General features: G+C 38.5%; 1 long non-coding RNA gene across 1 annotated transcript; it reads left to right on the top strand.

The window, feature by feature from the left end:
* The first annotated feature begins 226 nt into the window (after nucleotides 1-226).
* LOC142052539 (uncharacterized) lies at nucleotides 227-22,054 on the top strand. The gene is made up of 3 exons (XR_012658866.1): nucleotides 227-307; nucleotides 17,603-17,769; nucleotides 20,261-22,054. It is a non-coding gene; the product is annotated as an uncharacterized LOC142052539 (long non-coding RNA).
* The last annotated feature ends 38,894 nt before the right edge of the window (nucleotides 22,055-60,948 follow it).

Below are 60,948 nucleotides of genomic sequence, written 5' to 3'. Positions count from 1 at the left end.
TTGACAACCCTTTGACACCGAGAGAAAGAAATACATAAAGAATTTATAACGAAAATACAACCCCAGGAGGATGTGAACACAATATTTTTAAAATATATGACAGACACTTTATCCATTAGGTTAAAAAAATTGCTTTGGTTAGCACCCAATGGATACTAAAGGTATTTTTTTGGCCAGCAGGTCCACAAAGTGCACTGTAAATGAAATAAGAGTTGGATCTTAGTCCCACAAAGTTGCAAGGAATCTTCCTGGCATGGCACAGTAGTATCTTTTAGGTGGAAATGCTAAGAAAGCAGAGGACTTGCTGGTGAGTTCTAACTGGGTCTAAGAATTAGAGGAGCCTGAAGTAAGTGTCAGAATTTTTAAAACATGAGTTTCTTGAAACCTCATGTGTGTAAGTCTTACTCTGTTTCAAATATAAATGCTTCCTTTCTGTATCTTAAGGGCTTAAGCTATTGTCCTTATGGAGACAAAATTCCTATTTGTGGTCATAGGGACCATTAGATGACACGGGTACAATATGTTCCCCAAGTTTTCATGAAGTAAGCAGCAGCAATAGCAAGGTAAGTCATTGTATGCTTATATATTTGGCCAGAAATTGTTCTGAATTCTGAATTTAACCATCACTCCTCTGTAGGCAAGAACCTGCCCCAATTTCCTAACTAAATTTATTTATAACCACCTTTTATCCATTTATTCTAGCGCACTTCTTGCCTTTTGTCGACATTAATTTTTCTTTCCTCTGGTGATTATCCTTCTGATGTAGAGACCCATCTTATCCACTCTTCACTTTCATTTTGCAAAGCTGAACAGGCAAAATCCTTATAGTGTACTCTAGTAGTACTGGTTTCTCTAGCCTTCTAGTCATCTCAGCATCATTCTGGTTTGAATTAATATTTTTTTAAAAGAAAGTTATCCACCTAGATAAGTTGTCAGTGACACCTTGTAAAATAGCAGTAATTTTCCATATTCCCACAGGAACACTGACTCCTTCTGATATAACCTAGGATCATATCTGGGCTTTCTATGGAGGCATTGCACCAGGCGGCAAATCATCACTCTAAAACTGACCAACAGTTTAAGACACCCTTGTTCTTTTCCTTCTTTGTTAGTATTTCCCTACCAATAAGCTCCCAGGTTACAGCAGAAATACTTGTTATGTCCTGATTGTGGGTCCTTGCACCTTATTCTATAAAAATTCTATTAATTTCCTAGTACATAATTTCTTCCTGTATAAGTTTCCAGTCATCCAACAATATCATGTTTTCAATTATTACACCATCAGAAAAATGTCACCATATTGTGGTCAGTGACGGTGACTGTTTATTGAAGAACAACACTACACTGACAGCTGTTCTTTTCAGAACAGCTCATGATTTTATTTTCAGTCAGTTTCTTACTTACCTTCAGTTCTTGTAGCTAATCCTGTCTTCATTTTAACTGGTGATTTCTCATAGGATGAATGCATGAAAATTTGTTGGAGTCAACTTTGGTCATATGTTCCTAGTCTTAAAAATCAGTTTTTGTATTGAAGAAGGGATCTGGCATGATTTGTCTGTAGTAAATTAATGCAGAATTTTTATGGCACTTTTCATTTAGCTTCAAGTCTTAATTTTTTAAGGTTACCAGGCCATTAATATTACTGAGTTTTTGCATGATCATTTTTCTTGTCTGTAGCTAGAAGTTTTATGTTTGCTGTTATGCAGCTGTATGGAACAACCCCATTTTGATTTATTAAACGTCTTCAATGTTTGCCTTGAATTTCACAACATCCTTTTAAATATACACATTGTGCAATTGTCATGGTCCCACCTTACTGGGAATGCAGGAGTGCCTTTTCTTTCTGTAGTTGAAGTCAAAATGAGCGTTATTTTCCTCCTTTCAGATCTTATCTGCCTACAGATTGTTCAGTCTTCTGCATTCCTGTATTCCTATTCCTTTTTCTTCTTTGAGTCCATCCACTGGTTATCTCCACCATAGTTTCACCATTTCAAGTGGAGAGATTTTTGTGGGTTCTTCCTATTCAATTTTTTATTTTGGAGGAGGAGGATAGTGAATATGGATGCGATCTCTCTGGTTTGGACCTGTAAAACACATCATTGGCTTTTGTTTGGTTGGCATTACTGCTCATCTAGAGGTTTATCTGATCTTCATCCCATGCAGTCCATGGAGATCATACAGCTCGGACCCTGTGTTGGTGCAACTTGCTCTTAGGATTTCATTCAAAATCAAGGTCACACTAGCCTGTCTGAGGCTTCACTACAAAACTAATTTGTTTTTCACATTAAAATTATGACTGATGTTTTATTGTTGTAAGTGTTAGAGTTCTTTTCTCCCAAGGAGTTAAACAGGACCAGACAAGAAAGGATTCTGAGGCTCTCTTTATGAGCTAGCAACTAGTTTTTTGAGTGCTACTATCCAAACATTTAGGCTTTCAGATTTGCTTAATGGATGTAGAAATGCTACAGAAATCATGATAATGACTCTGAAAGCTTTTTAGATTCTGCTTGAACAGACTTTGAATTACATATTGTTATGAAAACTTTTCCTCCTCATTTGTCAGTTAGTAACTTTCAGTCTCTCTCATGCCATCTGCTGTTTTCTGAGATCTCTAGTTCCAAGGCCATTTCAGGCCACTTTTCTCAATATAGTGTCCTTTCAGCATCCTGCCTCACTTCAAGACCAAGTACTGCTCCAGCAGCCCTAGTTCACTGTATTATAGTAACTGGTACATGCTCTCTCACATGCTCTCAAGCTTCTATGCATACTGTTACTCACTGTTTTTGACTCATTGGACTGCTAGACAAACAGAAACTCATCCTCTCTAGAAACATACAGTTTGTTCCATATATTTTATATATATATAAAATATTATATATAATATAATCTGTTCTTGTAGACAGATGTTACAACAGACACTGTGCATTTAAAGCCTGAAAATCAGATAACATGGGTCTTGTGGATATACTTCAGCTATGCATATCTACAACCATCTACTGCATGTTTTTCTGTCTTTGTCCAGTACTGGGAACAGAACTGGAGTAAAACCTTGCTTTTAAGGCCAATGAAGCCTTCCCTTATTCAGATATGTGGAGCCCTGCGGACACAGTAATATTATAAACCCTTAACACAACAGAATTAGGCCCACAGCGTTCAACTCTCCTTTGTGCCATGTTTCTCTCTGAGGAATTAATTTAATAATAGTAGGACACTAACAGACAAGTAGTGTAGTGGAACCACTGACAGCAGTGTGGAAACTCTGATGCAGTGGACTTCTTTCCTCCCGCAGATAAAAACCTACTTTTTGTTTTATTTTTCCTCCTTCAGTAGCCTTTGACATGTTTGTAGATCGAAGGTGTTTTCTCTTCTGACTGGAGACATGATTTGCTCATGTACTGTTTCAAAACTCACTGAGCCCAGTTGTACCACGGTAATCATGTCTGTGCACTAAGGTCCCTGTTGTGCTGGGAAAATAAAGAAATCTGTCTGCCATGGAAAGAAAAAGTATTGTTGAGCAGGATTGTGTGGTGGCCATCTAACACGTGTAGCCTTTAGAAATCAAGAGCAAAAACTTTCAAGATCTCAGCCTTAATGCCCTTAGAAATCTTACCTCAACTTCATAGTATCATCATAATCCTTGTAACTCTTTGGTAGCAAGACTTCTAAAAGCTTCAATTTAAACAGGAATCGAACTTTTAATCTAATTAATGGATAAATGAAAGCTATATCATATAATAAACTTCATGCCTTTAAAAAGACTTTCAATTTTCAAGTTAAGAGATGGGGACTGATAGATGAGATTGAATTTGGACAAAGTTCTAAAACTAAATGAAGAATGTACTTCTAATGAGAATAAGTGATTAGACAGACATCAACAAATAGGGAACGGGGAGAATAGAAGGGGGGAAGTACTAAGGAAAGAGAGTTAACAAAGAGAAAACTCATGAAGAGAAGGTAGCTAATGGTAAGTAGGTTGCCAAAGGGTATCTAAAAAGAGGATGAGAGATTAATTATGTTTGCATAAAACTAGGCTGTTCCTAAGAGTTACATTAAAGAAAATAGAGGTCATAAAGGGATTGTGTCAGTCCAAAATGAAGGATGTAATAAGGTCAGATATGTGTATATTTGAATCTAATTAGTCAGAGAAGGGCGTAAATTGGTTTATTTACATCAGGAATATTTGGCATTATCCAGGAAAATTTTAGCCTACCTTGTACTAAGTAGTCTGCAGGAAGTATGGACTGTAAGTAAGAAGAAAGTTATAGAGAAACTGTAGGCCCAATGAAATTGTTGCAAATCATAGCATAAAATTGTTATAACATTTTATATCCTTCAATTGTCATTCATTAAGTTTATGCTAGAAAACAAGTACTAGGGTTTTAAAAAGAGAAAGGATGATTATATTGGAATCAGATGAGAAAAAATAAATTGAAGTAAAAAGAATATTCACAAACATGATCAGTTATGGCAGAAACAGAAAAAGTTATGAAACCTGGTGAGTGATAATTTACAGCGCACAGTGATCTTATCATGGGTGTATTGTAACAACCCTGCTTTCATAAGAGATCAACCTTTCTCAGTCTATGAGACTTTTAGAAATGAACAGCAGTGAGCACCCTTAGAATTCAGGGCAAGGTGATACCTATATAAGCACATAAATAACATACACACACACACACACACACACTTTTTTCAGATTCTGCATTATTTATATAATCCCTTTTGGTCTTTATGACAAATAGCTTGATCGCTGTACAGGGATACTGTTATCTTTGTGTGTGCTGTTTTGGGTGTGGTGCATGGCAGCACTCATATGTGCTTCAGGGGGAAAGCTAAGCAGAACGTGGGATTTTTGTTCTAGGTTGAGAAAATCACCAGGTTCCGTTCACTCATTAAATAGTTTAAAAGAAATGACATTGGATTGAAGTATGCTCTTTAAAGATCAAAACTAGTGGTTTTTATCTTGTCTTTTAAAATTAAATCCTCTTATAATTCAAGTGGATTGAGATAGATACGTCTTGTGCTAATCTGTTGCTAAAACACATAGGTAAGTGGAGATAATTCTAATGTCAGTTCTGCGAGATGCCTACCTCCCTTCAGTTTCAGTTTCAAGCCTGCTTCCATTACTAATCAATAAAAAAATCCACAGGATTGGACACGTGGGTTCTGTCATCCAACCTGCAAAGTCAGATGCTGCAGTGGAATTCAAGACCTTCGTAAGGTCTTTAAATTGCTTCCATAGGAAATGAGGGCTGTCACATCCCTTAGGTTTATAATACAGCACGTGTGGGAGTTGTTGAAAACAGCTGGTAGAAAACACTAGAGCGCGCTGTATCTGAGGTTTTCTCGCCTGTTAGGTCTCACTGTGAAACTGCTGTTCAGAAACAGAAATTGTTTCCAGTGCTCACACACCTGAGCTGTGAAGGTGGGTACAGAAAACTGGACCACTCATTTCTTTAAAACAGACACTGGATGTGCTTCCATGTTGATCTCTTCTGTAAAATATTCTGGATTTGTTCAGAACGTTTCAAAGTATCTCTATAATACATAACCATATTCATATTGTATCCCAGTTTCCTGCTATTGGGATAACTTATCTTAGGTGAGAAGGACAAAGCAAATAAATCTTCAGAGAGAGATAGGCCATGTACAAGCATTTCCAGCTGTCCACAGTCTAACTGAACAAAATATAATAATAGCCACCAAAGGATCTAGAATCAAAAATATAGTCATAATTGCATATACAACAGGTGTAAACTAAATAAGTAGATAAATTAAGCCTGAAATAAACAACATTTCAGAAAAACGTAGGGAGCACAATTAATACAAGAGATGATAGATGTAGAGAAGATTTGTTCACAGCACAAGCAAAGAAGAAAGCCTTCTGCAGTGAAAATGTATCTTATAGTTCTCTTCTAAGGTGTGCAAAAAGGTTTGGGTGTAGCCTTCTCTCCAGGTTCCAAGGAAGACTTTGAAGTGCTGCTTGTTAAGTTCAAAGGAAATTGAAAAGCTATCTATCAAGGAATGCTGAGCTTCAATTAATAGTGTATATGACAGTAAACTGGCTAGAAAATGAAAGGAGGAAGCAGCACTTTAACAGTTGGTTAAGTGAACTGCTTGTCTGCAAATGATAACTGGTCATTTAAAATGATTAATCAAAGCAATAGCAGTAAAGCAATTGGAAATCAAAGAAAGGTTATGAGAAGAAAGGCAAGCTTTTCAGTGGCACAATCTTATAAAGGCTATTGGAGTAAAGGACCCTGTAGGATCCAGGACACAATGGCAAAGCAGGCAAAAGTGGGTGCACATTGAGGTCCCAAGACTGTATTCAGTACAGATTTGTTTTCATGTAGGTACAGCTCAAAAGAATGATTGGGAGGTAAATTTCTTTCATAGCGACGACTTTTCATAACTGTACTCACAGAGTGCAATAACCGGAGCTTTTGTGACCTCCCTTCAATTTGCTTCCATACTTCCTTCAGAATTTCCATTTATATGTGGCTCCCTTTCTTCTTGATCATGTATTTACAGTTGTTCTTTCCGTCCATTTCCCTATAATACTGCAAATGGTTCTGATAAAAGAGAGGCGTTGAAGTGTAAAAGCTGTATGTCATACCTCTCCCAAGGAACCCTATACGTTCCAACTGGATTTAACATGATCAGAGAATTTTTTTTGCAACATATAGTGTCATCCCACTTCCCTTTTAACCAGTTTACAGCCATTTTGCTTACAGTAAAAATGGCCAAAATTTGAGTAGTTGTGCAGTGTAAAATTTCTTTCACTGAGTACTGCCATTTCAGCAGTTGTTTCTGCATGGCTAAATTGTATTAAAGATTGAAACTACAGCTTTACTGGACATGGCATGATCAGAAGTAAGGTAATACCTTCTGAATTCGGACTTCTTTCTTGTGTATTGAAAGCAGAAACTCATTTAGAAACACACACTAATAATCTTGACAAATCCTGTAAACCATTTGTGAATCCTGCTGGTAGTATTGGAAGGTAATTGTGCGGAGATCTCCATTATACAGACATGGATTTTCCTGAAGGTTCTCAGTCAATGTTTCATTCAAAGTGATAAAATAAGCAAGATCAAGAACAATATTTCACAACTTGAAAATAATTTTGCACAATTCCTGAACAAATCCTGTATTTTGCTTGAAATTCCACTGGGGAAAGGAGGACACAATCCATATTATTAGGACAAGCCTTTAGATGATATTATTAGAACAGCTTTTCATTTTACCTCACTGCTTCGAATAAATTGTTACGTCTTCAAATATATTCTAAATACTGTATTAACTATGTACATTAATTCAGGAAAATGCTCATTCTACTATAAAAAGCTAAGGAATAGGATCAGAAATATCTGTGTTAATATAATATATCGCTTAATTAATACTTTTTACATTTGGGACTAAATTAAGTTCAGTGTTCTGTAGAACAGCTAAGGATATATGCAAAATCAAAATCATGTATTGTCTTAATAGGGCTTCCACACAGAGCACTCATCTGTACTTTAACATTACATTCTGTGAGAAGCTAAAATCTTTTTCAAAACCTTTTAAGGTTACATTTTTATTCATATAGACTATAGACTAAATTACCGAGTGAATAGTCTACCATGAAAGGCCAACTGATCTCAGTACTTCGTCGTTTCCTTTAGACAGAAACAGAAGAGATTTGGTTTTGTCAGTCACTAGGGAACTCTATGAGATCAGGGCAGGTAGACGCTGCTCTCACTCACTCAGTAGTTCATATATGACACATAGGCTGTGGTATCTTACCTTACTAGGAAGGTTGTCTTTAAACCTTTGGAAACAACTGAATAGTGAGAATGGTACGCCTCATTATAACGACCTGAAAAAAGTACCTTGCAAGTGTTTGCCTGTTTTCAGTAGGTTTAGTTGTTTAACCAGAGATCAACAAGATGTTTGTTGTGCTGTGGTCTTCCAGGTGCATTTCAAGCAGAGTTTTTATTGTTATTTATTTTCACATGTAAGCTTAACTCTGCATTTTCAAAGTTCTTACTTTCTTTTTATTAGTAAATTTTGTTGCACGGTATTCAAGAAAGTAGGACTGAAGAACCTTGAAGACCGCAAGAGGGCACACAGCACCATTCCAAAGACACAAGCTACTGGCCACAGGGAAAACTCCTTTAAGTTTCTACCTATGGAGCAAGGTGCTATATAGATCACCTTTTACTGCTTCGTTTTATAGACCTCTAGGAAAAGCCTACCCCATGAACAAAGTTAAGAGTCTGGGAGAAAAGATAAAGAAAGCCTATAGAAAAAGTATTCTGTGACTCGTTCCCTGTTTATGCTGAGATGATTTAAACTGGCAGGAGGACCTGTTCTACAGGGTCCTCTCCTAGGGCTAACCCTTTCTCAAAATCTGTATGTAGCATGTCACCTACATAAAATAATTATTTTAATATATTTAAACAGGTTCTTCCACAGAATATGCATGAACTTCAAAGGGGTAACTGAAAATTCATCTTGAAATCCTTCTTCCCCTTTGCTGAAATCTGGGGTATCATCTCTATATTTATCTGCACTGTAAGATATCCTGGCAAAAGTTTCAATGCTCTAAAATAACATAGATAATCTGTCTGGATTTTTCCTTGTCTAAGATCCTGGTTCTGAGGAAGGATATTGCTCTTGTTCTATTTCTGGAAGTTGAAACAGGATAGCAGCCTCTTATAATTTCTTCAAAGAAGGAGAAAGGGCAATTAAATAATTTTTAGACTATAGTTCTTCTGGGTTTCACAGAACAGGAATATAACTTATTCCACAGATTTTTCTTTTCACTTAGCTGTAAGTAGTATGTACAAAAATCAGTATATCATTATTTCTTCAGAAAACAAATAGGAAAGGCTCAGAACTGATGGATTCACAGTATCTCTGAAGGCATTCTTTCCAAGAGGTGAATCAATTAAGAGTTTGCCCAGCCACTGCTTGTATTGTATCTGTTTTCTAAGGGGTATGATTTTAAAACTCACTAAGGTGATCTTTGTCCATTGAGCTTTTAATCCCTATGGACTGTGTTAGCCTTTTCCTATGCTATATGCTGTTAGATGCAGGGGTGACCCGGGGCTCAAGTTCATTTTCATGAGTACAACCTTAGAACTCTTCAGCAAAACGTACTGGGAGAAAATACATAAAGGTTCAGAAGAACCTTTATGCTGTAAAAGAACCGTAACCAACAAAATAAAATGAAGAGATTGTGTTATTGGCTGTGATCCACATCTCAGAAATGCTTGCCCGATCACAGTAGTTTCAAAAATCTATGATTTATTGATATTCAGATTATTTCTTTTAAAAAGATCTATAGAAGAATGAAAAGTATTCTTTTAAAAGCAAAGTAATTAGCGGTTTTTATTTCTCAGCCAACATTTGGAGCCTTGCAAACACTTGTTCTAGGATTAAAATATCAACATCATTAAAAAAGAACCATGTGGCATTTCTGTTAAATTCATTACATCCCCCTTTTTTCCTTTGTAACTTTCTATTTTTTCACAGCTCATCAGATATGAATTATTTATCTCTAAAATAGTTTTAAAAGTTAGCTTTATTTTTGCAATATTTTACTTCAGGAACAAAATATAGCTTTGGAGATTTGTGAAACTGAGCCAATGAACTGAACTTTCTAAAATAGTTTCTTATGACAAAAGTAACAGGGCACCATCAGCTCTAAAAGAAAATTTAACTGAAGGACCAAACATTTATAAATTCTGCAAAATTTGAGTCTTGCTCTTCTGTTTTACCTCTGAGTGATTAGGTAATAATACACTGTCTTTAAGTGTTTCTAAGTCAAAACCTGTATTGAAATTTTGAAGTATCCATTTTTACCTTGAAGGTGTTAACAGGAAATAGAGTGAAATACTACACTGAATTGACAAATGTTTGCATAGGGATAGAACTGAAAACGCCTACTGGGCGCTGTCTGCCCTGGCAGATATTGTTTTTGCAAAGCCATACATCTTAAACTGTTCATAGTAATAGGAGATACTCTTGGAGTTAAGTTGCCTTTGCATTTTGTAATAGAAAGGCCTAACTCAATTACCACTATTAAAGGGAAGCTGTGACTATCATGGTGTATCAAATCACCAGGAATTTCTAGCAAGGAGTGGATTTACCAGTAAAGCATTTCTTGCCTGCATACATTTTTATTTTACAGGAAAAATGGAAATAAAAGACATTTTAGTGAACTTGCCACGTGATAAACTTAAGATGTTCTCCACAAGTGTTAGGCGCCCAGTTTCCAATGAAATCTGATAGGTTTTTGATGTCTCATTTGTTTAGAAAATCACAGTTTTCTAACACCATGTTTACACTGGAAAAAATTACTATGGTAAATAAAGCATATCCATCCTACTGAATGAAATCCTCTGTCCAAAGTAATCATTGCAAGTTAGTTTCAGAGTTTGTGAAGGAAACCACTGATTACTGTCCCAGTCCATCCCAGACAGACCAAGGCAGTCTGGCTTCATCTCTGTTTGCAAGTGTTGCAACATAGTAGGAATGGATCTGCAGGGCAAAACAGTTGTTGCAGAGGACCTGACATGAGCACTCTGTAGAGGTTAAGGGTTTTGCTGCTGCCTTGCTTCGTTCTGTGCACTGGACCTCATTACCAGCCCAAGTGCCCTAGCTGATGTGGTCCAAAACCACACCTGGATGTGACAGGGAGAGCAGTAATTGGGAATGGTTGGGAGATTCACTTCAAAAGTACTTTCCAGATCTGAAACAGTAATGTTGGTATATCCTACAAATCATTTGCGGGATATCCACTCTGACAGATGGCATCTTTGTAATGCTTTCTGCCTCTGATATGGTCCTCTCCATGCATCACCAGCAGTGGATCTGCTTCAGCTTCACTGTGGAATACAGCACGTAAAAATGTAAGCAAACAACTTGTTATCAGTGCAGTACCTCAGAAACATTCCTGATTTCTGTGAAATGCTGCAATTCCCTCAGTTTGTCTCAGCAACCATAGAATAAGTTACATTGCATGACAGCAATATGCTGAGTGCGGTTCCCACGAGTGAGTTGGTTAAACAAATGGAGGTCCTGTTTGCAGGAATTACTAATGCCTTGAAATTTGTCTCCATGTCTTTGGCGATGTCAGTAGCATTTCATGTATGCTATGTGCTGGTTGGATACTGCCAATGGGCTGAGCAGAAATCTTATTTCCGTGGTGAAGTAGCAAGATGCTTGCAATACTTTAAATTGTTTCAGATGAAAGAGGTGATTTACACGTTGGCCATCATCAAAGATGGTTTCAGCATGTCTTATTTATTGTCACTAGCAGCATAACTATTTCTGTTATTCAAATGAAATTAAGCACTAAATTAAGGAAGTGCTGACATTTTAAATCTCCAAATTGCTTTGCCTGGCTTCCTTTTAACCAACAGAATAAGAGTCAGATCAGGCCAGCAGAATCCATTCACAATGGGTCTGCTGATCTTACATTAGAATGGAAAGTGGTCTTTCTGCTTTTAGCATCAAAAAGATGTTCTCTTTCCTAGAAATGAAAGACTAAGATTTTGATCAAAGATTGCTGGAAATTCTGATATAATGAATATTATGCAAATTCTGAAATGTCATTCCATGGAGAAATTAGGAAATAATTAACTCTCTTCCATAGATATCAATGTAGCAACATATAAGCTTGGAATTCTAAACTACTGAGTTTTCCAGTATAAACAGAAGACTGTCTCAAAAAACTTTTAGACACAGACTTTCTTCTCTGTATTTGCAGAAGCCTGAAATTTAAGCACTGTGAACATGAGGTCTCTACAGTTTAATATGCCTACTGGGTACAGGATCATCTGAGTGACTTCAGCAAAGGATTTATTTTAATTTAGAATATAAATTTTCTTTTTATGAATTTCCTTTGTAAACCACAAGGGTTAAGTCTTATGTCAGTGAAAGACATTAACTACTTTACTATACCAGTTTACCTGAATTTCTTCTTATTAAGAGCAGAATTTATCCTCTTACAATATAAGCACCTAATAAATATACGGGGAAGAAAAACATTTAATTAGATGTAGGTAGAAACAGAAAGACTCACTGAGAGAAGTGTTTTGTGGTAGGAATAGCTTCATCTCTGAAATAAAATGCTGATGGCATTGTTGCAAATACAGTATTGTGTAAATGAAAAAAATAATCTAAAGCCCAAACAAACAAAATACCAGCATATAGTGTGCTGAAGAGCTTCAGATGTCAATATTCCATCTTGGGAATTCTTGCAAAATACAGGAAAATTTATTTGAAAATGTTTGGTTTTTTTGTATTTCTATGAACTGGAAAAAGCTGAAAGAGTAAATGAATCTCTTTTTTATTAGAGCAATAGCAATATTACTTCATGAGGCAGCTTTTAAAGAAAGAATTACAGTACAGGAGAAGGAAGAGCTATAGTTAAGAGAAGTCTAATGTTGTCATAAATGTGCTAAACTATTGACCGGCTGCTTTTATATGTGGTGTTTTTGTTTTCCAGAGACAGTTGTTTTAAATCATTTATTACCTGTTTGAAGAAGTTAATGAACAGTGTGAAAAGGGGACACTTTTGTCTTTCCTTTTTTAGTTTCCATAATGATGTTTACTGTCTGGCACAATGATTACTCAATTTTCAGAGATGTTCGCCACCTTCTGCTGCTGATTAAATTCCTGTTTGGTTTCCCTGCCAAATCTGCTGGATTAAATTAACAAACTCTGTCTGCTTTAGTGGGAATGACCTGCACTGACCTTCAGCTTGTACGAAATAATAATCTTTTCAGTGATTTATTGATTCAGTGCTCTTTATCTTCTCTTAAAGAAATGTGCAATAGAAATGTTTGCCTTTACCTTGCCTGAATTTGCAGACATGCTCTGCTTATTTCATTACACTAGAGACTTTGGCCCTTGATATATAATAGCTTTGCACTTTCTGCTATTATTAACACTTTGTTTTCTTCAGAAGATTCACTGGAGCTTGATTACTCTAAAGACAAAACTTCGCATGATCCTTCCATCTATAATAGGTCCCAGTCTTGAAAATTATCACCATCAAAGGACCACTTTAAGAAGATTAAAACCATTCTCTTCTTTCTAAAGTAAATCAAGTTTTTATTGAATTACTTCCTTAATTCATTTGTTTTGTTGTTGCCAAACAGGTAGTGAGGAAACTGTAGAGAAATAATGTTAGGAGCAAATATGAAAATTATATAAACTGTAGTGAGTGTAAGAAGCTTGAGTATTTAGTTCTACTTCCACTGCTATTCAAGTTGATTTAATAACCATTAAGCGGAGAAACTACTTCTGAAGCCCAGAGAAATATAACTACAAACTCTCCTTTCCTATTTCCAGGATAGATTTAGACTGGGTTGTTTTACAGTCTTTGCTTTGTATGTGTAGGCTCTGAATGGTATCTGGACCAATGAAACCTGATGACCATTGCTAAGGCACAGTACTTGTGATCTGCCATGGAAAAGAGTGCTCTAAGAGCACAGATAATTTCATCTAACATCTGTGGAATAAAGAAGAAGAAAAGCTGTTGAAAACAAAGAATCTGTCCAAGTTGAAGTAGAAACAGTGCTAGGTCTTTAGCTATGGTTTGGACAGCTTTCCCCTTAGAGATTATTGGTTAATACTCAGTGCCTATTGTAGTGTCTTAAATGGCACCATGTTTCTAGAAATGAATGGTCAGTTTGGGCAGGTGTGAAAGACTGCCCATCAGCAAAGGAATCTACATTTCTCTCCTGAGATGTTAAAGGTATTTTTCCAGCTGCTACCATACCATTTTCATAGTTTATATTGAACCCAATGGAGCTAATGTAGTATAACCAACACCTTTTCAGCTGCCCTGATACAGATCATTTTGTCATTCATGAAAACAGTATCCATGTCTTGTGCTGAAATATTTTACAACCTCTGCAGACAGTGTGGTTACAGACAGTTTGACAGTCAAAGATAAGGATTGCTCTGTGTCAGTCTGGGTAGTTGGTGAGCCCTTGAGATCATGACTGAAGAACTAGGTATAGACATGCTTATGGGGTAGACAGTTCACCCCAAACCTGGGTTCACATTTTCCATAATGCAGAAGACATCTGTGAAAAATGATCAAGATGAATGGATTATCATTACTGTGATCATATTAGATTGCAGAGCTAAATGGTGCCTGTGCTCTCTCACATTATTTGCATGTGGGAAGTCTTGTGTAATGACAGTACCATTAAAAGTGCACATTTCCCTTATATAAAGGGCTAAACACCTGATGACTTCTAAAAACTTCTTTGCTAGCCATTATTTTTGTGGTTTTGATATAATAGTTGATCCTTTTGTCTATGCTTGAGTTTAATATGAGCACTCTGATTGTGCTTTTGCAAGATGTGACATTTCATCCTCTGACAATGCCTGGTTTTGTTGTCTTCAAGTAGATCTACTGTGTTATGGCTTGTACTTCATGGTTTCCAGTCCTGGACCAAAATTGTTATGCAGTAGTGATAAGGTTTCTGCAGGCAATCCTGCTTAGATATATGACAATTAGGTGTTTTATTATTTGACTATGCTTTTTTTAGTAACATATTCCCAAACGTATTTTCTAACATTCTTAACAACTATACTTTGAGCTGTGATACAAGTTCAAGCTTACATTTACAGCAAGTAAAACGGTACGCAGGGGAAAAGCTGCCCTTAAAGGGAAAAGCACATTTATCAAGCAATGTGTGAGAAGACATAGTTTTAAAGACAGCCTGCTAAGAAATTATGTACAGTTATTAACTGTAGACTGGGAAGTGTGCATCTGCGATATGGTGCAGCCTTGCACATGTGGAAGGCAGAGGATGTTAGCTTACCTCTTCAAGCCTGAGAGCAACTGCTGGAAGTGCAAGAAAGACTCTGTGTTGGAGTCTTGATGTCCCTGTGAGTTGGGAGCTATCAGCTGAGTAGCAGTGTGGTAGCCTGGATGCTTCAGTGGCCCCTGCTGATGACTTCCAGACTTTGTGATCCATTGCTCTAGTCCTTTGAGGTATAGCTGGTAGATATTCAGAAAGTCACTCTCATGAATACCAGTTCTCCATTACGTATGCAGTGAGTCTTACTCGCAACACTCTGGAATTACAGCTTTGAAGCAAATAATTTATATAGATACCTTTGGCGGGTCATAAACTGGCAGTGGTAAGAATGGAAATTCTGCTTAGGAGTCAAAAGGACTATGGGTCCAGGAAAACTGAGACTCTGTGGAAGCCGTAAGCATCGCTTCATTATTTTTCTATTTATTTTCATCTTTCTCTTCTGTCAGGCTTGCTAAGGTGAAGATATTTTTATTTTATAGCACTGTTGTCACTTCACTTTTAAAAATACAGTTAATAGTGCTGTCTTCATTTGTAGATCTCAAAGCCCTTCAGGTGAATGTTGTTTTCCCCTTTAGACAGGTGGGAAAACTTTTTAAAAAAGGTTCCCTTTATGCATGGCTTTGGAGTGGATGTTTTTCCTTTGTTGTCAGAAGGAAATTTTTTAAAATCTGCTTTGTTGACACCACTGCAGTATTAAACCATTTCTAAGCTACTTCAGTAAATCGGTTCTTTGGTTTATCCCAGTTGCACAGCTCCAGCAAATCCTTTTTATGTGAAACTTAACGGAAAAATGGTTGCAATACATTTCAAGAAAGAGACAAGATGAGCACTTACAGACATCTTCTTAAGTGACCAATTGATTTGTTGGTGACACTGATGAAGGGCAGTGTCCCCTAGTAAAGAGAGATGAGGTAATCACATAGTACTCTGATATCAGTGTTTTTGTGTTATCGTTGTCTGTGCACACCGATAAGAACCAGAATGGCCGTCTAAACCATACTTTAGTGCCTGTATTGATTGCTGGTTCTCAAACCAGCCCTGTTATGAATTGGCCATTTATCACTTCAGAGGGAATGAACATCCCCAGGCTCAGTTCTATGACTAGTCTGTAATGAGGGTCTTTTCAGATAAAAAACAACATGTAGAATGAAAACGAAAATAAGAGCTATGTTTCTCTAGCCTTAATTATGTGAGAGAATCAGAAGAGTACATACGGGTCATGGTGTTTATTGCATACACGTTGTCTGTTGTGACACACTGGCTGCACTCGAACAAGTTCCCTGCAAAGCCATTTGGTTGTCTTACTCTGATACACCCAGGAGGATAATAGCTGTCAGTGCACTCTCTAGGACACATTCCTGTGGATTAGAGCAATAATAAAAGTTACTACTGTGTTCAAATAAAAATTCAGTGAGGCCCAAAGGCTGTAGCTCTGGGTCTGAGCTTCAAGTCTCATTTAAAAATTGTTGTTTGCCTGTGTTCTGTAGCATTCCACACCCTGCTTTGCTTGTTTTCTCTAAATTTTATATAAAATGATTAGGTTTGTTTTGAGAGCACATAAAGTATACGACCATATTTTACTGATGATAGCTTTTACTTTCAAGAGGGGGTAACTATCCCTCAGTGCATTTGCCAGCTAAACCAGGTTAGTTTTATTTGTTTTAGACAAGAAAATAAATGGACAAAGATTTTCTAAATTGATTGTGTGAGACTTGGTGCCTGAAATACGTATGCAGTTTTCTAGTTAAATGCCCTGTATTCAACAGCTTACCCAGCAGTCATCTGGAGTTTGGAGAGAAAGCCTGAATAAGTGGTGCTTTTGGAAACCAGTCCTCCTTGACTTCTAAATTAATTCTTGACACCTTACTAGATATTTTTGGGTGCCTTACTCTTGTAAAAATTTCTGCTAACTTCAGTGGGAACAGCTAGCTGTTTGGCACTATCACTTTAAACTCCACTCTTGATGCAATTTGGCATTTCCCTGTATGTTTTCCACATAAGTATTTCCATATTTTGATCTCAATTATCCAGTTGCTGGTTTACTATCCTTTTACATTCTATATAGTCAAGAGATTTCACATGATTATTTAGGATTGTGTACCGTGTACCAACATATCCAACTGACCGAGCAAAGATGCTATTTCATATGAAAGCTTCTGAAATCTCTGTGGAACTTATTAAAAGTATAAAAATACTTTAAAATTGTAAAATAGATCTAGGTCTATAAAGGTATCTGGTCCTTGTGCCATTAAGCAGTCAAAAAAATAACTTACCATATTTACTAAAATAATGTCATATCTCATTGATCTCCTGTATAGCCTGTGGGGAAAACCAGGTTCCTCCATGGAGAGTATCAGATCTTGGGTGATGGGTTTTGAGCTGTCTTAGAGGTGGGATGGATTAGGACAATACGTCTAGATGCAGGCTGTGTGACTTTTGTGACCTTGGTCTGAAAGGAATCCTGCTGCATTAGATATAAAGAAATAACAGAAAAATGTCATTGATAATTGTTATTATCTTGAGTGCATTCTTCCATATTAATTTTTTATTAGGGGCAGAAATAAATTCTTTCCTTATTTTAAAATATCATTGCTGTCTCTAAAAAAATAAATATCATGACACAATGATGAAATAGGCATCCTTTCACTTGAGAGAAAATCACACTTTCAGTGGATAGGGGCTGTTCCACATTATGTTAGTGTGTGATGAATTACAGTTTCCTGTACAAAAGATTCATTGACTTCAACTTTGTGTCTCCCTATCAGCAGGCAGAAGATAGTCTATCTCTGTCAGAAGTGTGTGATATAAGTGACAAGATGCCAAATACATGGTCGTAGGAAGAATTTTCCTTCTGCTGTGAATCATGGAGGCCTAAACAGCATTTTTTTCTACAAACTGTAAATGACTGTAAGGACATTCACACTGCATAGAGGTAGGCATGCTTAGAGGTAGCTAAACAAGAAGCCGGAACTTCTATCTCCCTGTGTATTCTGTGGAAAGAGAATTGCAGCCAAGGGGGCATTAGGTGGTTTGAGGAATATTTGGCAAAAACCTGCCTCTCTCTAATGATTGCCAAGGGGAACCAGCTGACAAAATACAGCACATCAGCTGAGTGATCACACTTAGGTAAGGGGTATAATGCACCTGATGCTATGTAGCACAAAAGCTGATCAGGAATCGGATAATGTCTCAGTGAGTGACCATGTAGTTCTTGGTTATGATATTTCTTGACAGGATGAAATTAATAAGCTCCTTCAGACCTCTAGCATGAGGCCTTGTCCTCTGTGCACTGACTCCTTTGACTTGGAGATACGGCTAAAGAGGGAGCTGAAGCTCTGCTCTGCTTGCTTCTGGCCTTGGCTGGTACACTCTCTACCCCATCATGTGAAGGAGTAACTCTTGAAGGAGGAGTAACTCTTGAGAATTGACTCCACATAACTGTGCTTTCTTGTTCCTCTGTGGGGACACACAGCAAGGAGGTGCCACCTGGACTGTAGTGCTTATTATATCGAGTGAATAACAAAAAAAAGGGTGTTAGATTTTAAAAATTAAAATTAGTTATGAAGCTGGCTTTAGAGCTGTTCTTGATTTACCTCCTGGTTTTGAGTCTTTGGGGGTCTCAAGCTTTTCTTTGCTGCTGAGTGAGCTGGATAGGAGTGATTTTTAAATGAATTCCAAGATTCTTGAATCACTGTATGACCCTGGGAGAAAGCTGCCTCTTGAGACTCTCTCTGAGTCAATAGGACTTCAGGCTTGCTCTCCCTACCACAGAATGGTGATCAAACCAGAAACCAATCAAAATATGCTTATCTAGTAGCTGGAAAAAAAGTCACTAAGGCTGAAGTTAGCTTTTGCAGCTGCAAATAAGTGGGAAAAGGCTCTTTTCTAATGTGTGTTTCACTGGTAAGGTACAAAAAGTGTTGAACTGCAATGTCTAAAGATGCAATAGCTTCCTTAAAAGCATTAATGAATCGGATTCTTTCATGCGAAGTACTTGTTGCCCTTAGCATTAGTGACAAACAATACTGCTACTTCCACAAGCATACTGTTTCAAACTTAAGTTTCCCTTTCCCTCTCCAGAGACTGCTCACCTGAAACCAGATCATAGGTTTGGAAAGCCTGTTGAATCCTGAAATTCAGCTTTGTTTGAAATGTAGCTTGATTAAACCAACTGCAAAAAAATTTCACTTTTTTAGAACCCTATGATAAATAACAACTGGATGATAATTGCACAGGATGAATAAAACAGCCTGTATTTCATAGAGGGAAGTTGAATGCAACTGTGTACTTTTATGATGACTGTTTTTCCTACCAGTGTTATAGCTCCTGGCTTCTTAATATATTAACTTTGCTTTGCACCAGTCTCAGAGCATTAAACAACAATAAAACCCAGATGAACAGGCTAAGGATACCTATATGTATTTCTCAATGATATGGCAATGTTAATGTCTGATCTTAGATCTTTTAGGACAGGAATATGTAGCTACTGAAAAAGGTGCATGCTCAAAACATCTTGAGTAGCTGTAGGTTATGAATATTGTTTAGAACAGCCCTGGAACTGCTGTAAATAACTCCAAGGAGCTGACTGATGAGATGTGGGGCAGAGCATGTGATTATGGAACTACAAATGAATCTAAAAGCCCTGTTTAGCTTTTCCTAACCCACATCTTGATCTGAAAGCAGCTTGACCATTGTTTATAATGGTGTCATGGTTTTAGCTGGGATAGAGTTAATTTTCTTCACTGTAGCAAACCAAAGGCACAATTCAATGGTGCAGTGACTGGTGCAGATGGCAAGCTAACTGGCACCTTGAATGAACACAGTGAATGCCAGGCAGCTAAGAGAATGTGAAAAAATCATCCTATAAAGCTAGTATGAAACTAAACACAAATGCTCCAATTAAAAAAAACTTCAGATTATGACCAGCAGCTGCCCAAACAAATGCTTCCCTTAAATCAGACAGAAATAATGCTGACCTGCATCTCTAAGGAGCTTACACTTATTAGCAAAATGTCCTCTTTGTTGAAACTTGGCATACATATTTTACACTGTTAACACATTTCTTCTTCTAAGTACCTAAACCCAATTTTGTTTGCTATATGGTATAATTAATGGTTTATCTGGAAGTCAGAGGAAAAATAATATTTTTATTTATATCTTGACAGATATAAGACTTCATTTTGACAATGCAACATCACTAACACGTGCTTTAAAGCAAAGGAAGAAACATTCTTGAACTCACACAATAGTGATCAGAAATAACAGGATTTTTATAGTTCATCTTGCATGGAGGATGCTCTTCTGAGAAATTGAATATACCATTTATCTTTGGAGGTGAAATGAAGGAGGAAAAAAGAGGATCTCAGTTTTTCATTCTGTATTCTTAGTCATCAGGTTTAACTGTTGCCTGTTTATCACTACAGCTCCTATTCCTCCTCTACGTCTGGCGCTTTCATGGAGAAGACAATGTGAGCTATACATGAGGCGTGCTGCATGGCCACCAACTGCTCAGTGATCCTTGAGGTGATGGGAAACCGGACAAAACTGTAGTATTTTCTAAATGCTTTCTACACGTAAGCTTTCAACAGGATGGATTATAGAAATCTGACAAGATTATGTAGGTTAGAACACACATTTCCAGTTGCTTGAGTGACAGTGATAATGTCTCAGCTCTGATAGTCAAGGTAGACTTGAAGATTATTCTGAAGCCCAGCTCCAGCTGCTATCCATCTGATAGTTAAACTATCACTACCTGTCTGTCTTGATTAGACTGATCTTGCTACCTTTTTTATGAGCCTGACACTTTCTGCAATGTTTCAAATTCACTTTGTTTTGATGGTCTTAAGTGTAGCTTTTCTGTCAGTAGCAATCCTGTGGTGCTCTGCTTCTGCTTCACAATCCTTCTATATGTCTCTTTCTGACTTTGTCAGGGACTAGCCTAAAAAGTAGTCCACATGTTAAATTGGATAGAAGCTCTACTTTGGGTATCAAAGATGACAATGTTGATGGCTTTAAGTGGGCTGTGTTGTAGCAGGGTGGCTTATGTGGCTCAGAACAGACAAGGCCTTTCCTTAAGCTTAACTCTAAATATCAGCACGGGCAGATCCTGTGTCTCCTTTTGAGAGGTTTCTTTTTGTGTTCCAGCACAACCAAAGTCCTTGTGCTTTTCCTCTGGAAGATGTGTGCTAGATGCATCTTCTCTCTGACTTGCACAGTCAGTCTTATGGATGTTGAATGCTGTGGGAAGAAGCACTGAAGTCAAAAGATTGGGGCAATGGGAAGAGCAGGGAGTTTAGGTTAAAAGTTCAGTGGAGATGCAAATGTAAAACTACTTTTCTCCTACTAGTGTCTGAGCTTTCTTGGCTTCTATTAAAGGAGAGGATCAATCACCTTGAAGAAATGAAACTTGGGTTTGCACCTTTGTGCTGGCTGCATTAAAGCTCTTTTGTCTAACTTTGGACACATGCTTTTATGTGACTGCTTGAGCTCTCCAATCAGATAATTCTCATCTTTTGTTTTTGAACTACCTTGCCTAGAGTAAATTGCTATCACAGTGAAAAATCTTATCATGAGTGGATAACTATCTAGTATCTACTTGGCATCCCTGCTTTGTAGATGTGTGCTATGTTACAAGATGAAGCTTTCTCTCAAACCTTTCTTAACTTTTAAGAACTTCCTACTTACAGCAAAATGCTAGGGGCCAAATCCTCAGGTAGAGTAAATCAATGTCTTTCTATTAAGCCAATGGAAACTGTGTTGATTTACAGCTACTGAACATCTCACCCTAGCTATTGATTGAATTTTTTGTTTTCTAGTGGGAACAGGGCCTGAATAGCTTCTGCATTCTATTTGCTTTCTCTTCTCCTTCTGTATATAAAAAAATTTGGTTCTTTTAATGATAAATCCTATAGCATTTTTTTTCACTATGTAATAAAATCCCTTAACAGTCTTTATGGAAGTATACTCATTTATTTATGCAAAGTTGCTGCCTTCTTCAGTTTTACCTCATTTTTCATGTTGTTCAAATTAAATATTTTATTCATTGGTTGCAGTTGTGCCCACCATGCACATTACTTCATCATGATGGAATGAGATTGATGTGCTGCTTTGTAATCACCTATCTATACATGCCATCTTTGTCAATACTGGTTCATTTTTCTTTTTCTTTGCCAAGAGGCAAGTGCAGGAAATCAAATAAACTTGCATAATACTGTTTCAAAATTAAGTTTATTACATGAAATTTGAAAAGTACTAGCAAAATAAAGGCAGACAGCTGGACCAAGTGCAGGCCATTCTTGGAAGGTTCCACACTATTATCTGTTGGGGTTTTTGTCAGTGTTCCCTGTAGCATTTGATGGGTAGATATTACCAGCTTAAAACATGTTCAGCTTGTAGAAGAGTCTGCAAATGTTGCACTGGGAAATTGGCATTGTAAAACTGCCTCTCTTTCTATTTTAGTGCAGATAGTTTTGTTTTAATCTTTCTTTTTAGCCATTCAAAGATTGTTTCTTTACAGATCCTACCACACATATATATAATATATCACTTTTATAGTATATGATCATACTGTATCACATTTTGTTCATCTTAGAGTCTACTAAAGGTATACTTGATTTTTTGGTTAGCTTTTTGGAGCAATGACTTTTTTCCGTTTTGTACATTGGCTAGCACAGAGCCTAGTTGTGGCTCATGAATACAGGCAGAATTAATCTTGCAAGACGGAACATTCCCGAATGGGTCTGCACTGAGCCTGCGTGGCGGGCAGCTTGGGGAGGGCAGGGGACTGCGCCTGCTCCCCTGGAGCCGGGCTGCTGAGAGCACAGGCACGGCAGCAGCTGGAGTTAGTGTATGAATTACTACAGAAGCTTGACCCCTACAAATCAATGGGCCCTGACGCCATCCACCCAAGGGTGTAGAGAGAGCTGGCTGACATCATCGCAAGGCCATTCTCCATAATCTTCGAGAAGTCATGGAGAACAGGGGATGTCCCAGAGGATCAGAGAAAGGCAAATGTTACCCCTATCTACAAGAAAGGCTCGAGGGAGGATCTGGGTAACTATAGGCCCATCAGCCTTACTTCAATCCCTGGGAAAGTTATGGAACGAATCCTCCTGGGGGCCACCAGAAGTCAAATGCAGCACGTGATTGCGAAAAGCCAACATGGATTCACTAAAGGCAGATCGTGCTTGACAAACCTGGTGGCCTTCTATGACAAAGTGACTTGCCTGGTTAGACTTCTCCAAGGCCTTTGATATGGTCCCCCACAGTCTCCTGCTGGAGAAATTAATGCGTTATAGCCTAGACAAGTGGTCTGTGCAGTGGGCGGGGAACTGGCTGACAGGCCGCACCCAAAGGGTGGTGATAAATAGCTCCTTTTCCAAGTGGCAACCTGTCACAAGTGGAGTCCCCCAGGGATCGATATTGGGCCCAATGTTATTCAATATCTTTATAAGTCATCTGGATAACAGCATCATGTGTTGCCTGATGAAGTTTGCTGATGACACCAAGTTGAGTGGGGAAGCAGACACTCCAGAAGGGAGAGCTGCTCTGCAGGGAGACCTGGATACGCTGGAAGAGTGGGCCAGCAAGAACCTTATGAAGTTCAACAAGGACAAGTATAAAGTCTTGCACCTGGGAAAACATAATCCAGGAGTGCAGCACAGGCTGGGATCCACATGGCTGGAGGGCAGCTCTGTGGAAAGGGACACGGGGGTCCTGGTGGACAGGAAGCTCAACATGAGCGAACAGTGTGCTGCTGCGGCCAAGAAGGCCAACAGGATGCTGGGTTGCATCAAAAAGGGCATTGCCAGCAGAGATAAAGAAGTCATCATCCCGCTCTACTCAGCACTTGTCAGGCCACACCTGGAGTACTGGGTACAGTTCTGGTCCCCGCTATACAAAAAGGATGTGGACAGGCTGGAAGGGGTCCAGAGAAGGGCCACCAAGACGATCAAAGGACAGGGAAGCCTGCCGTATGAGGATAGGCTGGCAGAACTGGGTTTGTTCAGCCTTGAGAAAAAGAGGCTTAGAGGGGATCTCATCACCGTGTACCAGTACTTAAGGGGTAGCTACAAAGAAGATGGAGACTCCCTTTTTACACGGTGTCACATGGAGAGGACAAGGAGGAATGGACACAAGTTGCTCTTAGGGAGATTCTGATTGGACACCAGAGGGAAATTTTTCACAGTGAGGACAGTCACCATTGGAATAATCTCCCCAGGGAAGTGGTTGACTTGGTCATGTTGGACACCTTTAAGAGTCGTTTGGACAGGGCGCTGGGCCATCTTGTTTAGACTCTGCTCTTCCCAGAAAGGTTGGACTAGATGATCCCTGAAGTCCCTTCCAACCTGGGATTCTGTAAATTTATCTTGCTGCCGAATGGTTTTGTTTCAATGCAGTTGTGTCGTATTACTTTCAACGTGTTCAATGCATAAAGGCCCCCCCTCTCTTCCGAGAAAATGTTAATATTAAGACTTTCCCAAGAGAGCCACAGCTCCTTTTTCCCAACTGTTCAACAATATCTGAGGGACAGTGTAAGACATAAAGTCTTATATCTTATTAAACTTCTTTAAGACCACATATAATTATGCGTGTATCTGTAGGCTTGAAAGAAATGCTGTAAGTCACAGACTACTATGTAACTTCAGGACTTATACACAGCATAGATCCATTATGGCTTTTCCTGGGTGTAAAGTTAGCATGTGAGTAACATGATTCAAAATATGACTATAATGCTGACTGGTAATCTTAGCAGAGTCCTTTGCAAAATGCTCAATTTTACCTTTGAAAAGGTAAAGTTTGTCTTTATGGGCTTAGAAGGAAACACATACTAAAATAACAGGACAAATCTGGTCTAAACGTAAGCATCAACATGCCTTGTTCCAACAGCTCCTAAGAAGAATTTCAAACTATAATTCAATTATTTCAGTGACTCCTGCTCCTATCCTGCCTAATTTAATAAGGCAAAAGAGTCCTTGGATATTCTCTTGCTGCCCACTTCCCAGTCAGTCCAGACCTAAAACTGAGGAGGATCTGTGACAAGAAATAAGGATGCTACAAGATAGTCTGGAGGGTAATTCTGCAGTGGGACTATATGTCACATCTGATGACAATTAGTGCTGATTTATTTGTGTACTTATCTGCTATTTCCAAAGCTTTGCAGTCTTCTATAAATAAATAGTCATAATGACTTCTCTAATATTTCAAAAACTGACATGACTCTGCAGTGAGTCCATTAACAAAAAGATTAGAGTTCTTCAAGACCGGAAAGTATTTTTTTCTTAAAGATTTTAATGATTCTAGAATGCCTGCAAAACAGGGGAAAAAGATACAAAGATAACAATAAATAACTGAACATATACACTGACTTAGTGGTTGTCACTCTGCTCCATAACATGGCCATTTACAACCTGGTTGTATGAGCAGAACAGGGACTTTCCACTTCAAAGCACGATGAGATAATGACATTTATCTACTCAGCAAAGCAGAAGAACATATGTCATGGTTTTGATTCTATACAGGCAGTGGTGGACATATGTTCTGTTTGCTTGTTACATACTACCTGTAAAGCACATTTGTCTCCTGCTAAACTATGTGAGCAGTCACATTTAGATTTTTGGGTTTTTTTTTTTGTTAATTTTTTAGTTTTTTCCAGCATTTGCTTCAGGCAAGACAGAACCAAATTCCATTGAAATGTACAGAAATATTCCCACACACTTCTATGGCTTTAAGTTCAGAAAATTTAAATCAACTGGCTAAGAATGCCAGTCTTTTATTTCAAACACTTCTTTCCCAGCTTTCCACCTGTTTTGTCTCAATATATAACAATGTTCATTATAGCCTGGCCATTGGTCCTCAGATACACAGATACAAAATCACAAGAAAATTATTTGGTTTTTATCATAGAGCTGTTCCACCTCTCTGAACTGCACCTTCCATTTGATAGGTCCTAGTATCCTACTTGAAACTTGTGGTGCTTGAACATGGGTGCTATTGGAGAGTTATTACATTCTTGGTTCTTGAAAGAGACACAGAATTCAATTTCAGATATTTTAAGTAGTTCTCTGGACCAAAAAATTTGATTGGCCACAAAATGAAACTTTTATTCACTCCTTGATTTTCTCTAGTTCAGAAAGTATTTCTGTTATTTTTTTCTAATAAAACTTCCCTTTCATAATGTTCAACATCTGCCAACTTCATTCATATTTGTACTTAGAAGCTCTATTTTGCAAGATACTGGAAATGAATCTACTGTACTCTTGTACCACTGAAGTAGCCACAGTTGCGGCACAATCACCTCAAATATAATTTCACTCTTTTAAGTGACATTGTGGGTTAATTAGTTCTCAGACTTTTGCTAATAAATAAAATTTATAAACATATTTGTATGCTATGAAAAATTCAGGAATACCGGTAGTCATATGCTCAGTAAAACAGAGTATATTTAATACTTGCCAAATGCAAAATATATATTCCAAACTGAGAAAGAATCCCATCATTCAGCATTTTTCGAGCATATGGGTTATTGGAATTACCCCAACAGCCTTGCATAGCTATGGTTATTTCTAACCTCTGGAATCTGTATTGTGTTATGCGTGCCAATGCTCACTGATTTCTTACTCCTGGTGGTATCTGAGGACTAAGATTCTACTCACCATGATTAAAAATATCAAAATTTGCACCACTGGAAGTTTTCATTGTGTGCTTAACCTACAAAACTGCACCCTAAGCTCTTAGTGCAGACAAAAAAGATTCCAAGAGGGAGTTAATTTTTAAGGGCCTAACTTAGTGAGGCAGTAAGAGAAGGTAGGTATGGTTAAGCATGAACTTTGCCAACACTATGAGTGGAGGCCTCAATTAAAGGACCGTAGATCTAGGTAACATCAGCACATTTTGTCACACTGGACATCGTCTTGGTTTCAGCTAGGATAGAGTTAATTTTCTTCCAGGTAGCTGATATAGTGCTGTGTTTTGAATTTAGTGTGAGAATAATGTTGCTAACACACTGATGTTTTAGTTGTTGCTAAGTAGAGCTTATACTAAGTCAAGGACTTTTCAGCTCCCACGCTCTGCTGGGTGCACAAGAACCTGGGAAGAGGGCACAGCCAGGACAGCTGACCCCAACTGGCCAAAGGGTTGTTCCATACCATTTGACATCATGCTCAGTGTATTAAGTTGGCTGGGGGGCAGCGATGGCTGCCTGGGGACAGGCTGGGCATCAGTCAGCAGGTGGTGAGCAACTTCATTGTCCATCACTTGTGTTGTATATTCTTTTATTGTGTTTGTTATTATTATTATTTTCTCTTCCTTTTCTGTCCTATTAAACTGTCTTTATTTCACCCCACAGGTTTTTCCTTCTTTTTTTCCAATTGTCTACCCCATCCCAGCGTGGCGAGGGGGCAGGGTAAGTGATCTGCTCTGTGGTGCTTAGTTGCTGGCTGGGGTTAAACCGCAGCAATCCTTTTTGGTGCCCAACGTGGGGCACAAAAGGTTGAAATAATGACAGATCTGACTAAAGCGTGCTAAAACAACTTTGTTATCAGCATTCATTGTATTGGTTTAGTAGTTGCTGGTCACCGTGTTGATTTACTTGCCCTCAAAGTTGTATTTGTTCTGAGTTGTGTTATGTAATGCCTTACTTGCTGTATACACTGTTTATCAGTATTTATGTGCTGTTTATCACTTCTGGGAGGTGGATTAAGGTTATCACTTTGCTGTACTGTGTAACACTGGCTTACGGTATGATAAAATTATTGGTCATGAGATCAATCTTGTATTTGTACTCAGAATTGCTATCACCTCTGCACTTCAGGAGCCATCTATCGGAAATTATTAATAATTGCACTTTTTACATTTTCTCATCAGAAAGCCAACCTTTCTCCGTCTTCCCCTTCTTCTCCAGGCTAATTACAATAGCTCTTGAGAATTTTGAATATCCTTGGGATGTTCAAACCAGCATGTTCCTATGGCTATGTCTCCTGAATATGTGTCAGGTCTTAGGGTTAAACAACTATTTAAGGGTACTGTGGCTGCTCCAACCCTGGTGACAGGCACTGCAGCTGAATCAGAGAACCAACCCATGCTGGTATCAGTCACCCCCATACACAAGGAAGAGATCTTGGAAGCAAAGGTCAGCTCATTTAATAAGCTTTAGAAACTTCTCCAAGACAGATCAAGAGAAAGAAGCATACAGCCCTGCCAACAAGGAGGCAAACTACTCTAAAGCAGGAACATCACAATAACAGTAGGAGGAAGAATTCCCCGTTTCCCCCCGAGGAAGAACTCTGTGGGAGGGTTCCTCCGGTTCCTCCAAGGGAGAGGAAGAACTCATAAATGAGACAGTAGCCACATGATCTCTATCCCAGAGTGAGCTGTGAGATATGTGAAAGGATTTCCGCTGTCATCCAGGCAAGCACATTGTCACCTGGCTGTTCTGATGCTGGATGACAGGGCCAGTAGCCTGCAGTTGGAGGGTAGGGAAGCCAAGCAGCTGTGATCCCTTTCTAGGGAAGGGGACATTAACAAAGAAATTGGAAAAGGGGCACAAGTCCTCAGCTTCTGGAGGCGACTCCTGTGAGGCATGAGGGAAAGGAATCCCTTTAAGGAAAAAGTTATATATCACCCAGGCAAGTGGACCACCATGGAGAGAGGCCTCCAGTACCAGAAGGAATTAGCCATGCTTGAGGTGATTTATAGTGACCTGGACAACGAGTGGTTACCCAAAGATCCAGATGAAGGTCAGTGGATATGACTCGTGTAGCACAAGTTTGTACAGTGCGTACCATCATTGTATGCCATCTCACTGCCAATACTGGCATGGAGGGATGGATTGGAACCAACAGTGGATGAATTGCTGGCCAGCTCTGGCAATATGAAGAAAATCTCTCTTCCTCCCTTGTCTCAGCTATGGAGAAGCTGCCACAGAAGGTCTAGCAACTCAAAGAGGATATATCCTACTCCACACCTGTACGGACCAGTTTCTCCGCCATTAGGAGTAAGTGTTCCTCTGCTCAAGAGAGAGGACAGAGTGGGTATACACCACAGGCCACCCTGTGGTTTTACCTATGTGACCTCGGAGAGGACATGAGGAAGTGGGATGGATAATCTACCTCGAGCCTAGAGGCATGGATAAGTGAATTGCAAGGAAAAGCAATCACAAAAGGGGGTTCTTCCAGGAAAATTGCTGCTCCAGTTTCCAGTGGGCAGTTCCCCAGACACAGTAGAAGGCTGATTTTACTTCTGATCTTAATGAAGGGACTCCTGACTCATATCTACAAGAAGTGAGTAATGAATACTATAACCAGGACTAGAGGGGCCCTGCCTCCAGCCAGGTGGAGGAAAAGGACAACTGGATTTACTGGACTGTATGGATTTGATGGCCTGGCATATCAGACCCACAGAAGCATAAGGCTCTTGTGGACACCAGTGCACACAGCACCCTAATGCTGTCAAGGTATAAGAGGGCAGAACCCTTCTGTATTGCTAGAGTGACAGGGGGATCCCAAAAGCTGTGTTGGAAGCCGAAGTGAGCCTAACCGGGAATGAGTGGCAAAAGCACCCCATTGCGCCTGGCCCAGAGGCTCCATGCATCCTTGGCATAGACTGTCTCAGGAGAGGGTATTTCAAGGACCCAAAAGGGTACAAGTGGGCTTTTGGTGTAGCTGCCTTGGAGAGGGAGGAAATTAAACAGCTGTCTACCTTGCCTGGCCTCTCGAAGGACTCTTTTATTGTGGGGTTGCTGAGGGTCAAATAACAACAGGAGCTGATCTACACCACAACAGTGCACCGGCGGCAATATTGCACCAGCTGAGACTCCCTGATTCCTATCCATGAGCTGATCCGTTGGCTGGAGAGCCAAGTGATCAGCAAGACTCACTCACCCTTTAAGAGTCCCATATGGCCAGTGTGGAAGTCTAATGGAACATGGAGACTAATAGTAGACTATCATGGCCTGAACAAAGTCACGCTGCTGCCGAGCACTGCTGTGCCGGACATGCTAGAACTTCAGTACAAACTGGAGTCAAAGGCAGCCAAGTGGTATGCCACAACTGATATCACCAATGTGTTTTTCTCAATCTCATTGTCAGCAGAGTCTAGGCCACAGTTTGCTTTTACTTGGAGGGGTGTCCAGTACACATGGAATCAACTGCCCCAGGGATGGAAACAGCCCTACCATTTAACATGGACTGATCCAGACTGCACTGGAACAGGTTGAGGCTCCAGAACACCTGCAATACATTGACAGCATCATCATGTGAGGCAACACAGCAGAAGACATTTTTGAGAAAGGGAAGAAAATAGTCCAAATCCTCCTGAAAGCTGGTCTTGCCATAAAACAAAGTAGGGTCAAGGCACTTGCTTTGGAGATCCAGTTTTTAGGAATCAAATGGCAAGATGGATGTTGTCAGATCCCAATGGATGTGATCAACAAAATAGCAGCCATATCTCCACCAACTGCCAAAAAGGAAACATAAGCTTTCTTAGGCATTGTGGGTTTTTGGAGAATGCATATTCCAAATTACAGTCTGATTGTAAGCCCTCTCTATCTAGCGACACAAAAGAAGAACAATTTCAGATGGGGCCCTGAGCAATGACAAGCCTTTGAACAAATTAAACAGGAGATAGTTCATGCAGTAGCCTTTGGGCCAGCCTGGGCAGGACCCGAGGGAATGGCAGGAAAATGTGCTAGGGGATGTTTAGGTTGGATATTAGGAAAGGGTTCTTCACCCAGAGGGTGACAGAGCACTGGAACAGGCTCCCCAGGGAGGCGGTCATGGCACAAAGCCTGATGCTGTTCAAGAAGCACTTGGACAAAGCCCTCAGAGATATGGTGTAAATTTGGGGTTGTCCTGTGCAGGGACAGGAGTTGGACTTGATCCTTGTGGTCCCTTCCAACTCAAGACATTCTATGATTCTATGATTCTAAGATTTAAAAAATGTGCTCTACACCACAGCTGGGGAGAATGGCCCCACCTGGAGCCTCTGTCAGAAATCACATGGGGAGACCCGAGGCTGACCCTCAGGGTTTTGAAGTTGGGGATGCAGAGGATCCGAGGCTTGCTATACTCCAACTGAAAAAGAGATATTGGCAGCATATGAAGTGGTTCGAGTTGCTTTGGAAGTGATTGGTGGTGATGTACACCACCAATGGTGGCATACGTTGATGTGTACTCATCATGTATACAATGATGAGTACAGAGATGGTACTGAGGCACAGCTCCTCCTGGCACCCAACTACTGGTGCTGGGCTGGATGTTCAAAGGCAGGGTCCCCTCTACACATCATGCAACTGATGCTACGTGGAGTAAATGGGTTGCACTGATCACCCAACGGGCTCAGGTAGGAAGCCCTGGTTGCCCAGGAATCTTGGAAGTGATCATGGACTGGCCAGAAGGCAAAGATTTTTGAATATTGCCAGAGGACGAGGTGACACATGCTGAAGAGGCCCCACTGTATAATAAACCACCAGAAAATTAGAAGCGATATGCCCTGTTCACTGATGGGTCCTATTGCATTGTGGGAAAGCATCGGATGACAAGTCACAGACACTGCTGAAGGAGAAGGTGAATCAAGTCTGTTTGCAGAGGTGAAAGACATCCAGCTGGCTTGAGATAGTGCTGAATGAGAAAAGTGGCCAGTGCTTTGTCTCTATACTGACTCCTGGATGGTGACAAATGCCCTGTGGGGGTGGTTACAGCAATGGAGACAGAGCAACTGGCAGCGCAGAGGCAAACCCATCTGGGCTGCTGCACTGTGGCAAGATATTGCTGCCCGGGTAGAGAAACTGGTTGTAAAGGTACATCATGTGGATGCTTATGTACCCGAGTCAGGCCACTGAAGAACATCAAAACAACCAGCAGGTGGATCAGGCTGCTAAGATTGAAGTGGCTCAGGTAGATCTGGACTGGCAACATAAGGGTGAATTATTTATATCTTAGTGGGCCCATGACACCTCAGGCCATCAAGGGAGATATGCAACATCCAGGTGGGCTCACAATCGAGGGGTGGACCTGACCATGGTCACTATTGTGAAACATGTGCTGCAATCAAGCAAGCCAAGCAGGTATGGAGGACAATGGCTGAAACAAAAATGTGGAGGTCTGGCAGCAGTGTCAGGCATCCTGAAACAGATAAAAGGATTAAGATGCCATGGGCCATAAAAGTTACATTCCAACCAGCTGAAGTTAAAAATTATTAAGCAGAAACAATTTTTTCTGAAATAGTGTCTAGTGATACAGATTACTGTAGTGAGTACTATAGTCATTTCAGATTACTAAAATGTTAAAAACCTGAAGGGGGTCCTTTCAGGTAATAGAAACATTATGTGACATACAATAAAGTAGAGGTTATTAACAACCTGAGCTGCCTCAAAACTCATACTTCTTTTCCTTTTCCAGACTTTTTATGTTTAAAGTGGATAGGCGGTGATGGTTACGTTGCAGTGTTCAGTATAGAACACCATTCTATAAATTTAGGAACGTTTTGTCTGACCTCATGCCATTTTAGCTGTAGATTGTGTTGCAAATAAAGGGGCACTGTCAGATATGTGAAAAAGATAGGCCACTGTTAACTTATTTCATGGACAAGATCCCACATTAACCTGAAAACACAAACCTGATACCGTATTTGCTTTTTAGTCATCCATGAACATTCATTGTGTGTTAAACATGCTGAGTACTTGCTTGTAAACTGATTGAATAAGTCATAAGTGCTTCAGTTCTACCCCTTTCAGTGTAAGTTTTAGGGCACAAAGAAAGAACGGAGGTTATAAAGAATGTAAAGTTAACTTTGATAAAGACCTCTTTGGCTCAAGTCTGAGCCTGGCTGGGTAAAAGCACATTTTCCTGAATATGAGAGTACAGCTGGACTTTTGAATAAGACAATAATAAAAAGAAAGAATGTCAGCAATGAAAATGTAACTGCGTATTCAAGGTAAGGTATTTTTTAAACTTTTATTGCTTGTATCACTGAAAATATTACTTTCATATATATTTTTTACAGTGAGCTATATTTTCTTAAATAAGTTATTTACTTTCATAGAATTACCTTAATTATCTTTTAAGAAAGTAAAAATGCTTTTCATTCTTCCTCATTATGTTTTCACTGATTCACCATAAATACAGAAAAAGAGAAAGACAAGCATTACTCTGGCATCCAGGCTATGGCATCTGCTCTTCCATGTGTTTTATGTCATTGACAAATGGTAAAGATTCTGTGTGCTAGTCTAGATAGAAGCTCTTCAAAAGAATAACCTGTCACAATCTAGTGAAGTCACTAGTGTTGACCATACTTTGTTGACAATTATTATCTAGAGACAATGTGATATACATACAATGGAAACTTCCTAGAGTGGAGAAAATATGAGTGGAACTTGGCATCTATAAATGTAATGTGTGCTGCCCTGAGGTGGTAATGAGTGGGTTAGCTGGTAAATATAACTAGCAGGGACATATTTGAGCATTTCAAGAGCAGTAAGTTGGATGGCTTTTTGTCTTTTTTCCACTGTTGATGTAACAAATATATTCACGAAAGTAAGCTGGATTAGTTCTTAAGAAAGGGAATTGTGTGGCAAAAGAAAGTCCTTCAGAGCCTTTTAACACTACTGAATTGAAACTACGAGGCTAATCTTTTGCTTCGTGTTGTAAAGGAGGATATAAAGGAAAATGAACCAACGCTATGAGAAGAATCATTTAGTTGTATCATATGTGCCTTTTGTTTATTTAACCTTTGGAAGACTGATGCACATTGCCTCAAAACTGGAGCACAAGCTCTTGCTGACGGAGGCCGGTCTGCAGGTGGGCTGTCATGGCCAATGCTCTGGCATCTTCCACTGTTGCTGCAGACAGTGGAGCCCTATGCCAGAGAAAGAGCGTGAGAGAAGGATATGGCAAGTTGAAAAGAGGGAGAAGCAATGAGAAAAACAAACAGAAGGAGAATAAGTCTTGGTTTCTTACGAGGAGGTGAGCAGAGGAGTTAAAAAGAACATCACCAAGTCTTTAGCACAGCTCGCTGTAGGGATATAATTCCTGTTTGTGGTAGCTTCAGTCTTTCACATATATATTTGTCCTTTTACACACTTTTGGATAATAATGTTTTGCAAAGGCACTAAAATTCTAGTTAAAAGAATATATTTTCTCTCCTCATTTTCATTCCTTTCCTTCTGCCCTCTTTTTAAATGACTAGACAGTGTAGTCAAAAACTCAGATATCTTTTAGAAAATGATGCAGAAATCAGAAAGCTCTTGCAAACCATTCAAGTGGGTGGCAAATACCTGTCATCAGAAAAAAAAGGGTATCTAGCTTGTTGTGATCAGATGTAATTTTTCTATTGTTTATCTGCAATTTCTACAAGGTTTCTACAAAAATGAAACCTTATATAACAGTCTGGATGTTATGCAGACAACTAGATGTGTATTTCACATCTCTAGTTGTAGCAACTCCCAAATTTTTACAGTAACATCAGGATCCTAATGGAAAACGAAAGGAAAGAGTTATCTGAAGAAATAATTCAACAAAAAATTCTGTATAATGAAAGCATTTGGGAAAATGTGGTGAACATTTATAAATAGAAGAAACAAAGATGTCAAAATATTAATTACAAGTGCTGCTTCCCAGCTTTATTTTAAGAAAAATACAACAACAAAGCACCAAAATACCCTGCCCCCAAACCGAAAAAACTGGAAAGAAAGGTTCAAGTGGCTGCTATTTGAAATGAATGAGCAATGGAGATTGACCCACATGAATGCAGAGGTTTATAAAAGGAACACGGCTGCTTGAATGGTAGGTTTTCACCATTATTTCAGGAGTTAGACAATCAGTGCATTCAATTTTAGTTTCCTAATAATTTAATTCCTAACATTTTAAAGTAAATCTCAGAAATATTAAATAACTGAGAATATTAACCTTTGACTATATTGTATACTGGAAACAGCTACTGATGCTGAAATAGGTCGTATTTTTAGGTCACATGCTCTTCTGTTTGGCTGACTACTTTCTGTATTCTCCCTCATTTGATATTTCTCTCTCTGCAACAGAAAACCAGAGACATGGTGCATGCAGTGTAGTTCGGTGCATATGCTAAATCACTGTATTGACATACTGTTAGTTCCACTCACTAGACCTTGCTTTTGGTCATTAAGAATGCCATCAGTTTGAGAAATGCATGTAAGGTCTAACAAAACACTTAGGACATCCTACACATTGGGGACTGGTTGTGCTACGTGGTGGAGTACAGGGAAAATTCAGTCTGCTGGGAACTCAGGAATGGCTCTCCATGCAAACCTTTATGCTTTGTCACCTAAACAAAAAAATCACAGTGAAAGATACTACAGCCTTGTTGTAAACCTCTGCCTCCTAGGAAAGGTATGGGAAAACACAAACTTTCTACAAAAAAATTCAGGTCCCAGCTTTATTCTGGAAACAACATCTATGAAGGTGAATGGATATTAATCTTTCATTAGCACTAAACCTGGCTTAGGGTCAGTCTCAAACCTGATGGTTAGAGCAGCTTCTGGAAGAGGGTAACAGGAGCTCCATCAAGGACATACTTGGTAAGTGTCAAAAGCATTGGACTATGGTATAAAGCATAGGATGTCTTGTTGCCTTTTTTTTGCATGAAATTTCTTCATTGTGCTTTTGGTGTGTGGTGAAGTCTGTACCTTCTGGATATTTAGACATTGTTCTGTATCGCACAAAGGCTTGAAAGAGGCTTACATGCCTTGCAGCTCTGGTTAGGCAGTTCTGAGCAATCACAAAAGCAGAACTGTAAGTATGTATGTAATTTTCAGACCAAACAGGGAGCTCCAAATGAGCTCAAGGGTAGGTAGCTGCTGAACAAGGAACTTCTTTCTCATAAATTTTGGTCTTAAAATTTAGTTGTCTCTCTAAGTCCTGTGTTAGGTGCATAATTCTCAATTTTTGGCAGGCTTTTGGTTGACCTAAGAAGGAAATGTTGCTTGAAAGCAACAGGACATCTTTGAAATATTGCTATCATGACTTATTCAAAACAAATGAAGGAAAACTTTTCCTCTGAACAGAAGTATTACATGCCCAAAGGAAGCAGAAGGTCCATTATGGTGTTTCAGCTATTCTTAAAATGAAAAATGTTTGTTTCAATATCAAGCTCAAATCTCCTATGTTGCAATTCAAGCTTTTTTGTCTCACCTTTCATATGCCCTCATATGTATTGCCCTCATATAGATAGTCATATATATGCACAAATATATAAAATAACAATATTTGATGTACTGTTATGGTATATTCTCCCAGTTCTTTCCTAGACAAAACTGATCTGTTTTTCTTCAATCTTCACTCACAGGTCATGTTCTCTACAGTTTTTTCAGCCCACCTGAAAGTGATTTCATCTATAAGTTAATTCTTTGGTCTCTATACTAGAACATTAGAATTTATTCTAGATATTAGAAAAGCTTTACCGAAGTCCAAATATAACACAGTTGTGGCTTTTTCCTTACCAGCTAGGCCAGTAATCAAAAAAAAGAAATTAGATTGACTTGACATGATTTTTTCCTGATAAATCCATGTTTTCTCTTTTTTATCGCCATCTTACTGTCTTGTGCTTTATAAATAGATTTTTAGTAAATTGTCTCAGAATTTTTCAAGGAAGAACAGTCCAGGGACTGGTCTGTACCTTCCCAAGCAGAGATATTTTCCCCTTTTTGAAGTGTGACATTGTGATTGCCCTCTTTTTATCTTCAGGGTATTCTACTATCCTTCATCAGCTTTCCAAGGTAAGTGCTATGAATCAGAGAGTACTGTAGTTGCTTTGTTAAGTATACTTAATTGAAATTCATCGGACTAAGCTAAATTGAAAATCTCTATCTTTTTTCACTGTCCTTTCCCATATTCAGGATGACATGCCTATCTCTTTTAAAAATGTAATTTAATTAAGTATTGGGTCATAGTTAACATTTATTCAAAGATTGAAGGAAGGTGTTAGATACCTCAGCTTTCCTTGCATCATTCATTATTTCATCTCCTTCTTAATACTTCCTTTTAGTTCTTAATGTGTAGTGTATTTGTAGACTATTTTCCTTCTTGCTTGTTATGTCTCTTGCCAATTATAACTCATTTTAGCCTTAGCCTTGCTGAGTTTAACCTATGTATCTGAGCAATTCTTTTATATCCTTAAGAAAGTGCCCTTGTTTTCATTGTGTGCATTTCCTTTTTCCATTTCACATCATTAAATTGCTACTAATACAGTCAAAATGTCTTATATTAGACTTCTTATCTTTGACATAGTTTCTAATACGTAGTTGGCATCATGTTTCCAGCAACCACCAGGTCTCTCACACTTTTTTAAAAACACAAATTTTCCATGCAAAAAGACCTTGTCAATAAATCCTTTCCATTTATGTCTGCTTTCTCAAAGTGCTGTATTTATTTTGTTACCCTTTTTTTTCTCTTTCCAACGTCTCTTCAACCCAAATTATTTTCCACTTTAGTCAGAATCAAATTTAAAATAGCTACTGTCCTAATAATCCCCCTTCCAAAGAAAAGATTGTCTCTAGCACATGCAGCAAACATTTGTGCCCCATGGTGTAATTGTTCCAAAATACAGGAAGGAAGGTCATGACCCCAGTCACCAACAGGCTGTGTCTCTCAACTTGTCCTTAGATTTGTCTCTAAACAACCAAACCCAACAGCCTTTCATTGATTTAGCAGTGCAGACAATGCCACAACACCTCTTTTTATCTCAACCAGAGCCATTAAAACTGTCTTTCATCAGGTGTATTTTTTCTGAGGTTCGGAAAGTGCTCTTGATAAATAACTCCTCTACCACTGCATCTCAGATACTTCTCACCCCTCCCAAGGTGCATCCTTGTATACTTACTATATTCCACTAGGAGTTTGTGGTAATAATAATACCAATTAGTTAAGCCTTTGAGTTATTCCCTTTTATTCCTCATAACCCAGCCACGTATCTAGAAGGTATTTCAGATATTCAGTTGGTTGTGATGTTATTCTTTCAGTTGACTCACAGTTTCTAATTTTTTTCATCTCACTTTCCAGACCAAGGCTGGCATCTTATTGTTCCTCTAAGAGGGGAAAAAATGGGTAAAGACAGCTCTTCTCTTTCACCCCTAGGATTTTGGAAACTACGCATGTATATTCACTGAGACGTTGTCTTATTTGCAATGTGAACTGCATCTCCATCCCCACTCCTGTCCTTAGTGCCACAGACTGCCTTTTGTAGATTATCTGTGATTGTTCCACATGACAGTGACATTGCCCCTGGATTAGTGGTAGAAAAGTAGGGACTGTGCCGATGGATTTAAGTGTATTTGCCAGCATGCAGTCTGATGAAACACAAAAGCATCTATCTGTTATTTTTTATATTCCTCCTTTGGAGTAAAGCAAGGAGAGTTATCAACTAGCCCTAGTCCCAGAGCTGGAGTGATCACATCTAAAAGAAAAAAGTGACAGCCTACTCTAAGCCATCTTTTTTTTTCCTTAGTTAAAATCACAGGAGAAAAATCAGTTTTCTCTAAATGTCTACTTCTGAGAAAGCTTTGGGGTGGATGTTTTTCTGATACGAAGGAAAAGGATAACATCAAGAGAAGTATTTGCAGTGATCTGGGTGACTATCACATTTCTGTCTTTAAAAGCAGAGATAGTCTGTGTGGGTAAGCCAGAGTTGTATCACTTTGCTGTTAAAATGAAGTTCATTCACTGACTGCCTGGAGAAATTGCATCTTTAGGTATTTCAGCAGCCTGAGCTACAGCATCTCTTGGGAAGCATGATACTGAAATATAGAGCCCTTCATCTCAAGGTCATTGACTCAGATCTGCCCCTAGGTGAAAGAGCAAAAAAAACTAATGCCCCTACCTCATGTCTTTTTGATGATATATGTGAAGAGAGCCAATGTACTACGATCAAACAGAGAAGTGCTCACATTGCAAAACTACTGTCAGAGTCACTGATGCCTCAGCAAAATGGCCAAGGACAAAACAGGGATGGAGACTCCACTTACAGCAAATTCCTTCCAGCAGCTGCTGAAAGTCAGTGATGATGGAAATATAAGTGCCCTATCACTGTACTGACCTTTTGTGGGGAGCGGTGGCAGGGAGTGAAGGACTTCAACCTGTAACTTCTTTCAGACAAAAGAAAACATATCAGGAGGCCATGCATGCTCGAGGTCTCACATGGGATTAGTAATTTTTATCATAAGATATCTGAAGCCCACCTACCCATTCTGAAGTGAAAGGTAAAAGTGTCTGACAGGCTAAAAGCAGTTCTGTAATCTGTTTTGGCAGAAACCTAATCCTGAATGGCTGTGCTACAATAACCGTTTTCTTGTAGTGCCATCCGACACGACAAGAAGAAAAATGGGATCCAAGTGTAGTTTATTATGGCTGAGGATCAGGCCTCAGAAGCATGTATAGAGCAGCATTCCATGAAGTTCTAGCTTTGAGGGAGGGATCAAGACTTACAGGGCATCTACGGATCATCCACTGAATTCAGTGAACCTCTCAATTGTACTCCCATACTGTGCTTTGGTTTGCACTGTGGAGCGGTCTCAGAGCACGTGAAATGGATTCCTTCTGTGTGCAACTTAATTGCTAGATGCACTCCAAGAGTTCAGCAGTGGGAAGCTGGCAGTTGGTGAGAGCAGAACACAGCTAGTTTGATGTAGAAAAAACATGCAACATGAGCAGGGAGGATGCCAGGTCCTTACCAGCTATTTCACTTTACAGAGCCACTTCTGCTGGTCTGCATTGCTTCCTAACATAGATGTAGCTTAACTGAACTGAAGAATTTTGGTATCTTATAAACATGAGATTTGTATTTTGCACCTAGGCTCAAAAACTGTATGCAGTATATGCTTAAAAATTATATGGAAAAATAACATTTTTGCTTGCACTTAGTTCAGTGGTTTTGATGCCTCTGTCATCTATATCAAAGGAAAAGAAAGAATCCTAGTGGAATGAATACTTTGCACTTGTCAACAGTATATCAGGATAAAATGTATCTTTAAATATAAAGTATAGCCAGTCTAGTTCATGAGCTGATATAGGGAGTTCTTGAAATGACCTTGGAGGCTGAGAATGAAGAACAGACAGAGTCAAAAATGCTTGTTGCCTTCTGAAGTCAGTAGGCTGGATTCGACCATTAGTGTATCACAGAACATCACAAGCTTTCACACTGAATACAGTCATTTTTAGGTGGCTGAGGAAGGCATTTCTACAAATTAGTGAGACTGAAATGTTAGTGGCTTTTTTTTTTTTAGCTTGGCAAACATAGATTTTTACATTTCTGCACCAGATATGTTTGCAAATCTGCTTAATTGTAGCAGACCTGTTAATTACGAAAATAATTCAAGGGTAAGATAAAAAACAAAAGACAAGGCATAATGAACTTCAGATTTTTTCCTCTTCTGTAATCCTGTGACAGTCATTTTTTATTCCATGTGAAGAAAATAATGTCAGGAGGATACTAATCATCAATTTGCTACAGCTGAAACCAGCACAGCTGGCAGATGAGTATTTTAATGCATTTCTAGATTAAGCAAGGCAGTTTAAAGAAAACATCATGCAAAAATTCAATCTGCTATGGGTTTAAAATAAAGTCCTCATCTGTGCCATGGTAGACTGAATAGCTACCTTATGTTTTATCATATTGCAGTGGATTATCTTTCTAATGAAGCTTGTATCCCCCTAAAGCATTCTTGAGATATTTTGTGTTCACATAGGTCTATAATAATGCAATGAGTGAGTGCAAGAGTGGATTTTCCTTTAGAAAGGCTCTATCAGGACTCTTTTCCTAACAAATTAAACTGTAAATGAAAGCAATTCATACATACAAGGCAAAACAAAATGCTGTATATTAATTTCAGTGAGCTATTTTATTCTCATCAAATTGGATTCTTTGCAAAATTAGTAAAGACTATGGAAAGGGAAGAAATTAGAAGTTTGATTCTTGTTTATATTTGTTTTAATACCTATTTTTCTCTGCCGATCCTTAAATAATACCCCCATATAGTACAACTTTATCTGGACTAATACAGTTGGAGCCTAAGGGACTACAACTCAATATCCAACACTTCTTTAATGGACCTAGTTTTCCATCTTCAATTTCTTAACTCATTTATGGTCAAAGATTCCTCTACCTTCAAGAAGCCCAGAGTTGAGGAAGAACTAGATCTTAATTACTCCTGAGAATTAGCCAGAATATAGTGGCATTAAACATCAGTGAGAAATGGCTTCTGAACTGTAGAACTCGTAAAGAAGGTACGGAGAGCATTTATTTTTAGTCATTTGTGCCTATTGTCAGAGGTTTGGAATGAACGAGATGTTTGTTCACACCCTGTTTCACAGCACTTAGAGTCTAAACTTGGAATTTGGAGCAGGAAGAGGGGTTTCAGACCACTTTGCACTTATCTGGGTAAATACTGAATCAATATTGACTGACTGCATACTTCTCCATAAATCAGACTGGTTATCGATGTACCTCCAGGCTAGTATGATTGCTCTTGGGACTTTATCACACAGGCTAATAGATCACACAAACAGGGAGCTGATTCTCCCTCTTCTTCACTTGGCAAGGGTTTCAATCTCTATTGTGGTCCATCATGACTCATTTTATTGTACTAAATAGTGTCCATATCTGAGGTACTTCAAATAAGCTAAATATAACAGCAGAAAGACATCACCATGGCTCTGACTAACCTTTTCACAGGAATTTTTCCTTGCATGTCTCCCTAGGAGACAGGACAGGGCAGAGGGCATTCACCTTTCCCTTGGCAGCAATAAACTTCTATACACTAAACAGCTGGTCATTTTTTTGTGCTCTCTTGCACCAGGCTGATGCATTAAAACCTTGTTACCTCTTTGCCTGCTTTTTTTTTTCTTTTCCTCATAAGAAGATGGCATGGTCTCTCTCCCTTGGTGGTAGCTGCTTTTCCCCCACCCTTATAGAGTCTTTTTTTTGGACTCCTTTCAGTTGTGGCCCTGCTAAATCATTTATGTAGAGCTTTCCTCCTGCATCAGTCTCAGTGCCAACCTTTTCTTTGGTGAGGGCAGTCTGGCATTCTCTCTCCTTACCCCAAAAGGAATATTATCAGTCTTACTCAAGGACATTATTCAGGGCTAACCCTACAAACCATATACTAAAAATCTCCTTCTGATAACCTTATCGTACGTTTGAATATGTGTTTTTTAACAAAGGACATCTAGTTGTCAAGACTGAGTATGGCTTGTGATGTCATGGGTTCGGATGGGTGCTTTTTCGGGATAAAATAGTAATTAAGACTGAATGTAATTCAGGTCCCATTAAAGCCCAGTGGAAAATTCCCAGCTAAATTCAGTCATCCTGATCAGCCACTGCCTCTTTTTATCTCATTTCATGACTTCTCCTGCTAAAGATAATATTTCAAAGGCAAAAAGCCTAATAGTCATTAAGTGTTACTACCAGAATAACTAAAACTGTGCATGGTTAGATACTTCGGAGTGATCTGATACTCTTTTTTATCTTAGCCTCCTACCTTTTGTCCACTTCTATCATGATACAAGGTTAGCAGCTGGGTGCCCCAAAGTTCTCCATTTGTTTAAGGTCTATATATAACGAATATATAGAAAGTGGAAGGGATTTGGTCATTAGTCAAATCTGCAGGTGTCATGCAGTTATTTAGAATAGTCAGATTGAGAGTTATAAAACATGTAGTGAAGTGAGTGCAAAGTCAACAAATGCTAAATAATATACACTGATGGGAAAAAGGACAACAGCAAAGTGGCCTGCGGTAAGGGGTCAGAGACCGTGTGGATCTGATCAGCGCAGCAACACTGACCCCTTCCTTTAGTGGGCAGGTCCATGCTGTCTTCGGCACAGCTGCAAAGGAGCGCTTCTGAAATCGTAGTCAGACACCTTAAACTCCCTCTCGCCGTACCTGACCTATATTCTTGTGAACTCAGAGAGGTACCTGCATAACTTTGTGGACAGCCTAATAAGGATTGGTGCTTGCAGTGCCTCTGGTGACAAGAGCAAACAAGAGAGTAAGGCAGATTGAGAAGAAAACAGAAATTAATATACACTATTACTCCCACATGAACTACTGCACAGGGGCCTGTTATCCTATCTTAGGAAGGATATTGTTAAATTAAAGGGCAATCAGAAAAAGGTCATAGAGTGATTAGGTGTTTGAAAATCTCTCTAATGATGATGCTGAAAGGATGGGGAGTGTCTATTTTAGGAAGACATGTACAAGGGGCAAGGAGAGAAGACTGAAAAAATAAGTTTAGAGATGACAGGTAAAGAAATTCTGCCCTCACTACCTCATAAAAAAGAACAAAGAGATATTTTTTCTGAAACATGACAATTTTAAGACTTGCAAAGGAAATACGTTTTCAGACTTGATGGAATTAAACTGAGACTTACAAAGGTGTTCCCATATTTTTTACAAGAATAAGGGGCCTTCCATCTGTCTTTTCCCATGTATATGTCATTTTTTTTGCCTTCAGAGTGCCCCTTGGGTAGATTTTTGTTACATGAAAGAGCACAGAGTTGCAAAGGAGGGTAAAGGGACTGAATGGTCTGGGCCAGGCTGTATGTGGTGGTCAGTAAGATTTCTGAGGTTTCAGTAATTGGGAAAAGCACAGTGAGGGGTTTGCTCAGAAGCTCCAGTGGCAGTCCTCGCAGCTGGGCAGAGCCCTGACCACGTCCTGAGCTCTGCAATGGAAACCCAAAGCAGACAGTCCCTTAGGGATAGGGGGGGGCAGGGGAGGATTTGGATCATGGGTGGGGAGGGGGGTGGGGGCAGCTGGAAATCAAGGCCATTGGGAACACTGAAATGTCCTTGCATTAGCTGTGAGGGATGCATTGGGCCTCTGGCTTTAGGGGCTGGGAGTCCTGAGGAAGGAAGCACTGGGACCCCTCCTACCCCCACAGGGGTTCTGCTTTTTACCCCTATTTGCCAGGGAAGGTAGTGCACAGCCTCTTCCCTCCCAGAACTGCTGTAATCTCCCAATCTCCAGCTCCCTCATTTTCCTTTTGGATTTAAAAGATTAATTTAACCGATACAGATATAAAAATAGTCAGGATTGTGAGAGTAAACAGTAAGAGGAAGTGCTAGAAGGAAGAGAACCTTGTGAGATAGGTTTTGAGATACCATTTAACAATCTGGAGTTTGAAAACCTCTCCTTTGCTACTGAGGAGATGGTCTGCTCTTCTGTAGTGCCAGTCACTGTCTGCAGGTAAGGCAATGGCCTGTCTGACAGGTCTAGGTCAGCATAAACATTCTCAACAGTTACTGCAGCACTAACTGAAAACTGAAAGTGGGTTAAATTCCTCTGAAAAATGGCTGTGAAATATATTATTCAAATCAGGAGAGAGTAAACTCAGTTTACCTATAGTTCGTTTCAGCTGCAACATCTGTTCCCAACAATTTATGTCTGAGTTCTTCTTGACTGTGTCTCTCAGTAAGATTAGCAAAACTTTTCTAAGTAATACTGCAGAGCTGGAGAGGGGAGGAGCTGGTTATGGGTCTGATTTTTGGAGGTATTGAACAGTCGTGTATCACGACTGCTTCAGCTGGAGCTGTGGGTATTCAAGGCTTCTGGTAGTAATAGCAAGGCCCTGACTGCAGTGGCATTTTCTGTACAAATGAAAACTCATTCTCCAAAACTATTACTTTCAGGTTGGAATATTTCCCAAAAGTTTAATCAATCTTTATGGAATTACATTTTTATTAGTTATGAAATATATTTTTTACATTGATTATTTTTCTCCAAAAAAGCAATTAAGTGATGCATGAAGGCAGAGAAGTATCAAAATTAGATTCAAAATGTTTAAGGAATAATCATTTGAATTATAAAGATCAATCACATTGTAAACAAAATCCAGATGACTCAGAAATCCCTTACTACAGCTTTTACAGACTATACTACGTGTCTTCCTACTCCTCACACAGGAATGGGAATACTCTGCATATCGAAGTAATACCTGTATAAAGTTTGGTCTATCTTAGAAATAGTTAAATTCCGTTATATCTACTGAGAACTCAGTATTTGCTGAAGATTGCTTAAACTGAAGAAAATCAGCATGATATACATATCAATAATCTGTAAGTGGGATTGCTAGGAAAGATTTGAGGTAAATGTTGGAAAGAGAAGACTTCCCATGATGAAAAAAAAAAAAAGCATCTTCCCGAGGGTATTTTTTTTGAGTAATTTGAATTCTCTATTAAGAATTTTGATTATCAGTTAAAAGGTAACCTGTTGGTACTTTAAAGAAAACAAAATATAGTAAAAAAATTTTTTGGACAAAACCAACTATTTATATCTGTGTCTTTTAAAATATACCTTGGTTTCTACAGCATGAATTCTAAGGCTGTATAGAGGTTTTTTCTCTGCTAGCAGTGAATGTAATGATCGGTAGTTTTCAAATTATTGTCTATAGACACCAAGGAATTTGCTCAGCCTGTCCTGGTTGTCAGCAGAAGAAAACGTTAATTAACAAGTTAGCCAGGGATGGGACCAGTGGTAGAGGAAGTGGCTCATGAGAAAGGCAATTATGCAAAGTGCACTGTGAGATGGAGCTTCTTGAATCAGCTAAGCCTTTGGGAAATTAAATGGTGATGGCACTTCATGAAAACAACCCTGTTTTGGCTGTTCTTTTCACATTTGTAGCACCTGGGAGCTCTTCTCCTAGACTCCAGGCTCCTGATGTGCTAGGTGCCGTACAAGCCCAGAAAAGAGATGGCCTCACTCCCAGGGAGCTTGTTGCATGATAAAGGACCCTGGTGCAGTAAGGCGTATTAGCTCAGGTTCAGCCCCAGGTACAGTTGTGATACAGATTTCTGGCCTAAAGCATCAAAGAAGCACACTCAGGATTGTTTAAACTTGACATGCCCCAAGTATAAGAGAACAGATGGATGGAAGACAGCCAAGGGAATACAAGGAAGTGATGAGACAGCTCTGGTCACCTTGATAGACAATTTTGTCAGCACACAGACAGCCTAAATACTTTCAGATGTTATTATTTGTGCTGTGAGTACAGGCTTTACATAAATTAAGCCCAATCACTAAATAGCAATAGCAAAACATCTAAACACACAGAGGCTTTTTCCTAATGGTCTTCCTGTATGAACTTTTGGCAACATTTATTTCTTTTGCATATAATGTGCTTAGATTTGCTGACTAGTAAATAAAGAAGTGTAAGTTCTTATAAAATACAAGAAGTAAATATGTTTCATAGTTTGGTTGTTTTCATTTTTCCTTTAGCCAATTATAAAACAAATGTAACATGAATGAAGGTATGTACAAGAATAAGCATTACTGAAGGGTAGAAGGCAACTTAGCGGAGATTAGTCTTACAGCTCATATATCTTCGCTATCAGTAGCAATGCATGAACAATAGCTAGGAGCCGGTAGGGGTAGAAGTATTCTTACTGTTTAGGTAAACAATTTTTTAAATACCTGTTGGCAGTCTTATTGCTCAGCTAAAGATTAGGTGCTCTTGCATTTAGTTTAACAGCAACCTTCACACTAACAGCATCTTATCCTATGCTATCTGCAGGGCTCTGAATACCATAGACATGCAGTGCAGAATTCCGTGAAAATATAGAACAGACTGAAATTTAATACAGCTCTGCATGGCATGATATTTTATTAAAAAGATGATATTTATTTAACATCCCACCAAGCAAACTAATAGGTTTATTCTTTTCTGCATGCATACTGCTTCTTTAGCCATTAGAGTTATGCATGAAGCTAAAGCCTGGAACTATCATTTCAGTCAATGGAAATTTCTTTATTGACTTAAGAGAGTACGATATGTTCCTTAGCACTATAGCAGAATAGTCTTGTAATCTTATCTGGGCTAGTTACTTGCTGCCAATTTTACTGTCAGTTCTGCTACATCTGTTTCTGAAAAATCTGAATTTGTATTTACTGAAGTTCCCTGTAGTGCTTGGCTCATGAGTTAAAAAACCAGCACTTTTGTTTGCCTTTTAAGGTACAGAAAAGGCAGGATTCTTTTCTTTATACTTGTTTGTTTTCTTAGACATTTCTGTCTCCTGTTATCTGACTAAGCTGCTGGCCAGTTACACCAATTGAAGTGAACTTCTATGATTCTGCTAAAACAAGAGAAGCAGCAACTGGAGAACTGAAGTGGGACAGAATTTTATGCAGTATAATTTTATAGGCAATAAATCTATGTCTCAGTTATCTAATTCAAGTGCCTAAAACACTTAGGAGAAAAGCTGTCTTTGTTAGAAGCTTGCCTCCGCGCTCTTAGCTGATCAGTTCACTGCTGCCTGATCTTGCTGCAAAAGGAACAGGTTGTTTTCAGTTATCAAAAAATGTTATTCAGCTGACTTTGAACAAAGCTGATTCTCAGACACAATGCCAGTGAACAATGCTGATTCCCAGACAGATGATATTCTTGTTATTTTGAAGTTAAAACGAGGTTTGTTTTGGGGATTTTTTTTTTTAAAGTCAGTTTCTCAAGCTTATTATTATTATTATTCTCAAGCTCAAGTAGGGCACAGTTCTTCACTTATAGGTCACCTTAAATCACAGATTACTCACAATTCCAATGTATTTTAAAAATCAAGATTAAAAACAACTTCTGGAAAAGTGTAGGGTGGAAGATCTCATAAATGTTTTAATAATAATCCTTTTCCCAAAGTGCAAGAACATTTCAGCATGAAGCAGATATATGACAACACTCTAAATCTGCCAGATTAGCGCAGAGATTTAATGTTAGTGTATTAACCCACTTTCTAGGAAGTCCATGAATTCAAAACATGCCTAAAAGCCATTTATAATTCCTTATTCTCTGTTGTAAAGAGCTTCAGGGGTGACTACGCACATTTGGCCATATTTCTTTTAACGATCCAAAGCTCTCTTGAAAGTAGTTGTTTGTTCTTCCTTCCAATCTAAAAATAGTAGCTGAATCGGCAGCAATTAGAGAAACGATGTGAGAATGGTGGGGAAAAAGATCAAACCCAGAAAAAAAATACATCATTAAGAAAGACTGAGAAGCTTAGTAAATGATATGTGAACTGAATTAATGAAAATATTCAAAACTGGTAATCACATGGCAATGAGAAGATCTCAGGCTTATTAGTGGCTAAGAAGTATACATATAAGAGTCCAATTAATGATAAAATTTGTTTTTACTGGCAGTTCATTAAAGACACCAGATGGCCAGTGAGTTCTGGTGAGAGAACTGTAGTTTTCAAACCAGTTTTGAGTTTGCTTGTTTCTTTGCTTGTTTTCTTGTTTTTAATGAGTGAGTTAGTGCACACATACCATAAAGGGTAACCTTTTAACACAGTCTCCTTCCATTGTTTAAAAACATCTAGCTCAATATGGTGAGGAAACAGGTGTGCTTGTGTTTGGATGTTGGATATCACACTCAGGAATACAGCATTTTTCAACTCTTCCCTGAACCCCATCTGTGTTTCTGTCATGGAATTGCTCCTGAGTGACTCAAGGCTATGGCTTGACTAAGCACTAGTGCATGTTTTAAATGACCACATACAAATTCTAGCCAAGTGATATTCTGATTCTGTAAGTGATGTGTTGCATAATCATACTCTTGGAAAGGGCACCAAGAGGTTTGTTTAATGCATCTGCCTGCCCTGAGGCATTCCTGACAGGGCTGTGTTTCACCTGTTCTGGGAAACCTTGGTTGGAGGATAAACCATAAGCCTCCCTGGTGGCACCCATAGTATTTCTCCTGTTCAGGGTGCATATAGAGAAGAAAGTGCTTTGCTCCTCCTAACAGATGCCTATTATATACTGGAAAGATAATATTTCTGCCTCAGCCTTCTTTTCCTTAGGCAATGCATCTCTCCTCATGTTTTTTAGACCTGTGATTGTTCTCAGTGGTCTCTTTGGAACTCTACCACAATTTGCCCTCCCTTTTTTGGAGGGTATGGTTGTCAAAACTGGATACAGTATTACAGTTGAGGCCTGAATAGTGACAAGGCTTGTTCCACGTGCCTTTTGCAATGGCATGACACAGAAGATTAATGTCCAGTTTACAATCCACAAAGACTCCAGATCCTTCTCTGCAGAAGTGCTACTATCCATTTTTTATTTAGGTAATTACACCTATTGAGGAGCAATACTGAGCTCTTGTCCCTGTTAACATAATAATCTTTTGCAGATCATGTCTCCTATTTGTACAAGACCATTTTTTATTCTAAGCCTGTCTTCCAGTGTGTGGGCTTGGAGGTATCGGCAAATTTCCATCCTTCTCGTTTTTAATTTGCTCTTTCTTACAATTTCTCCAAAGAACTACTGAAAATTAGTCTTTGAGAGCAATCTTTCCAACCAGACTTCACAAACTCCATCATGTTTACATGTAGACTTTTGTTTTACAATCACATGTGAAATAATGACAACATCCTTATTCAAGCTGGGATATCGAATGGGTCCTCTGTCCCCCTTGCCTGTGTCCCCAGAACCTGTGGACTCAGTCCCTGTTACGCTACTGGAGAAGTTTTGATGTGATTTTGTCTTAATAAAACAAGCCCTAGCTCCACAACCCCTGTCTTTCTTCCTTTAAAAATGAGTTGGTTTAAGTAATTTTCTGAGACCTGAAGCCCAATGGATCTTGTGTTTTTGGACTCCACCATATTCCTTTTGAAAGATAAACCTTACATTTGTATTTTCCCTGTCTTTGATCTTCCAAGTTCATAGAGATAAATCTTATTGCCTGTGAGCTCAAATGACCAAGTTGCATACCTCTAAAGTGAATGATTAAAACATCTGAATGCATGAATGCAGCTATAAACCTAATTAAAATTTCGTTTTACTCTTATACCAGAGAAACAGGGAGCTTAAAAGTAAAACAAAGCTTACTAGATGTATATAAAAACACTTGAACTAACTTAAAATTCTGTGGAAATGCTTCACTGAAAAAATTATAAAACTTATAGTAAAAACATTTCTTACTGCAAATATGTAATTCTAAATGTATATTTCCATATGTATATTTAGATTCAAGCATATATTTCCATTTTCTATCAGATTTTAAAATAATCTCCCCTAAAATGATAAGCAAAAGTAACAACTAAATTAAATAATAATTTGAATTTCTATTTTGAATTCATATAAATTGTCCTAAGCTGAGAATTTCAAAATGCTTTAGCCAAAACACTATTTATTATATCGAGAGTTTGTTGTTGTTATTTATTTTGTTTGGTTTTTTTCTTTTTAAAAATGTTTCCACTGAAGCAAGCTACCGGTATTTATTTCACAATATAGACCTGGATAATGCCCTGAAGTGTATGATTGATTGATATTTAAAAATAGTTAATAGCTTGTTTATTACCCAAAAGATGATTAACTGTGATTGTATATTAATTGTAGATTACAAAATCAAGTTCTGGGGATTTTTTTGGTTAGCTTGTGTTGTCTCAGTATCAGGCACTTTATAATCTATCTGTAAAAGCCTACTGATGACGACAACGTGTCATTGTGTTGATCTGCATTTGACATTAATATAAATGCATATCTGGGTGGCCTGTAAAAACTAAGTGCCCTAAAATATAAATTAAACATGGTCATGAAGTGATGAGACAGCTGGATATGAAGAATGGGTAAAATAAGTTTTGCTGATGAAAAACAAAAAGCTGACAGCAAAGAGGTGGAAAGAACTTCACAGCGCTGGATGAGCACATGATTAAGTGACATTAAAAAGTCAAAGCAGATAGAGACAAGGTGATGTATATGAGAGACAAACAATTCTCATTTTACAGGCACAGTGATGATCTCTGAACTAGCTGTCACCACTGTGGGAAGAGATCTTGGAGATCTACTGTATCTGCAAAAACTTCAGCTTAAGGTTTGGTAGCAGGTGAAGCAAACAAAGTGTCAGGAATTGCTACAAAAGGAGCTACAGGAAAGAGATAGGAAATAAGATGACGTTAGTGGCAAAATCTCTATTCCAAACTGCAAATCCTATATGTAGTAGTAGTTCCCCTTATACAAAAGTGTATAGAACAACCAGAAAAGATACTGAAGAGGCAAGAAAGCTGATCAATGGTATGACATAGCTTTCAAATGAGGAAATGACTGACTAGATCTGCCCCCACTAGGTCTGATGGGGGCATGACAGAGCAGAGAAGACAAATAAGCTAGGTTTCATCGTCCTTTCTTCATGTAAAAGAATTAGAAGTCATTGAAGGGAGTGATCAGATCTCAGTTTCAGAACAGACAGAAGATGATAATTTCTCACACCATGCATAGATCAGCCAGCTGGTGGCTGGCCACACTGAAAAGTAGATCTCAGAAGCTTTCAGAACTCTAAAAGGCAAATAAACAAACTCATGGGAAAAGTCAGTCCAGGAATATTATTTCATACAAAGTATCACATCTGGCTCAGGAAATCCTTGATATATAGATCATTGTGAACTTGCAAAAAGTACAAAGGAGTTGCCATTGTCTATTTACACCATTTCTATACCTTCTCCTGGGCAGTGTTGTTGACTTGTGAAAGGACTCTGGGGTCAGGCATGGTTGCACAGAGTTTTTCTGTGGGTAATGTTTGTCAGTGTTGAGCTATTGCCCTTTGCAAGGCCAAAGTGAAAAAATTATTAAGTTTGAAACATAAACATTAGCCATGGGCTAAAATTGATCTTTCTCTGATGCTGTTTTATTATTTGATGGTAGAGAAGTACTTTGCTTTTAGTAGTTGAAGAATAGTATCTTGTGCTTGATCTGTGCTGAAATACATCTATGACTTCTATGATAATTTCAGACAGGCTGTGCAAAGATGAAATCTGCAAAATAGCAAGTGTTCAACTGAACCTAGCTCTTCTGGTGGTCATTAGAGATTTCTTGTAAGAAATGCTTTGTAATTCCTAAAGCTGGCTTGGAAACCAAAAATGCAGCTACCTTTTCTCTTTCTTTTTGCTGGTACATAATTGTGGGACTGTCCCAGCATTCTCGGTTCTGTTCCAATATATGAGATAACCAATAGTACACCCTGAGTAATTTCATAACCATTTCTGCCTGTGTCTAAAATAATGATTTTTTTCTGTGCTCTTTCATCATTTTGATCTCTGCTTCAACGTATTGAAAATAACACACTACCTGTTTGGCTTTATGAATGATATTTTTAAATCATTGCTATCTTAAGCAATGACTGTCTGTGAAGAAGTGTGGATGCCTTTTAAAGGATGGTACAGTGGTACAGGGATACCATATACTCCAGTCTCCAGCATTGTACTCGGTCTATAGTCAGAAGATATTTCTTTCTAGCAAAATTGTCAGTACTGTGTTAGTAAAAATACGGTAAAGGAGGTCTGTCTAGAAAGGACCTGGCAATGTCCATGTCCATTTTATGTATTTATCTCTTTCCCTCCTTCCCTGCCATTGATTAAAATATCTAAGAATCTTCTTCAGCTCTGTATTAATGTGTTTTTTTGAACAACATTTTGTGGGGAGAAACTCTCTCTTATATTAATTTCCTGCACAGGATGAAAACTACTGAAAATATACAGCCCTAACCATCTTAGTTGGTGTACTGCATACTACTCACTCTCAGTTAGAAATCCAGAATGGATCAGAGTTCTTCTGTCAGCATTCTATGATTGGGCTCTATAGTGTGTTTTTAAATATTATGGTGATTATTTCTTCATATTGTAAGACACCTCCAGTGGTAATGTTCATCAAGAGTTCTCCCTAATCTACTCTTTACCTGGGAGCAGCAAACTGGGCCAAGAGAAACTCAACACTACCAAGCTCAGTGATTAGATATACGTGTTTGTAATTTGATGGACTGTTACTATACGATGTCAGTATTAAATCTATACTTGTGCACTTTCCTTCTTGTTAGTCACCAAGCTGTCTTCAGATACCAGTTTTTGTAGTTTCATTGTGCTACAGAGTGGAATCTGACCCAGGGGGAATGAATAATTTCATCCGTGATGTTCTGCAGTCTGCTGCCAGCGATTGAATATCTGTGGTCCTAAATGCAGTTTTTAAAATCATTTACAAACTGGGAACTGAATGTAATCACTTCCTGTGTACACTTATTCATAGGAAAACCTGTAGAATCCCCATGCCTTTCAATTAATCAGTAACAACTTTTACTCTAGGAAATGGATTTTTAGTTACAAGAATTTGCTAAAAAAGTGATAAAGGAACAATGTTTAACAGGCAAAGTCTTTCTCTAGGTGGTTATTGTTGAAATGGATTACTGAAGAAACACAGGGAAAGAACTTCGTTGCCTTAGACTTTCAAATTAAGTGTCTCAGTGGGGCCGGAGTTGTAGAAGTTCTCAAAGAGATTAGTTCTCAATTTTATAAAAATGGGAAGTTTTGGCACTAGCTTGTGTTTATTAGATACATTAAAGTTAATATAACCTGTGTTCAGTTCTTGAAAATGCTGAAAAGTAACAGTGGAGCATCACTCTATTTTTACATTCAACCTAAAAAGATGTTTGTCTAAGGAGTTATTCTGCAAACTGCTCTTGCATTTCTAGAGACATTAAACTGGTTTAGATACTACCATGGGGAGGATGGAAATCCTGAATTCTTTCAAATTCATGTAAATCTAGTTCTGGTGTTATTTGCTTGAGCAATAGGAAACTTTTGATGAAATAGCTATTTCTACAGCAAATGTCAATCCTTCCATGTAATTTCTAGTTAAAGTCAGGCAGGGCAAAAATGACAAGTTCACACATGCTTTTTACAAGTGTTCTGATGTGTTCAACAAGTGTTCAACAAGTATTCAACAAACGCTACCCTGGGTAGAATCAATTTAGGGTAAAAATCCTTGGTGTGAATTAAGTAGATCCTAAGATAGATCTCCCACTTCGGTAAGCACCTTAAGTGCTTTTCCTTTAAAGGAAAAAGTACTGCTTATCTCTCATGAAAAGTCTTCAAGGCTGTTTGGATTTGCTTTGGTGTTCAGTGATGGAAAACTCTTGAAGTATTTAATTGGCTGGGAAAACGTTTTCTAGACAGTCTGACAGTATCTACATGTACAACTGGATGTGACAGGCACAAAGGCAAAGACCCACATCACTCTCTAAATTGAGAAAGTCTGGACTTGAATCTAGATATGAATGTCGTAACTTGTGAAAAAAATAGGAAAAGGACTATTCATGCATTAAAAAAAGATATCTGGGTATCTTTAGGATCGACATTTTGACACTGTTATTTTGTAAAAATCAGAACACCGAGACTGAGTTAGACTAACAGTAAAAACTGCAAATCATCAAAATTCAGTAAGCTGAGATGATTGCAAAAAATCCTGCTCCCTTTCAGCTGTATGTGATTAGGGTAAAAAACTGCTATGAGCTGAAAATGCACAGGACGGACATTCCTGTAAAGTAGCTCAAAAGTAAAGCAAAGTAAATCTAATAACAGCACACCATCTGTTGTCTAGTAAATTAATTAAAAACTTAAAAGAAATATTTCTACCATATCTAGGTATTTATTTTAGGTATGTTGACTATTCACTTAAGAAAAGAAAGTATTTTAGACATCTTGCAGCTGTTAGGAGATTTTTCTATTATTGAATACTGATTCACTGATTAAGGATAATGTAGGAATCACAGGGAGTTTTAAATATGCCAGCAATTTCTATTTTATGTAAATGAAAGATATATTCAGAGTGTGATCAGTTCAATACTGTCTCTTCAGCAAATAGCTATGTTGTTTTCAGGGAAAAAAAGTAGGACTGGGATAACTCTCAGTTAACTTCAGTTAACTTCCTGTAATTGTCATGATTTTCATAGATAATAGAGAGTCAGTTTGCAATCCCATCATACATCTGTTTGCACTCTTGAGTGTGTCTCATATGGCACTCCGGCTTTGAACACATCCGGCTTATATAAGTATTCCTTAACCTGTTGCTCTCCCACCACTGGCTGTCTCCGTCCTGAAACCATGCTGGTGCATGCAGAGGACTGGGAGTGGGTTTTGACCGAGACAGAAGAGACGTTGAGTACTTTGGCCTTTCCCATGCCACCGGTCATTGGGTTGTCTCTCCCATTCATGATGCCCACGTGGGGAGTAGTCAGAAGGGTGGGTGCTGCAAACCTTCTTGGCTGGTAAATAGGTGCGTCTTCCCCACAGAAGCTGGAGTTGACAACCACTGACTGCAGCTGTCCTCTTCCCAGTGCTATTCCCGATGTGAAGATCTTGGCCATACTGCCTGATGTTCCCCCTTCTTCCCCCTCCTTTAGCAGAGCCCTGATTCTCTTCTCTAGGTAATGGCTGCAGGTGGAGCTGCAGCGACAAACTTCCATCCTGCTGGGATTTCATGTCCTTTTCCCTCCTGCTTTTGGCTGTGCCATCTTCCTCTCCATTGCCTTTCCAATGTGTACATTTTTCAATATAATAGATCAAGATTTTTTCATTTCATGCTCAGCACCTAGCTTTCTCATGTAAAGTCAAAAGGAATAGCAGAAAAGGCCTGATTTAAAAGGGAGGAAAGGGATGGAGGCATGGTAAACTCCAGCTAGGTCCCTGCACTGCAGTGCAGTTACAGAAAATTCCAGTGTCTGGAACTGCTATATAGCTGATATCTTCGCAACCCAAAACATACAGACAAGATACAATAATTTCTTGCCCTGGCAAGAATGGTATGCCCTGGCATACCAAGACAGGTTTGTGTCTTCTCACCTTTGAATATGAGTCCACTCGACTTCAGCCTTAGATCCCAAGTTTCTGACCTGACTAAAAGGTTCCATGCTGAGAATTGATCTTCCTGAACCTCAGAGCAGTGCTGGGTTTTAACGTCTTCTCAGAAGGATATCTGGATGTCCTTCTCAGAGACTATGAAAAGGACAGATGTGTCAGCTCCACAGTGAAGAGAATAAAGGTTAAAAAGTAGATGACCGTGTTAATATTTAACATGTATGCCACCAGACCTGACTTTTTTTTCAAAATTAGTATGTGTTTTTGCTGTTGTGTGAATATTTAGGTGCATGAAAGGAGGCAAAAGCTCTGTCTTGAGAATTCATACAATAAAAATTACAAACTGCAATGGAGAGAAATTCTTATAATGATTTTTCTATTATTTTTCCAGTTTATGCAACTGGAAAGTAACTTGAAGTATTTAAATTCAAAAATATTAAAATAATAATTACATGTTTATCACTAACAATTAGTATTTAAACCATATAAAGCTATGAATTTATTTTTAGTATGGTTTCAAGTTTCTCAGAAAATGTCTCATTGGGTGAGATTTTTGCAGGATCTTTAGTATGAAGATCTGTTTTAAATGAAAAGAAAATAGTGAGAGATTAGTCTGTATTTTAGGTTTTCCATAACTTTCTGAAGCTATGCACTGAGAAATCATTCAACCTGTGCAGAAATGCTTCAGTCAGAATATTCTGCTACTATATCATTTGTCAGACCCTAAATCCTGTGCAGGCTGGGAGGCTGGTATAAAAGCTATTTCAAATTGCTTTCAGGTGAGAATGTTATCTGAGAACATTCACATGCTAAGATGCAAGATAAGCTCTGCTGTTTACTTGTCTTTCACAGTTGTTGTGGGATAAGCTGTATTGATTGCTGTGATTTTTTTCACCGGTAATCTGAGAATTTTGATATTAACCTTCAGTATTTACAATTTTTTCCCAAACAGGGATAACAGTTTTAGGTCCTTTTTCCGGTATATGTTTTCAAAAAGTTGTAGGACTATATCCAGGAGACCTGAACAGTTTCTCATGCCCACTCAGAGTCAGATACGCATAATCTTTCTTGTCCTTTCCCATCCAAGCAGTAACTCTTCTTTGGGTTGTGGTTTGTTTTTTTTTTTTTTGGCTGGGGCTGCAAAAGCAGTTTACCACCTCATTTTGCCCTTCCACTTAAAGAGGACCTCATGTCTAGCCTTAGCATTACAACATTACAGCCTGTTGGCTTTGTTCTGTAACTGAACTGCATGAAAAACCGAGTAAGGGAAAGTTATTCATTCTTTCCTTATAATACAATTGCCAAAGAGGCATCAAATGAAATTAGCAAGTAGCTATGGAAGAGCAAAAGGATGGGCTTTTTCAAATAACTGTTTCTTTAATCCCTTTTTTCCTACTTGTGGATGAGAAAAGCTCAAGCAGGTTAAGAGGCAAAGAGACCAGTTAATGCAAAACATAATGTATCAGATGTTATTAAATACGGAGATACCTGTTGTGATTCCCTCAGTCACAGAGCACTGGAAGCTGTGGGGACACCATGGTGATGTCACTATGTGTCTCATAATCTGGGCCTTTGATACTGGACACTGTGGGAGATAGGATACAGAAACAGGTATTCCCAGGCTCTTATGCTATAGACCTGTCTTGTTTTTGTTCTTACAGGAAAGGTCATTGATGTTGTCTCCAGAGAAAAAAGAATAAACGAGTAAGACTTGGATGGGTTGTGGAATTAATGATGCAATGTTAAGCATTCTAAATATTTTGGCATTTGAGATTTTTTTCCTTGAAATTACAAAACACAGGGAGAACTGAATCAGTGCTTGGTATTTCTTACTCCTTTAGAGGCACAGAGCCCTGAAAGTGTACCAAAATCAGAGAATGATATTAATAGGAATTACAGTACTTGCTCTTTTCAAGACTGGCATGTAGACCTCTGGTATGAGACCAGGGGAAAAAAAAAAAAAAAGAAATATCAGACCACCTATGAATTGATATTAAACTGGAAATATGTGAATAATGTCATGACCATTTCTAATCACTGTATCATTTCTCCTGCTTTTGCAGATGGACCCTAGCAAGGTCTATAGAGTCCATCTGTTTTGCAGTCTCCCAGAATTCAGCTCCCCTGGCGGAAACCTAAACCCCAAAATCAATTAATGCCATTCATGCATGACTTGCCCTGACCATGTGAAGATTTGAGTAATTTCATTACAACGAAATATATAACTAGTAGAAATAGCAATGACTTTTTTAAAAATACTGAAATACTTAGCAATTTTCTTAGGTTTCTGGCTTAGGTTTCCAGGTTTAGATGCTTTTGATGTTTTAACAAGTGAACTGTAAACCATTAAGAACTAATATATAATAGTTTCTACTATACTCTGCAGTTACCTCTGGTCCTGGGGCTTATTGTAGTTTTTTGGGACTGTGGAAGGAATAATTCAGCATATTATTGTATATGAACTTGTGATATAGATGGCTTTGATTTGTTATAAATCATTAGGATTTTATCTGATTGACATTGTTTTGGCTCTTTGAGAAACAGATAAATGATGAGCTTGCAGGTAAAAGCAAGTTTTTTGCATAACCATAACCAAAAATCACAATAATGTTTCTAGCCAAGAAGTTCATAGGAGTGAGGGGGACAAGAAGGTTACTTGGTTGTTGTCTTTAGCCCAGGTGATTCTCTCTGTGCAGGAAAGGAACAACCACTACTGATATGTATGAGATGCTGTAATTCCAAGTGACAATGAAATGTAGTTTCAAAAGTTTTAAACTTGAAAACATCAAGTTCAGAATCTATTAAGAAAATTATCACAACACAACCAATCCCAGGTGAACCATAGATCTTTTAATATAAAGGTATAAACCATTCTCTAGGGCAGATAATATGTGTTTAGTCTTATACTGTGTTATTGGCATCACAGTTCTCTAATATTTTCTCTGTTTGTGAGAAACACATTGTGTTTTGCTTCTTGTTATTGGTCTGTGCCATAGCCAATGACTGTTTCCTCCCAGATTCACAATATTCATAGATGTTCTTTTTCTTCGTTGTCCATGTGTGAAAATATTGGTCTATGACTGTTTGTTCCTAAAAGGCTTACAGACAGTATTCTTACCTTAATGATTAAATATTGTCCTATTTTTGTGGGTTTGCAACTTCTGCTTCCTACAAGAACCCAGTTTTGATGTTGATGAGATGGAGCTTAATTAAGAGCTTCTAATATTCATTGTGAATATATGGGGTTGGACAGACAGTCATCTACAACTTTTAATTTTTTATGTGTGAAACTCCTATTAACAATGAAGCATCTGTTCTCTTAAAGGAAACCATTTTTCACACATGTTGGCATTGGGAGCTCTTGTGATCCATTTATAGTGCAGGTATAAATGTTCTATCATCTGGTTCAGGTGCCTTAATGATGCTTTGCAAATCTGCTGTTTTTCTTTATGTAAATTTTTTAATCTACACAAATCTGTTGGTTTAGGTGTGGAATAATCAGTGTCTCTAAACCAAAGCAATCACCTCTGGTTTTGGCACCAAACACTAGTCATATATTCCACTTATTCCCTGCTACAGTTATAAATGGTAAACGGCAGGCCTTTTAAGAAATTCCCCTGTGGTGCAGCTAGCAGGAGATTGCTCGATTGTATAATAATCAGATCTGACCAGATGGTGATGAGGCTGGGTACTAAATGCTTTTTAAGCTCTCCTGCTAGGCTTTCTCATTTAAAAGTGGAGAAACCCTGCTTTATGGCCTACATGATTTCAAAGACACCTTGCTATGAGGCATACAGAAGTGCCTATTCTGTCATATGCAACAGCACTTCACATTTCCAGGCAATGTAGAGAAGGATCATGACTTATTTAGAAAGTCAGTGTGCTGTTCATGGAGAGTACCAGCCTGATAGCTCCAGAGAAGAAAAGTTAATTAGTTAGGGAACACACAGAGGCTAGATATGGGAAGTAAATGTTGAAGTACTCTATTTATCAGTGCTTCATTGTTGTCCAGCTGCAAATTGTCACATCTGCAAAATACAGTGGCTGAAGGAAGGACAGTTAAGGTGAGGTTCAGATCACAAGTGGATGACCTACACTGAGGTGTTTCATGGAGGTATCAACATGTGAGCCAGGTGTCTCTGCTCCTGCTGTAGTCACTGAAGATGAAATCAGTACCGTCAGCGGAGACAAGGGAGCTTTTAATCTCATGAGCTATGTGGGCAGGCACCTTCACTGACTGTATCGACTAGATCTCAATCAACAGCGATGGGAGCTTAAATACCAGGCACATGTTGCAAATAGCCTCTTCTGGACACCTAAATGTGGGTTGTTAATCACTGGACTGCCTCTCACCCCTCGTTCCTGCTCGGTCCATGCAGGGACAGTTCTGATATTTTTAGGAACTGCACAGATCTCATATAAAAGATTCTTGCAAGCCAGGGCTGGCTCTGAACTGAGAGTCAAAAGTTTGTCATCTCAGCTAGTTGAGATGGCTGGTTCTGCCTACCGTACTCAGATTCCTTTGGGTTAACCTCCATAGGATTTTTTTTCCCCCAGTATCAGAAGGTATTAATCTGGTTTAAATGCTACTGTTTATAGAAAGCTTCAACACGTCTCCTTATACCGACGATGAGTTACACTCAGTAATAGAATCCTGGTGAGCCTTTTCCAAACTATCTATAATATTGAGGGCTTTTGAAATCAGTAAAAAACCTACTTGCCTTAAGTTAGCACTAGTTTATCTTTACCTAAAACACAAAGATTACCTCTGCAGCATTTTTAAATTGTTTGGCTACTTGAGGTATTTTCATTGAAGCAGTCCGATATGGACAGGAGAAACAAAGGTGGCAGAGAACAAGTTAGCAATTAGCTTGTGTGGAAATCTACTATATTTTGGCAGGGAACTGAGTAGAATGGGATTACTCATGATAAAAAAACCTACCAAATCTGTATGTATGTCATCTATTTAAATCTATGAATAAGAGTAAAAGAAAGTGTGAGTTGTGGTATACATGTAATGTCCTTCATCACAAATATTTCATAGCACAGATTATTTTCATTTACTGTTTGGTTGTTTTTTTTTTTTTGTTTGGTAGTTTTTTTTTTTTTTCCTCTCTCTTCAGTGTCTTCAAGGTCTGAATTATTAAGTACTGGAATATGAAGTCTGGCACTGGTGACTTAACTTTGGGGATGGAGTCTCCTTTAAGATGATGGCCATATGGGTACTCACATTTCTGAAAAAACAAGCCTTTCCAGAAAAATGAGTTATTGTGGTCACCTAGAATGCAAAAATTTTGCCCATTGTCTTCATGTACTTCAGCTTGTTAATTTTTTTTTCTGATAACTATAGGACTTTCACATCCAGCCTTGCCATTTCAGGTAATTTTGTAATCTGACACTGGGTAAGCTGCTGTCTTTTGAGCTCATGTCTTATATGGGCAGCAACTAATATACCAAAGGAGATTTTTACTTCTTCATTTAGCATCTCAGTTT

Source organism: Phalacrocorax aristotelis, chromosome 2 (assembly GCF_949628215.1).
Source record: "Phalacrocorax aristotelis chromosome 2, bGulAri2.1, whole genome shotgun sequence".
NCBI lineage: Eukaryota > Metazoa > Chordata > Aves > Suliformes > Phalacrocoracidae > Phalacrocorax > Phalacrocorax aristotelis.
This window is presented reverse-complemented; position numbering and strand designations above follow the sequence as displayed.